The 72,089-nt window shown below is 41.8% G+C and overlaps 2 protein-coding genes across 3 annotated transcripts; one reads left to right on the top strand and one right to left on the bottom strand.

The window, feature by feature from the left end:
* The first annotated feature begins 20,951 nt into the window (after positions 1–20,951).
* Positions 20,952–24,602, top strand: LOC138436950 (P2Y purinoceptor 2-like). The gene has a single exon (XM_069583771.1). The coding sequence runs from the start codon at positions 21,124–21,126 to the stop codon at positions 22,138–22,140; it is 1,017 nt and encodes a 338-aa protein (XP_069439872.1). The 5' UTR covers positions 20,952–21,123; the 3' UTR covers positions 22,141–24,602.
* Positions 24,603–31,823: 7,221 nt separating this feature from the next.
* MFSD1 (major facilitator superfamily domain containing 1) lies at positions 31,824–57,569 on the bottom strand. 2 transcript variants are annotated; one of them, XM_069580429.1, is made up of 16 exons: positions 57,260–57,569; positions 55,191–55,243; positions 54,177–54,289; positions 52,523–52,565; positions 52,152–52,219; positions 49,825–49,933; positions 44,403–44,505; positions 42,177–42,275; positions 41,535–41,646; positions 40,117–40,173; positions 39,648–39,804; positions 38,352–38,449; positions 37,645–37,757; positions 36,000–36,047; positions 34,974–35,031; positions 31,824–32,536 (listed from the first exon to the last, which is right to left on the bottom strand). In XM_069580429.1, the coding sequence occupies exons 1-16, from the start codon at positions 57,429–57,431 to the stop codon at positions 32,533–32,535; spliced, it is 1,407 nt and encodes a 468-aa protein (XP_069436530.1). In that variant the 5' UTR covers positions 57,432–57,569; the 3' UTR covers positions 31,824–32,532. The 2 variants fall into 2 exon arrangements, with proteins under 2 accessions (XP_069436530.1, XP_069436541.1); XM_069580440.1 differs by lacking the exon at positions 31,824–32,536 and having other exon boundaries at positions 34,970–35,031; positions 57,260–57,544.
* Positions 57,570–72,089: the final 14,520 nt, after the last annotated feature.

The following is a 72,089-nucleotide window of genomic DNA, read 5'->3' on the forward strand; positions in this document are numbered from 1 at the left end:
ACTGTGTTAACTCCTTATGTGGATTATATAATTTAATACAATTATAAAATTAACTAGACGGGAAGGAAGGTACATAGAGAAAGCACTGCAGAAGGGAAAGGTAAGGATCAGAGAAAGTGTCATGTCAGGAAATGGCAAGATAGAAAAAATAAGGAGCAGGTGAGGGAAGAATCATGCTGGGATAGCATATTCTTCTCAGAAGCCTCTCTTGGCACTTCCCCATTCTGATTATTCACTGTATATTATCCCCTCCACACTTAAAACACACTTTGTTGAAAGTGCCTGTCAGGATTACAAGTAGCTGGAAGTATCAGAGACCTAAAATAGACAGCTGGCAGTTTACTGATCTTTCATGGAGAAGCCCGGGGTAGCTGCCCAGGGCCGTGTGGCAGTCCCATAAATGCCGGGCCCCCAGTCGCCCTCACACTGTGCCCCACCATTCCTAGGTGCGGCCCTCATCTGTGTGGTCCAGCATGGTCACAGAAGCCCCAGCAATTACATTCACATCCAGTGAGCAAGAAGAAAACATGAAAAAGAAAGGCTGAAGGAGGCACAACGAACATATAAGGGAGGTTTTAGAAACTTCCTCTTACCCTGGACGCTCCATACTTGGCACTGGCAAGGGAAGCTGAGAGATGTATCTTTACCCTGGGTGGCCAACTAAAAACTGAAATTCCGTTACTGAGGAAGGAGCAGATGTGGGGGGACACCTACTAGCGTTGTCCATAAATGTTTATTTAATCTCTTGTTTCTAGGGCATTTTCTTTGACTCAATCAGATCACAACTTCCTTAAGAATAAGGGCTGTCTTCTACTCTTTAATGTGTTTCAAGGCATCTAATACATACCAAGCATCCAATAAATGATGTAGGAAAAGAACGGATGAGTGACAAATGAAACAAGCAAGTCCTTGTCAAGCTTTGTGGTGTTTATGGAGGTGATTTTCACGGCTGAGCTCCACACAAATAGTGTGACCATAAGATAATGAAACGCTGGATTGGAAGAAACACAAGCTGGAATCAAGATTGCCGGGAGAAATATCAATAACCTCAGATATGCAGATGACACCACCCTTATGGCAGAAAGTGAAGAGGAGCTAAAAAGCCTCTTGATGAAAGTGAAAGAGGAGAGTGAAAAAGTTGGCTTAAAGCTCAACATTCAGAAAACAAAGATCATGGCATCCAGTCCCATCACTTAATGGGAAATAGATGGGGAAACCGTGGAAACAGGGTCAGACTTTTTTTTGGGGGGGGGGGGCTCCAAAATCACTGCAGATGGTGACTGCAGCCATGAAATTAAAAGACGCTTACTCCTTGGAAGAAAAGTTATGACCAACCTAGATAGTATATTCAAAAGCAGAGACATTACTTTGCCAACTAAGGTCCATCTAGTCAAGGCTATGGTTTTTCCTGTGATCATGTATGGATGTGAGAGTTGGACTGTGAAGAAGGCTGAGCGCCAAAGAATTGATGCTTTTGAACTGTGGTGTTGGAGAAGACTCTTAAGAGTCCCTTGGACTGCAAGGAGATCCAACCAGTCCATTCTGAAGGAGATCAGCCCTGGGATTTCTTTGGAAGGAATGATGCTAAAGCTGAAACTCCAGTACTTTGGCCACCTCATGTGAAGAGTTGACTCATTGGAAAAGACCCTGATGCTGGGAGGGATTGGGGGCAGGAGGAGAAGGGGACGACAGAGGATGAGATGGCTGGATGGCATCACCAACTCGATGGACGTGAGTCTGAGTGAACTCCAGGAGATGGTGATGGACAGGGAGGCCTGGTGTGCTGTGATTCATGGGGTCGCAAAGAGTCAGACACGACTGAGCGACTGAACTGAACTGAAGATAATGAAACTGATTTCTTTTTCCAGTATGTATCATGGAAAGATACTTTCTAAAAGCCATGACCGTAATACCATTAGAAACAGAATTTTGTTTAAACAAACAAACCAGACCCCATGTAACAAAGAAGAGTCTTCACATTCAGAGCAATCTTCAGAGCCCACTGCATGTTCTCTTTTACAGTAACCAATGGTGCTGAATCCTCTATCTTGTGAGGGTGTGTTTGGAATTTGGAAAAGTGATCTAGAACCAACTCTGATGAATAATAAGCCAGGTAATTCAACTATATCACACCATTTCTTTAAATTATAATGATAAAGTAACTGGTCTAAATTCTTCATATGCTTTTTAAATGCCTGTGAAAAGTAATTTCAGGAGTGCAATTCCTAAAATATTTTAAAGAATGCTGAATTAGCTAAATGTCATAATTAGTAGTTACTTACGTTACATTATTTTAGTAGAATAATAATACAGACATGTTAAGCATATTAGCATAAAATTGATATATTTATATGTGTATATTATGTATACATACATACATGTGTATTATGTATACATACACACCTATAGCCTGTTATTTAATAAACAGGATTATACATTATGGATAATGCAAATTACCATTTTATATTTCTTTGTATATAGACACAAACATATGCTAATATAGATATACATATACATATATGCACACACATGTATGTATGTATGTATGTATCCTCCTTAATATTTGACAAACAGGATTATCTAAAATGGATAAGTAAAATATTTACCAATCCAGGCCTTCCACAGTATAAAGCATTTACTAGGTTCAACATTATCACCAATAGTTACTGAAAAAGCAAACCAAACAAGCAAATAAAAAGAAAATACACTGATAGGCAAATAAAAATACAGTACCAATATGATCAGTTTAAATCAAATAACAATGTCTTTTGAGAGAAAGCAAAGGCATTTTACAGACATCAATTTTCCTAGGGGAAAACACAGGCCACATCTCTTCTGCCAGCAATTCTTGGCTGTTTATGCAATGCTGAGCCATTATCTGATATGTGGAGAATTTTATATTAACCACAAGGAAAAAATTGAATCGATAATGCTGCTTAGAATGGACACAGCACTTCTCATCTTCCTAGCACTTTACCAACATTGATGAATTAAGCCTCTCGTGGTCCCAGTGAAACTAAAACACAGTTATACTCTTTCACTCAGGAAAGAGACAGAGACAGGAAGTCAAGTCAATCGTCCTCAGCTCTGTAAGGGTTAGGGTCAGGGCAAGAACCGAGGCAAAAACCGGTGTGTGGAGTCAAGAGGACCACACCCAGCATATTCTGCCTCCCACCCCAGAGAACTGGACTTGAAGCTCGGGCGCCCCACTGTCTGAGCAAGTGTGGAAAATGTGTTTTCAAGTCAAATATCTATCAATAAACACACACTGATTTTCTTTAATTATCTCCACAGAGCAGACTTGATTCTGAAGAAATTTTGTGATTTGAAAAATGTATCACCTATTTGTCAGACATGCATAATTTATGAAGGTCCTTTCACTCTGGGTCTGTAGTCCAAAACCAACAATTTGTGAGTTATTAACATGTTATTAGATATACCCTATTAAGATCTGCAGACTTCCAGCTCCTTACTCAGAGACACTACTTAAATTTTCACTTGCATTATTAAGCTCAGAGGATTCTGACTCAAACACCACCCAATGAATTCTTTCTAAGGGACTGCCTGATACAATGAAACTATCAGAAAAAATTATCCTTACATCCATAATTAAAGCCTTTAGTTTAAAACAAGCATGCTTTACATGGAATGTGTTTCAGGAACTTTCTTCCCATGCATAGTGCATGCTAATACTGATATTAACCTCAACAGAAAATCCTAGGAATCTTTATTACCAATAGATGCTCTTGATTTGGAGGACAGACTGTCTACTTTACAGGTAACTGACTTAAAAATAACTACTAAAATGTAATTCATGAGGCAACAGCTTTCTATTGCTGTCACTAAGTAATATTAAATTTAAATATGTGCAAAGAACATGATAAGAATTTCTGTTAAGTCTGGTAAGATAACTGTATGCCTGTTAATGTCTTATGTATAGCAAAAAATGAGGCAAGAATAAATAGACATGTCCATTCGTAAACAGGGATAACGGGTGTTGAGTGTCACATGATTCATTTACTCTCTCCATTCTAATTTCAAATTAGTTAATGAGAGTTAATAAATACGTATGGAGCATATGCCCAGCACTGGGGAACCAGTAGAAAACGAGAAAAACACAGACCCTAGTGAGGGGCTCAGGGAAGAGAGCCCTGAAGAAGCGCCTGGAGCCTGGGGGCTGAAGAGGGATGAGGGACAACAGGAAGACAGGCAGGAGCCAGTGCCCTGTGAAGACCTGGTGGGAGAGGAGAGGGACTGTGGCAGGAGACAGAAGTCCAAGAGGCAGGGGTGGTGCCTGGGCCGGATGCTGCAGGGCACCTGGTCTTCATTCTGAGGACAGCAGGGGGCTACAGGAGTATTTTGAGCACAGGGCTGCCAGAAGCAAGGGAAGGAGCTCAAGGACACCTGAAAAAAAAATCATTATGAATGAAAAGGTCCTGAGAGTCCAGATCTTTTTCAAAACCTATCTTGAATCTAAGTTTGAGGCAATGTTCTTAAATTAAAAACAAAGAAGAAATCACCTTCTCAAAACCCCATGAAGATTACCCATCTTCTAGAGGTTGTTTTCCACATGCAATTCTATGATACCTCCCTGAAGTTGATATGAGAAAAAAGGGGGAAATGGAGAAAGAGAATGACTGTTTTAATATTATTTCCCATATACCAAAAAGCATTAAAAAAACAATAACAGATACCCCCATGCCTACCAGCAAGGTTTAGCCAAGGTTAATATCTAATAATATTTGATTTGGGGTTTTTTTTGTTTTCCTGAGATCTTATTTTTGATAAATAAAACAAGTTATAGACAAAAACTAATTTCCCCAAAGGGGACAATTATTTTGAAGTTATTGTGTATCCTTCTTTTACATTTTACTTTTACTATAAATATGTATACCTATATATAATTTGGAGTCTTTCAAGTTTTTAAACTTGAAGTGGTTTCATACTGTATGTATAATTGCGCCACTTGCTTTTTTTGACCCAACATGTTTTTGAGATATTTTCATATTGATACATGTTGTTCTAGTTCATTCACCTTAACTGCTGCATGAACACTGTATGATTACAGCACAATACATTGATCAGTTCTCCTATTGGTGAATATTTTGGCATTCTTTTTTTCCTGAACTCAAACAATAACTGCAGTAAACATCCTTGCATTTTTCTATCTCCTGATGCACATGTATGAGAGCTTCTCTGAGGGACAATGTTTATGTAAAATGTTTTAACACATTACAGGGAGGTAGTCCACTAAGTTGAACTAATATTTTAATTGTTAGCAGTGATGACAATGACAGTGACATGTTTAGGTTACAGGGAATAGTTCAAAGCCACCGTTTTCAGGACACATATTCAAAAATAAATGAAATTAATTTTGTAGAAATGAAGAATGGGCATTTAGAGGTCAACCAGAACTTGGTCAAGTTTTTAATTCAGTGGCTGAAGCTCTGCAGGGTCTGATCTACACTGAAAATCTGGTTGAAGAGCTAAGCATTTCTAATTTAAGATATATGCCAAGTAGACCTAAATAGCAAAGAAAAACGGGAATAGATGTACTAAGAGAAAAAAAAATCCTGACATGTTCAGGTTAGCATCTCACTGAATAAGTTTCCCAAACCCCTGAGGCTCATCCAACATGAAGAATTATATAGAATTCTCTATAGATTGATGAGATTTTTCAAGATCTTATTTTTCTTTCCTAATTTTTTTCTTTCCCAAAACTAACAATCTTGGGCCAGGCTGGAGTCAGGATTTCCATTCACTTCCTAGTGCTGTTTTTTTCATCATCACTCATCAAGAAAACTCAAACAGCCACCTTGTCAGAACTTGCCCTTCGGCTAAGTGAATTGAAAATGAAAAACCCTTCTAAACCGAACAGCAGTCCCATGCGGGCAAGTGGCAAGGCTTCAGTGGGAAGAAATTAAGTACAAAATTCATTCCCTCTAAGGCTGACTAAGGGTGAAAGTCTTTCATCTCCTCACCTGCCTACAAAATGCAGGGCAACGCTTTCTAACAGCCCAAAGAGACCCCGAAAATCACACCCTCAATACTACCAATACTGCCTCCCACATATACCACTTGGCATGTACCTGGAGTTGGTGGAACACGGATGTTTTTTATTTACAATGAAATTGGAGATCCTCTCATTTAAACCCTATGTTTTGCAGAAATGGAAGTCCAGTGATACTAAACGCCTTGTTGCGGCTTACTCAGTAAGTACTGGTATACAGACTCCAAATTCTCCCTATCCTGGGGTTTGTCTTGCATCATGTGGCTTTTCATATACTGTTAATACATGATGACAATTAAAAATATTCATTCTTTATTAAATTTTCATTACTAGAAGTTTGCCAAAAACTTTCAGGAACAGTACTTTCTGATCATTAGAAACTTCCTGTGGAAGATTATATTAACATTCTCAATCATTTGCTCTGCCTTCTGGCCCATTGATGCCAGACTTGACTATGTGATGTGCTTTGGCCAATGACATGCAAGCAGAATTGAAGCGTAACTTTCTAAGCAGAAGTTTTAAAGGGCATTGCATATTTCCTCTCTTTCTTTCCTTCCCCCTGTTATAAGACAATCATGTCCCAGACAGGGGCCATTCCTTCAGCCTAGATCCTGAGATGAGGAAGAGAGATGGGGAAGGGCTGACCCTTGCTCACAGTGGCACATGGAGAATGAGAAGCAAATCTGTGCTGTGTTAAGTCATTAGGAGCTCAGGGTTCTTTGTTATTGCAACATCACCTGATGAAAGCTGACTGACACAGTTACCAACAAACTGAAAATCACAAAAATGGTCAGTCATCACAAAACAACTCATAAAATTGTGAGTAGCAAGACCAACCTCATAACTGTTTTTGGAGATGAAGACAAGTCATAATGCATTCTTTTTTTCTTTCATGTATTCACTTTCACATTGTACAGAATTTCCAAGAGCAGTGTGGAAAGTTGGCTATGGGATCATTAATAGGTGCTTTTCATAATGTTCTATATCATCACCCATGGCTTCTAGAAAGGAGGCTGAAGAGTAAGGGCCATTGAGAAATTCAACACACGAACAGCCAAGACTTTGGGGGCTGAAGGCTCAAGCTACTTTTCTCTGTGCCCATCCATGATGGTGGTTCCCCAACAACTACTGTCTCAGAGGCTAGCCTGTCATCGTCTGTATGAACCCAGCAATGAAATCCACCCTGCTTGGGTAAGAGAGACAGTATGGCCCTCCGCAAAGCAAGTCACTTGTCTCCCTCCCTTCAGGGACAGTACACAGCCCACTCCATCATTCAGCTAAGATCTGTTGAGTGCCAACTATGTACAAAGCGCTGTTAAGCCTGAGAATATAAAAAAGAACAAGACTTCCCTGGTGGTACAGTGGAAAGGAATCTGCCTGCCAATGCAAGGGAAATGGGTTTGATCTCCACATGTCTTGGAGCAACTAAACTCATGTGCCACAATGACTGAAGCCCGTGTGCCCAGAGCCTGTGCTTTGCCACAAGAAGAGCCACTGCCGTGAGAGGCCCATGCAGCTAGGGAGTAGCCCCCATTTATTGCAACTGGAGAAGCCCACACAGAAACAAAGACCCAGCACGGCCCAGAATAAGTAAATAATTTCAAAGAGAAAAAACAGAACAAGACAGACAAGGTCCCTGACCTCAATTAACTTATATTTTAGTGGCATACAGACAAAAACCAAGCAAAGTAATAAAGACATTGTAAAAACTATGGAAAGTAAATTAGGTGCTGTAGGAAGGAATTATAGCCCAAATTGTTTTAGATGGTAAAAAGCCTTCTTAGAACATGATATTTTAGCTAAGATCTGAAGGATGAGATGAATTTGGTCATATAGAGAAAAAACTGGGAAAGTGTGCTCTAAGCAGTTGGGGCAGGAATTGTAAACACTCTGGGGCATGGACAAGCATGATGTGTGCAGGGGACAGACAGGCCTTCAGGGAAGTGAGCTTGTGACTTGGGTCCTGGAACCAAATTCGGCATGAGAATAATCCAAACTGAATGAGAGTCAAGGAATGAACCATGGATAAACAGGCTATCCAGATGCTTTAAAGCAAGAAGCAGACATTTTTCAGGCTTAACTGAATATTGACTCTCTGTCAATGTGATAATGTGGCTTTGCTGATGCTGAATTTGGTTCAAACCTGGAAAACTAAAGGACACAGTACACAGAAGGTTACGTTAAGTCTTGAAGTGAGTCCTATGTGTAAAAGACTTGAGGTACAGCCAAAATCTGGCTGCTTACTTAGACACAGCAGGCCCCTGTCCTGTTCTGTGCGCACATGCCATGGGGGGTCTAGCATAGAGGAAAAAATCCTACCATAATAGGCTGCATCTGCTCCTGGCTTCGGTGGCTACCTCTCTTCTGAAAAATTCCTCGGCTTTGATGACACCAATCAGGGTGTGGTGGTGGTGGTGGTGGTGGTGGTGGTGGTGGTGGTGGTGTGTGTGTGTGTGTGTGTGTGTGAGTGTGTGTGTGTGTGTGTGTGTGTGACAGAGAGAGAGAAAGAGAGTTTTCTCTTGTTGCACACCCATAGCCCAACGGACACATTGCAAGTGTGGCTACAGCCGCATAACTAGGGGGTAGAGAGGATGAAATACAATTGAAGTGTAGATAAGGGACAAGACCACACAGGAATCCCTTTAGAAGGGTACAGAGTCTGATTTTTGCTTCATGCAGATCATTCTGACTGCTGTGCATGGAGTAGGTAAGAGGAGGCAAGACGACAAGTGACAGGTACAGTTGAAGTGGACGAAAGATCCCGGTGCAAACCCCAGGGTGGTGGCAGTGAGTAGGCAATGGTGGATGGTGTGACAGATACCTGGTAAGACTTAGTAATAGACTGTTGTGGGAAAAGGGAAAAGAGAAGAATGAAGAATGATTTCTGGGATTTTGCTTGAATGACTAGATATATAACAGTGCCATTTGCTGAAATGATAGAGTGTTCAGCAGAGAGGCAGATTTGGTAGGAGAAGAATGAGGAAATTAGAAGTTCACTCTTGACCACAGGAGGTTAGTAAAATCTACCTAAAATATCCAGGTAGTGCCAAACAACCGGATATACAAATGTGGAGCTCAGGGCATGGAACAGAGAAGGTATGGAGAAGGTATCAAGACATGGATGGTGAGAAGAAAACAAGCTTCAGATATTGTTTAGAAATTATTCTTCTAGAATCACAATATACTTTCCTCAGATAAACTCTACAACAAGAAAGCCAAGGCAAAGGGCTTTAATGGTTCCTGACTAGAAGCTGGGTTTATGAATTTATGTAGAAACAGAGTCATGGGACAAAGTGAGTGAAGTCATTAACAGGGCTGGTAGGCACATGACTGCTTAGGTACATAAACTCTATCTCCTACCCAAACATATTCCAATATATACAATTTCTTATAACATATATATAGAGAATAAATGGAATTCCCCACAACAAATATGTAAAACAAGCTTTGCAGTTACCATAGCCTCGAAGTTAAAGATTGTAGACCATAGATTATTACAATAAACCTGTATAATAAGGAAGGGAAATATCCCAGGTGAATTCTTTACTTTCTCAGCAAGCAACCCAGGCAGAAATTTAGTTTCACAGGGAGAAAAGCAAGTATTTAGAGATCTAACTTTAACAAGATTTTTAACCCACCTGGCTAATACACTTGATGTTTTGTGCCTTTATGGTGCATGCAAAATCGCTTCAGTCCCATTTCTTTGCGACCCTATGGACTGCATCCTGCCAGGCTCCTCTATCCATGGGATTCTCCAGGCAAGAATATTGGCATGGGTTGCCTTGCCCTCCTCCAGGGGATCTTCCAGACCCAGGGATCAAACTTGCTTTTCCAATGTCTCCTGCATTGGCAAGAGGGCTCTTTACCACTAGCACCACCTGGGAAGCCCCATGCCTTCATGGTAACTACTTCTAAATATTCTCATACATTATCCCTTATGTTCAGAGCAAAGGATAAGGAGTAACTCAATGCTTTGCCTTCTCAGATACGCTTGTGTCAACAATTTTCCTTCCTCTCAAAATTTCCCATTAAGTACTATTTCTCACTATATTCCCTGGCCTACCGTTTCAATACCATGTGTGAACCAAGGTTTTCTCAAACTGGTTTGGGCTATGCCCAACTTCTCCTTTCACAATGGACTAGATGAAATTGCCTTGAGAACAGTACAGTCATACAAGGGGGGAAGCTTTGGAGCTTGGCCACAGGGATACTCAACATTAGAGATCCAGTTGAGGTGAGTGACACAGTGAGTGAAACTGAAGAGTGAAGTCGGAGGCATATTAGGAAAGTGTGGTATCAGAAAAACTGCTCTGGGCATTTGCTGTTTTTGCTGTCCCAGAGTCAGTCCATTTCTTGTGGTAACAGGACCTCAAATATGCTTTAGGGGAACCACTCTTTCCTCTCTCTAATATATGGGATTGGGGTGAAGCGGGCTCTCTCTTAGGTGGAACATTTAACCCCAGCCTGAACCAATCAATGCCTTCCATCCCCTGGCCATAGTGGTTGGTTCAAGAATGGACACTGAGCCCAGGATAAAACAACAGGACCAATCACCGCTAATCCCAGGACTTCCTGGCTGAGGCATAATTTTTCTTGCCAGAGTTGCACGTAATTTAATGAGAGAGTGGAGTTTATGGCAGCCATCTTGTCACTATGAGGGGAGAGTATGTTTGAGAATGGAGCCAATTTGGAGAAAATGGAACCAAGAAATACGTATAAAGAAAGTGGTCTTAGTAACTCTATCTGAACTCCCAAATCAGACCATGTCTAAAACCAGCATCACCAGGACAGTGATTATATGAGCTAATAAATTATCGTTTAGCTTCATCTCCATTCTCACCAGCAATGAAGTCTTAACTAATGGAGAAAGCAGGAGGCAAGGCACTTCAAGGAGTACTGAACTGCAATATGGTAAGAGGTTTAAATCAAGTCAGAAAACTCGCCAAGTCCAGAGAATCTGGCAACTTGGTGGCTATCGAGAGCCTTTATCGAGAGATCAGTTTTGGTGCAGTGGCAGGTTGGAAACTAGATCTGGGTAGCTCTGTGGGATATCCTCCAAGAATGTATATTATCAGTCATGGCTTCTAGTGGATAAAATGGAGCAGAAGGAGCCCTGGACAGAGAGCCAGGAGATCTGGACCTCAGATATGGCAGCCACTAACCAGCTGTGTCTCCTTGGGCAACCTGCTCACTTAATCTCCTGGGGTGTAACAGCTGCCTCATCTATCAAGTGATCACCCCTCCCTCACACCCAGGGTCCCTCTAGCTCTCAAACTCTCAGTATTTCTAAATATCTCAGTATTTCATTGAAATTCAGCACACTTGTTCTGTTCTGAAACTTAGTGGAACAATAAGTCATCCAAATGTACCCAGGTTCCATTAGCATTCTCTCCAATGTTGCTAAGTTAAATTCTCCTTGGTTGCTGTCTACTTCATTATATCATTTCACTGAAAGTCACATCACGGATGTGGTTGGCTTGGGCAGAACACTGGGGTGCGTTCCCTGCCTCTGGAATACTAGACTCTCTTCTCTGTGACCATCCACGGCTGACACTGTACCCACGTGTCGTGTTTGGGGTTGTCCACTCTGCTTCTATTCTCATCGCTGGTCTCATACAGAAGACACAATTTATGGCTCCATAATATCTGGCCAGGGGAGTTTCATAGGCCTTTTGAATCTCTAAAAGGAAAAAATATTGGCAGAGTCTTCCACTCTTCGGCCTTCCCTAGTAGCTCAGTTGGTAAAGAATCTGCCTGTGATGCAGGAGACTCTGGTCCGATTCCTGGGTCAGGAAGATCTGGTGGAGAAGGGATAGGCTACCCACTCTAGTATTCTTGGGCTTCCTCTGTGGCTCAGCTGGTAAAGAATCTGCCTGCAGTGCAGGAGATTCTGGTACGATTCCTGGGTCAGGAAGATCTGATGGAGAAGGGATAGGCTACCCACTCTAGTATTCTTTGTGGCTCAGCTGGTAAAGAATCCGCCTGCAATGTGGGAGACTGGGTTCGATCCCTGGGTTGGGAAGATCCCCTGGAGAAGGGAAAGGCTACCCACTCCAGCATTTTGACCTGGAGAACTCCATGGACTATACACAGTCCATGGGGTTGCAAAGAGTCGGACACGACAGCGAATTTCACTTTCACTTTTCTGCTCTTGACTTCATACCATGGGCCTGCCCCATTGCAAACTGAACATTGTCCAGGAAGCAAAACATGCAACAAAGGTCAGTGGCTATTAAAAGGTATTCTTATTTAGCTCAATCAGGAACAGGACAGGAGAGGTTAATTTTTCAACAGAATAACATACCGTATATATCAGCACTAACAATGAGGTTTTATTTCCCTGAGTCAGCTTTAAAAATAATGTTGACTTTTATGGTCGATACATTATAGATCACCATATTTATGTCAGAACATATTGGCATGAAAATAAATCAATGAAAATATTAATATGTGAGCCTTGTGTTTAAATGAAACCCCTTGCAACTCCACACCTTCCCCTCGTATTTCACTGTGGCACTTTCTGAGCCCTCACCTCTGACATGTTTTACTGAACATGACATCAAGGCCTGATTTTACTCTCTGCGACTCCTGTTTTTCATACATCTTGCATATAATGAGGTTCAAAAAATATCCAGTTGGTTCTTTTACCATAAACATACATATCTGCATTCTATCATTTATAGGACTGTCGATTCAAATATGCAGTTTATGCATGAACAAAAGATCTCAGAGTCAAATCTCTGACTGGTATACTATTAATAAATGAAACTCTGTGTTGGAGACCACCTTCAAATATTATGTTTGCTATCGACAATCACTTTTAAGAGTCATGGTAAGTTTCTGTTATAAATATGCATTTTAGAAAGCAAGTTCACAATATAGACATTATTAAAGAAAATTGGGTTTAGTGAAAAAGAAAATCCATTCTCTTCAGTGTATCTTCTCTTTCTAACACTCTTCTGTACTCACAGAGCATGCCAAGTGCCAGCTGCTCCCAGCCCTCTTCTGAGGGGGAATCATCTTTCTCAAAGCCTCCCCAGAAACAGCAGCCACTGGTGTGCATCCACCAAGAGTGGCCTGCTCCTACCTCCATGCTCGCATCCCAGCAGCGCCTGGGCACCATGCAGGAGCCACCCAGGCAGCCAGCAGGCCTGCAGACCCACAGCGTGCCAGAGGCCTGGTGTGGCGCTCCTATCCAAACAGGAATAATGGTGACCACCTGGGCCAATCAGAGTCTCTTGGGGAAAATTCCCATGTTCCCGCGGGCAGAGTTAGCCACCTGCAGCAGTGATGGAAGGTGAAGGAAGCCCAGAGGGAAAGCTGAGTCAGAGGAAGCAAGGAGGAAGCAGGAACTGAACAGAAAACCAACGAAATAGAGGAAAAAAAGAAAAGGGTGAAGGTGTCGGTTAGAGCAGCAGAAAAAGAGGTCACTAGGGGTAGTCGTCAGGTCACCCCCCATATTTAATTCACTAGCTCCTCCCCAATATTTAATTCACCAAAAACTCACATTCATTTCCCTCCCAAATATCCACTGAATACACCCAGAGCTCTCTGGGTGAGGGGTGTACGCCCTCACCACTCAGTCAAAGCTACCATGATGTCCCTCCTGGACTAGAGCAAACACCCTCCAGCTGTCTCCAGTGCTCCCCGCTCTCCACTCTACACATCATCTAATCCAGTCATGCCATTCTGTGTTTCTTAGACACACACACATACACACCCACACACACATACACACCCACACACACACACACACCCACACACACACACATTAAACCCTTCAGTAGGAAAAATCAATTAGATCTAAATGGGGAAGGCTTTCATATGCTAATTGGACAAGGAAATGGCGACCCACTCTAGCATTCTTGCCTGCAAAATCCTATGGACAGAGGAGCCTGGTAGGCTACAATCCATGGGGTCGCAGAGTCAGACATGACTGAGCGACTTCACTTTCACTTCACATGCTAATACAGAAGAATATCCTTATGACCTCAGGGTAGAGAAGGAGTCTTAAACCAGAGACAAAAGGTACAAACCATAAAAGCAATATCGATCATTTCAACTATGTTAAAATTAAGAACTTTGTTTCCTATATATATATACCCTTAAGTCCAGGAAAGCTGGAGTAGGAAAACAAAGACTTGTAACATGAGTAACAGAAAACATTTTTATCCAAAATATGTAAAGAACTCCTAAAACTCAATAACAAAAGGACAGACAACTCAATAGGAAAAAAAAAAAAAAGACCAAGAAGAAACTACAAGAATCACTTCACACAAAGAAGCAGGTCCAGAGGCAGCAGGAGCCCCTCTCCTGCACAGAAGCAGCACAGAGCATGTGGGGAGGGAGAACACCTCATAGGGAAAAAAAAAATAGGGTTCAGTGAGAAAGTCTTATGCCAGAGGGTAGGAGTGGACGAAGGCAGGTGCTTCTTTCACCGGGTCACTCCCCGTGTCCCTCACCCCTGCTCCCTGGAGTCGCTCTCCCAAACAGGATGCTACCACATCCTCCTCCTCCTCCCTTCTCGTGCTGAGAGTCCGGAGCCACTGTGGATTCCTCCCTCCACAGCCCCCACCCCGCCCTAGCAACACCCTAGCAACGGGAAAGGCTCCGACAGTGGACCGCGCACATCCAACGGCTGTAGTGCTGTAAACGGCCCTTTAGGGAAGCTGTAGGAGGAGCGTGATGCCTGAGGGTAAGAGTGAATGAAGGCAGGGTCCCGAGATACAAGTTCTCTACTCCGCCGATGCCTTGGGCAACTTTCCCACTAGTTCTTGAGCCGCAGGCTCTGCCACTGATCTCCTCTCTTGCCCCAAACCAAAGCAGCTTTCTACATTTCTGCACACAGCACACAGGAAAAGACTCAGTCGTGATGCGTTTAAAGATCTTTGATGCCAGATGAAATGAAAAAGAAAAAGTTTCCTAAAGATCTCCTTTCAGGGTCATGACTCCAGAGGAAATGATGGACTTCCAGAGCCACAGGACTTTATAGCTATTTTTACTGCATCATTAATGTAAAAAAAAAAAAATCTGATTTCAAAGTCATTGACAGGGTGGTATTACACTTTTGTATAGGTGAAATAAAAGGATTACTTCTTCAGCAGTGATTATTTTCCAGACAGTAACATCAGTTTCAGAGCAGCCACCTTCTCTGTTGTGACAATACAATGTCAGAGCAATGCTTCCCAATCACTCCCTGTGTTTACACTAATTTGAAGCTGCCAATTTTGTCAGATCCTTGTCAACAGAAAACAAAAATGTGCAAGCTGCTATATAATTATTGAAATTAAGCACTCACAGTCTCTAGATATTCTTCTAAATTATTTAAAGGACCCAATTTGCTTTTCCTTTTGAAAAAGTAAAAGCCCTTGCATTCTTATGTTTGGGGACAATTCACACATGGAAAAGAGATCTAGGTACGCAGCAGGCATAAGCCCACACTGCAAAAATATAATACAAAATTATTAAAAGGCTAATCAGCACCTTTTATATGAAGACTCAGGTATAGTTTAAAACTAGGTTGCTATGTAGGTATCATTCTTTTTTTCAAGATTTTTTTCTTTTTTGATGACCAGTTTTTTAAGTCTTTATTGAATTTGTCACAATATTATTTCTGTTTAGTGTTTTGATTTTAGGGCCATGAGGCATGTAGTATCATAGCTCCCCAACCAGGGATCAAACCTGCACCCCCTGCATTGTAAGGTGAAGTCTTAACCACTGGACTACTAGGAAAGTCCCTTGACAGTTTTTTAAAACTCAGATCTGTCCTCTCTCTCTTTACCATTATCTCCAGATCATGTTTTTTGAGACCTGGGTTCAATCCCTGAGTCAGAAAGATCCCCTAGAGAAGGAAATGGCAACCCATTCCAGTATTCTTGCCTGGAGAATTCCATGGACAGAGGAGCCTGGTGGGCTACAGTCCATGGGGTCCCACAGAGTCAGACATGGCTGAGTAACATTTATATTCTGTCATCTATAAGAGGCACTACCTCTAGTGACTTCAGGGATGACCTGCTTTTCTATTTCCCTTCTTTCTTTGTTATGTGATTAGGTGGGTGAGATGGGGGAAGGTAGCTTAAAAAAAAAAAAAAACAGAAATCCTCTGGAAACCTGGAAATTTGCTGTCTCTGCTTTGTAAAGGAAGCCCAGGCTTTCCCCAAAACATCACAGATGGGACTTCCACTGCACCTCAGTTTGCTCAGCTGTAAAATGGTGAAAACTCAACATTCAAGAAACTAAGATCATGGCATCCAGTCTCATCACTTCATGGCAAATAGATGGGGAAACAATGGAAACAGTGATAGACTTTATTTTCTTGGGCTCCAAAATCATCGCAGATGGTGAAGAACTGACTCACTGGAAAAGACCCTAATGCCGGGAAAGACTGAAGACAGGAGGAGAAGGGGACAACAGAGGATGAGATAGTTGGATGGCATCACCGACTTGATGGACATGTGTTTGAGCAAACTCCGGGAGTTGGTGATGAACAGGGAAGCCTGGTGTGTTGCAGTCCATGGGGTTGCAAAGAGTCGGACATGACTGAGTGACTGAACTGAACCAAACTGAAAATGGGGGAATTATTCCAGCCATGCCTATCTCACAAGATCTTTTTATAACTCAGTCTCAGCAAGGCTGCTTTCAGCTGATTGCAACACCATTTTATTGTGGGAACCTAACATAGTAACTTTAGATAAAAGACCAGTAGGAGGTGGTATAGCTGGTGGGATTTTCTGTATGTCCTCAATGAATTATATCCATTCACAACTACTAGGCCTGGACCTAAAACCAATCCCAATTCCTGCTTTCATTTGGAGGGAAAAAATTATAAACTGTCTGTCAGTCTTCATCGCCACCTAGTGGTTCATTGGCCAAATAACATCAAACTATCTAGTGGATTTGAAACATAGGAAAAGTAATTCAAACTACTAACTCCTATAATCCACCATCTAATTAAATGTAGCTTGGGGCCTCATTTTAAAAGCTTATTGAAAGACAAATTATGTTGTGAATATGAAAAATAAATTTCTAATTCATCTTTATAAATTAAGAACTCTTTATAAATTAAGTACTGCATACATTAGCTTTTTTTGGTTACACCATGCAGCATGTGGCATCTTAGTTCCCCAGCAGGGGATCAAACCACCGCCCCCTTCAGTGGAAGCACAGAGTCTTAGCCACTGGACCACCAGGGAAGTTCCCTACAGCAGCTGTTTTGAGAAATCGCCATACTGTTCTGCACACCTTTGTGGGAGGGGCATCATAGGGGAGCAGGAGGGAGAAACTACGGGGTGTAAGACAGGCTCAAGGATTTACTCTACAACACGGGGAACACACCCAGTATTTTGTAATAACTCTTAATGGAGTGTAACCTTTTAAAATTGTATTAAAAATAAAAACCCTAAAGAAATGCATCTATTTATCAACAGTTTTTCAGAGTAACTTGGAAAAACAAATTTACTGTCTGAAAGCATTTATAAGCCTCCATTAAGTAGCTCCACTTCTCTAAGAAAGGTTTCTAGATATAGGTAAAATATTAAAATCAATGCATAGATTAAACACATGTAGAATACAAGAGTGGCATTCAAAAATGGAAATAAGAAATGTCCACTTCTTTGGCCCAAAATTTTTTTAAGGGAGATACTATTTTCTTACTTCAACAACCACTCCTCCACAACTGAAAGCAGTAATACTTCGTTGTTAACTCAAATTTATTCATAACTTTTCCCTTTTCTGAACTCTTGAAGTACGTATCTTACAGATACTTGTTAAGCAAAAGAAGAGCCCTTTCTTCATCTTGCCTGAGTCATTTCTCTGGGTAGTGGTAACTATTTCAACCGTGAAAATGATAAAGACTTCCCTATTCCCATGGAAGAAGAAGAACTAAAGAGCCTCTTGATGAAAGTGAAAGAGGAGAATGAAAAAGTTGGTTTAAAATTCAACATTCAAAAAACTAAGATCATGACACCTGGTCCCATCACTTCATGGCAAATAGATGGGGAAACAATGGAAACAGTGACAGACTTTATTATTTTGGCTCCAAAATCACTGAAGATGGTGACTGCAGCCATGAAATTAAAAGATGCTTGCTCCTTGGAAGAAAAGCTGTGACCAACATAGACAACATATTAAAAAGCAGAGACATTACTTTGCTGGCAAAGGTCCATCTAGTCAAGGCTATGGTTTTTCCAGTAGTCATGTATGGATGTTGAGAGTTGGACTATAAAGAAAGCTGAGCACTGAAGAATTGATGTTTTTGAACTGTGGTGTTGAAGACTTTTGAGAGTCCCTTGGACTACAAGGAGATCCAACCAGTCAATCCTAAAGGATATCAGTCCTGCATATTCATTGGAAGGACTGATGTTGAAGCTGAAACTCCAATACTTTGGCCACCTGATGCAAAGAACTGACTCACTGGAAAAGACCCAGATGCTGGGAAAGATTGAAGGCAAGAGGAGAAGGGGACAACAGAGGATGAGATGGCTGGACGGCATCACCGACTTGACGGACATAAGTTTGAGCAAGATCCGGGAGTTAGTAATGGACAGGGAAGCCTGGCGTGCTGCAGTCCATGGGGTCACAGAGTCAAAAGGACTGAAGCGACTGAGGACACACATATGAATTTGTAGGTGACACATTTCAGACCACAGCAGAAGGTGATAGCCAGGAAGAAAAGTGACCTTGTCTGTTATGAAGTGGTAATGCCAGACTCACCTGCTTACCCTCCCACATAAGCCAAAGAGCTTAGTCAGATCACCGTAGTCTCTAGGAGGAAAAGGAAAGGTGGGAACAGAACCAGAACCTGTTGGGTCACCCCCTTTGCAGTGTGCGTTTCTTCCAGCTGATTCTCCCAGCAACCTCACCAGGTTACAGCTGTGGAGACTGTGGCTTGGAGAGAGAAGATGACTTGCTCCTTCACCCTGTACTCACAGTCCCTGCTGAGCTGGGACTGGAGGGCTTCTTACCACAGTCGTGAGGGGGTAGAAACCCACAGCCCACCTCAGGAGCAAGCCCTCCACACTGGAGGGCCTAGCCAGCCCTGCAGGGGTGTCTCCTCCGACTCGAGGCTTCCTCACAGTAAAATAGAGCTAGTGCTTCATCCCCAAGGTTGCTCAGGAGACTAAACGAAATCACAGTGTGAACTGGAGGGCCCAAGCCAGCACTGAACCAGGCTGGTACCACTCCTCAGCATCCCTCTGAGAGCCCACATTGTGCTGGGAAGGCAGCTTTGCTGAAAATAACTAATCATTGGCCAGCCCTCCATGCGGAAGACGATAGGGGACAAAATGAATGAAAATGTCATTCTTTCTATGGATACTCACCCAGCCAAAAAGCTTTGCTCTCCCAGTCAGGTGGATCTTAAAGTCAGTCAACAGGCCCCTTGCCTCAGAACATCGGTCCCAGCCTTCAAGCTTCAGGCTTCAGCTCAGGCACTGGCCTCACCTGCCCCCCACCCCCAGCCTCAGGTATACCCTCAACTCCTCCTCTGGCTCACGCCCCATGTTCAATGGGTCCCATTGTTCCTGCCTCAGAAGTGCCTCTGGATCAGGTCCTCTCTCCTCATCGACCCACACGGCCTCACTGGGGTCCTGAGCATCTCTCACCTTCAGGCACTGCCCGGGCCCCCTTACAGTCTGACTGCTCCAGGCTCGCTTCTGGGCTGCTGCCAGGCCTTCCTCCCACACTGCCTTACCCGTCACTGTCCTGCTTAAGCACATCCATCCTCCTTAAAGCATCCTTGGAGTTCCGCCCCCACAAAGGTCACCCCGACATCCCAGGACTCTTCAGCTCTGTCTCCTTGCGTGTGCTATGCCTCCAACCCCACCCTTCAAATGCCCCTCACCCTTCTTTCCCGGCAAGCTCCTCTCGGTTCTCCCAAGCAGCTCCGGTGGCACCCAACCCAAGTCTTCACTCAACTCCCTCAGCACCCTGCTGGTTTTTGCAGCGCTTGGTGACCATTTCCCACACTGCAATGCAATCAGCTGTATCTGCTTGTCTTCCCCACCAGACTGTGGGAGCCTGGAGAGCAAGTGCTCTACCCATGTTTTCTCCATAGTGCCTGACCAACAGATGCTCCGTAAGTGCTTGTTGACTGATAGAATGCACGAGGTCCCTGTTCCTTCTGCTGTGAGTGAAGATCTATCCGTTGCAGTTTACCCCCAAATTACGCAACGTACACTTTCCCCTCTTTCCCTGTATTAACTCATCTTTCTGAAGATGAACCCCTAGAAACCAACTTCTTGGAAAGTTCAGGCTTCATCTCAGGCACCCCTGTAGGTCTTGTGCTGGCTGATTTCCCAGTGCATCAGGCTCCATACACAGCTGCCTCAGCTCTGCGGCTCTGCCTGTTGGATCTGCTTTGTCAGCGGGGACGAGTGTTAAGAAAGAAGCTGCACCTGGCTTCACCAGGTTTCACTGAGGTGAAACACCTCAGATGTGTTTTCTTGGATGTCCAGGATGCTGAGGTGTTTAACAAGCAAATTAGCCTTGGGATTCAAATATGCAGTTAATAAATCTTGATAGAAATACAAATCAAAATCCTCTCGCAGAGCCTGTAGGCAAAACCTATGCTTTCCCTAAACCTCCCTAACCCCCAAGGATCACTTTCCACTCCCACCAAGGCATGTAAGTGGAGTTAGGGCCAGGTTACAGGAAATACTGCCCTCTACGGATGCACCATCATCTTCAGCTGGAAGAGGTCCTCTTGGAGGTTTCCTAACTCTATGCAAAGTAGTCTAGCCAAAGAACAAGTCACAGCGCTTGAGGTGCTATGCCCTGCTTAAATCACAGCAGCACCTTTTCCTGCCACCATGGGTATCAGAGCTTCCTATCAACCCAGCCTGGAGCCAAGAGCACACAAGTCAGGGTAAGGGAGGCCCTGTGGACCTGGTAAGTTGAAAAGCCCTCCTTTAAAATCTGCTTTGCCCTTGGTGCTAGCTTTTTTTTTTTTTTTTTTTACTAGCACTGGTCTCTCTCAAACAAGGACTCTGACCAGACTTCAGGAGTTAATGCCAAGTCAAGGCAGAAACTAACACTCAGCTGAAGCCGTGATGCTCTTCTAGCCACTCCGTTTCCTCCCCAAGGAGAAGCACGAAGAGCTGTGCTCCCCCGGGGAGATGAAGAAGCTGGACACCAACGTCTCAGAGGAAGGAAGATCCTGCCATCTCTCGGAGCACTACAAGCAAATCTACCTCTCCCTGACCTACAGCATCATCTTTGTGCTGGGGCTGCCCCTGAATGGCGCCGTCCTATGGCTCTCCTGGCGCCAAACCAAGCGCTGGGGCTGTGCCACCATCTACCTGGCGAACCTGATGGTGGCGGATCTGCTGTATATATCGACGCTGCCCTTCCTCATCGTCACCTACTCCCTGAATGACACCTGGCCCTTCGGGGAGCTGCTCTGCAAGCTGGTGCGCTTCCTGTTCTACGCCAACCTCTACAGCAGCGTCCTGCTGCTGACCTGCATCTCCGTGCACCGCTTCCTGGGTGTGTGCCACCCACTGCGCTCGCTGCCCTACCGGACCCGCCGGCACGCCCTGCTGGGCGCCACCGCCACATGGGCTATGGTGGTCATCCAGCTGCTGCCCACCCTGATCTTCTCCCACACAGACCACCTCGACGGCCAGATGATCTGCTACGACTCGACCAGTGAGGATCACTTTGACAAGTTTTTCGTCTACAGCATGGTCCTGATGTTGTCCAGCTTCGTCATGCCCTCCTTGGTCGTCTTGGTGTGCTACTCACTGATGGTCAGGAGCCTGGCCACGCCAGTGGAGACCCTCACGAGGGTGGGTGGCGCAGCCCGGGCCAAGTCCATCCGGACCATCCTGCTGGTGTGTGGCCTCTTCACCCTCTGCTTTGTGCCCTTCCACGTCTCACGCTCTCTCTACTTCACGCTCCGCTTCCTGTCCTCAGACAACTGCCAGCTGCTGACGGTGGTCAGCCTGGCCTATAAGGTATGGAGGCCTCTGGTGAGCCTGAGCAGCTGCCTCAACCCAGTCCTCTACTTTCTGTCAGGTGGGAACAGAGTCAGGCTCCTCCAGGAACTGGCGCACAACAAGGTGGGTGAGCACCCAGCTGGAGCCAAGGGACAGAGACCCAAGGGTGGGCAGGTCTGGGTCCTGCCAAGATGAAGTTCAGGGGGAAAGCTCCAAGATGCTGACAATGATTTGTCTGAACAGAGTGATGAGCTAGTGGGGTCCTGAAAGGATTTTAATTTTGATGTTAAGTGATTTTAAAATAAGAATATGGAAAGAGCTACCAACAGAAAGGAAAACTTTTTTAATGAAGCTGACATTTCTCTTTTCATTCAGATTTCAGCTCACACGTCACCTTCTCCAAAGTCACTCCTGCCACTCTAGCCAATGTTGACCTCTCTCCCCTGAAACCAATCAATCTCTATTATATTTCCCGATTTGTTGTCATTATTGTAACACTTATTAGGACCTGGACTTGTTTGCTTACTTATTCATGGTCTCTTCCCCCTAGAATGGAGGCTCCAATAGGACAGGGACCTCATCTGAGTGCTGTCCCCTAACAGCCTCCACAGCAGGGCCCAGCACACAGTGAGAGTACAATAGGGGCTGAATGAAGAAGTGGGTGGCTGGCTGGATAGATGGAGCCCTTAATATGTAAGAGCACTTTATAAGAAATAACTCATTTAATCCTCCCAACAGTCCCTGGATGCAGGAGCTATTGTTAGCCCCGCTGACAGATCAGGAAACTGAAGCACAGAGCTTAAAGTAGCTTATCCAAGGTCACCCAGCTGGAAAACGCCCAAATCATAGTGCTGGACGGGAGCTCTGAACCCAGGCACTGGCTCTGAGGAACACAGCCCTAAGATTGAAGCAGATGGCCCAATCCAAATACTCAAGAGCTGGCTGAGTTTTTGTTGACAGTACCAGCTCATCTGTTTACATAATTGCTGTGACCTGAAAACAACTGTAGCAGTCCCCAACCTTTTTGGCACCAGGGACCGGTTTCATGGAAGTCAATTTTTCCATGGAGCACGGGTAGGAAGGGATGGTTTCAGGGTGATTCATGTGAATTTATTGTGCACTTTATTCCTATGATTATTACATCAGCTCTTCCTCAGATCATCAGGCATGATTAGACCCTAGAGGTTGGGGACCCCCCAGTACACAGTATGTGCTCTTTTATTATGCTTCTTAACCGGTGTTCTGGTTAAAGTCAGAAAAGGCTCTGCAGGCTAAAGTGGCTGCAGAAGTGATGATCCACCTTATTCATATGTGAACATAATGTCTCAGTTTATGACGGAAAAGTCTACCACTGTCTTAAATCACAAGATGATGCTCATCTTCTTAAAAAAAAAAGTAATACAAAAACAGAAAGACCTTTAAAAAAAACTCATATTTAAACAGTAATGATCTCCAAGGGGCTCTCAGGTCTAAACATGCGTGATTTAATAATTCCTTATAATCTCTCTGTGAAGAGGTGGATAAGCCTTTTTCATAAAAGCTAAACTGTAACCCCTCATTACCTCGACTCTATTTACAGGGAACGTCTGAGTAAACCACATACATGTCTAAATCATAAAATTTTATTCTAAAAGTGCCGTTTATTGCTTTCAAGGGCACACAGTAATTAGAACTAGACTAAGTGTTGCCTAGCAGAATTCCTTCAGATAATTAGTTTAATGAATAGGCAAGGATGTTTTCTAATTAGCAGGTCAGCTGTTTCTATATAAATAAGTGCTTCTACAGTAGCTGAGAGAGCTTAAAACTGTTTGCTCTTTTGAACATTCTCTCAGTTGTCTTGCTTATATTATTACTTTTTGTCCCTTTCTTCTCACAAACACAAAGGAAACACTCAGCTGACCTACAGTCTCAACTATCACCTCTTACAAATGAGCAATGTTTAACATTCCTGGAGAGTTGGCTCCCCAGTAAATGCTTAAAGCCACCCTACATCCCACTTAGACATTATTTCTAATGCCCACCAGCCTGCCAACCCTGGAAATGGAAAGAAAACTAATCTAGAATTTTCAGGATGCATCATTTTTATCTAAAAAGTAGTTTTTAAATACTAAGTGTTAGTCACTCAATCGTGTCCGACTCTTTGCAACTCCATGGATTGTCGCTAGCCAGGCTCCTTTGTCCATGAAATTCTCAAGGCAAGAATACTGAAGTAGCCATTCCCTTCTCCAGGGGATCTTCCCGATCCAAGGATCAAACCTGGGTCTCCTGCATTGCAGGCAGATTCTTTTACCATCTGAGCCACCAGGGAAGCCCAAGTGCTTTATACCCCTGGCCAAAGTTTTCCAGTCTTAAGTCCCTGCTAACTTACATGCTTACAATTATTTCTCTGATCCATATAATGCTAATTTTGCTTCTGCAGAATCTTTAGACCTATCTAATAGCAAAGAATAAGCATCCACTTTTAACTTACTTCTCTATCACTGGGATCAAGAAAGTTTCACCTAGTTGTCATCATATCCTAGTTTTCAAGGGTAGTTATCTCAAGATATGAGAATCAAAGTAGACTATTCCCCTTTAGAGAAAGGGCTCCATTGAAAGGGGAGCTGGGAACCCACTGCCCAACAAAAGTCTAGGGGATATTCCCGACTCCCCTTTGGTTAGCAAACACCCATCAACACCAGGGGATGAGGAGACAAAAAGGAACAAAAGTTCTTCCTCAATCTCCCCATTCAATGCCCACCACCCGAGTGAAAGCTTGGGTCCTCAAATGTGTTATCACCCTGGGCTCTGAGCATCTGTGTAATCCACCTGGCTGCTCGGAAGGTCAGCAACTATCATGTTTGAAATACCAGCACTGGGACAGTACTGGATGCAAATGTGATGGCTGTAGCCACCTACAAAGGGCAAGCACAGTGCCAGCTCTTGAGGAGGTTCCAGACTGTTGGAAAAACAAACCCAGACAAACAATATGAGTGCTAATTAACAACTTCAGCAGCTACAGAAAAAAGCAATGTCAGTTGGTGATTAATTAAAAGCAAACAACAGAGTATAAGCATGAGGGAAGCTTTGTCAGGGGGCAGGGGCTTCGGGGGCCATGAAAGGTGTCATGTGTAGGCTGAAAGCTGGGTGAAACTGCAGTTAGCATTTCTCGAGCATTGGAGAGAATGGAAAATTTGTGTGGGGGCCAACGGTTGGTTACTGAAGGGTAGGAGGCAGAGACAACGCTGGAAGGGTAGGCTGAAGTGTGACTACAAAGGCTACCCAAAGCCAGCAAAAGAACTGCTCCTCAAGGCATGGAACCCACCAAGGGCATCTGGGAAGGTCACAGGACCCAAACTTCGACTGAGAAACTTAATCTGGCAGTCGTTGTGTTTAGAGATAAGAAACAAAATGTTACAGAAGACTTCTGTGGTATCTCCTAACTGGCTTCAAACTCAGCCTACACACGACATCCAGGTACTTCTCAAAGAACACTTTTCATAGGTCACACTCTCCCTATTTCTGCCCATTCCCTCCCTACAAACTTACCTCTACAGGATAAAGACCAGACATCTCATCCTGGTCTACCAGATCCATCACAGTCCGGGCCTAGCTGAACTTTTCAACTCACAGGTCTTATACCACACCACATGGCTGTCCCCCTCTCACATGTTCACCAGAGGGCCACCATCCACCACTCAACACCCTGCCCCAAACCTTCTCCACGTGCCTAGATACCCATCTCCCCAGATCTTGGGGTCGACTTCCTCCAGTCTCACTGCACTGCTGACTCCGCCTCTGGGCCTGTCGCCTTGTACTTGGAGATGGACTTCTTTACCATTCAGGTCTGTTTTGTCTCTCCTTCTACTCCACTTTTCAACGTATAGACTATGGTACCCTAGCAACATTCCTAGGAGGAGAAGGGGATGACAGGATGAGATGGTTGGATGGCATCACTGACTCAATGGACATGAGTTTGAGCAAGCTCCGGGAGTTGGTGATGGACAGGGAAGCCTGGAATGCTGCAGTCCATGGGGTCGCAAAGAGTCAGACACGACTGAGCGACTGAACTGAACTGAGCAACATTCCAAACGTGATGGACACTCAGTAAGCAATGGCGATGTTGACAACGAAGAGGAGGTAGAGGAAGGTGATCACCATTTATGAGGCCACTGCAGTGATCCAGGCATACAGATAATGGGCATGAAGAACTAAATCTTTAGTAGAACCAAAAGGATTTCAAAACATACTGGAAAGAATGAAGATGAATGAAATAAATTATTGAGACATAGGTGGTAAGGGGGACAGAAAAAAAACTGGCTCTGAGACTCCAAGCCTGAGGAATCAAAAGAATGATCAACTAGTACTGAGCACACAGGGACACTCAATAGTTGCTCGATAGGAAAGCAAAAGGAAGTAAAGGAGGGAAGGCACAGGCGGTGTAGCATAAGGGATAGTTCAGACAACTGAAATGTGAGCTGCTAGTGAGGCCTCAAGTTGGAAATGTAGGATGGAGGGCCAGAGAAAGTTTAGGCTCAAGCTCTGGGTTTAGAGTTACCTATTCAGGCAACTCTTCCAAGCTGCAGATGGAAATTATATCTCTGAGGAAGAAGGGAAGAGAAAGAACAGAGGACCTAGGAGATACAGGAACCATAAAAAGGGTTGACAGGGAACACAGAGGCCAAAGGTGGTGCTGATAATAGTGTGGGAAAACCAAACCAGGACAGTTTCAAGAAAGAGAGTAGTCAAGGGGATCTCATGAAACAGACACGCCAAAGAGAATGAATGAACAGTCATCTCTCAGCATACAGTTCAAATGCCACCTCTTCCAAGAAGCCTCCCCTGATCACCCATCAGAAGGCCCTTTCTCGGGACTTCCCTGGTGGTCCAGTGGCTAAGACTGTGCACTCCCAAGGCAGGGGGCCCTGGTTCGATCCCTGGTTAGGGAACTAGATCCACATGCTGCAACTAAGACCTGGTGCAGTCAAATAAGTAAATACTAAAAATAAATATTAAAAAAAAAGAGAAGGCTTTCTCTCTTCTCTGACCCCTCATCCACATCTCCCTTGGACCAAGTATGAGCAGCATTATTTAAGTCCCCTTATTTCCTATCCTACAGGATCTAGCAGAGATTTCAACATATGGGTACTCGCTAATCTTTGTGGAGTAAATGAACATACAGCAAATAATTCTCCTGTGTATGCTTTCCGGAATTACTGCCTGAATCCAGTTTATGAGTGCGTGCCTATAAAACTAAATCACAAATCGTTTGGGATTTATTTGTTCTCACACTCACCAACGGCAATTCAAAGCAATTCCAGGACACACAATACCTGCAAGCATTCTCACTTCTTAGCCCATATTTCAAGAACAATAAAGAAGGGAAATTTTTCATCAAGTTGTTTGCAATTAAGCATAACCTAAGCTTATAAAGTTGCGTATTCTCATTGTCTTTTACTTTTTTGTAAACAAGCTCAATCTCTTTAGTATTTCAACTTCTCAACTTCTTGTTTTGTTAACGTTTTCTGTTTATTTGTTTGTTAATGTACCGAACAACTTCAAAGGTAATGGCCTCAAGAATTCCATGATAAGATGGAACTCATATTCCTGCAGCAAGCTCTAGCTGGGCATTATTATAGTGTTAAATCATGAACAAAAAGCAAAAAGTGCCACTTCAAGCAAATTAAAGAATCGTTGAGTCTGAGAAAGTTCCACTCCACAGGTAGAAAAACACATTAGCCAAGAGACCTTTAGAAAGCATTAACCCAACAATCAAAGACACAGTCACTGAACACTCCTTATGGTCTCTCCTTTTATAGCCTAGTTTCTTGCAAGAGTAGGCAATGCTTTTTATTGCAATTTCTACCTTGAATTCATAGTGCCAAATCATCGCAAGCTGGCTACTGCCCATCTCACCATCCCAGTGCATTGTAACTGCTCTTTACAACACACCAGTGGTTTCCAGTTACAAACCAAACGGTCGTGCCCTGTCCTGCTTGGGCTTCTGTGCCATTTGTCAGTCACCCACTTCCTCATTAAACTGACTGCACACACTGCACCCTCTCCTGCTCCCACCCTGTGAGTGTGGGTGGGAGGCCCCAGGGTTCCGCCCCCGCACTCTTCCTATTCTACCCCACTCTCCTCCCGGACAACCTCACTGACTCCCTGAGGGCCCCAATGATGACCCGCAAACCCCTCTCCAGGGAAAGCCTCTTGCGTTGCAAACCCATGCTCTTGTCCATACAACAGTTCCTCGGGCATGGCAAGTTCCATAAAGTCAAAACTGAAATCGTTTTCCTCCCAAACCTGCTTTCAGCTCAATGGCACCACCATCCATCCAAGCCAGAGATCTGGGAGTCGTGCTTAACTCCAGCCTCTTCCCACACTTCAACCTGTCATGATCACGTGGTCAGATCGGCCTCCCTAGCATCACAGGAATGTGTTTTCTCCTGTTCATCCGCTCCACCACTGCCTTGGTTCAAATTCTATCACTTCTTGTGGGCTTCACTGCTCCAACCGATTTATCATTCTCTGACCCCTAGATTTGTTCCCCTCATCCTCTACTTCATTCCCTTCCTTCTGCTTCTACAGTCATCTTTGTAAGATGTAAATCTTAATTCCCAACATGTGCATCTTCCAAAATCGCCCAAATGCCTTCAGGCTTAAGTTCAAAATGCCGAACATATAACAACAGTCCTTCATCAATCTCATCTCCTATCAAAGTTTCCAGCCTGGGATTTCCCTGGTGATTCAGTGGTTGGGACTTCACCTTCCAATGCAGGGGGTGTGAATTCAATCCCTGCTTGGGGAGGTAAGATCTCACATGCCTTTGGGCCAAAAAGCCAAAATACATAAAACAGATGCAACGTTGTGACAAATTCAAAAGACTTTAAAAGCGGTCCACATTAAAAAAAACCTTAAAAAACAAAAAGCTTCCAACCTGAACTCTACACTTGCCTCCTTCACTCCATCATCATCAATCAGCAGGTTCCAAGATTAGCTCTAGAAACATTCATACCTCGCTCCTCCACTGCTCAGGTAAGTCATCTTATTCATCCTTTGTCATGCAGCTCAAAGACCATCTTCCTCTGGAACCTCAGTAGTCATCTAGGGTCCCTAACCCCCATCAGTCATTGCTCTATGACAGTGCTCTTGGCACCACATCACCATCTCAGAATCACTGATCTTTCGTCTGTTTCCCTCGCTCATCGATGTGTGGCCGATGGTCCACAATTTTCACATTTCTGAATCACCACCTCTAGTAAAGAGCCTTAGGTTCAGTGCTCCCAGAAATGAATGATGATACAGAAGTCCGTGCATATCATCAAGTATCATCTATTGTTACAGTATTATGCTTGGTTTTCCTCACTACTATCTCTCTTTGAATCATAAGATGCTGTCGCTTACTCCTTGGAAGAAAAGTTATGACCAACCTAGACAGCATATTTAAAAGCAGAGACATTACTTTGCCAACAAAGGTCCGTCTAGTCAAGGCTATGGTTTTTCCAGTGGTCATGTATGGATGTCAGAGTTGGACTGTGAAGAAAGCTGATCGCCGAAAAATTGATGATTTTGAACTGTGGTGTTGGAGAAGACTTTTGAGAGTCCCTTGGACTGCAAGGAGATCCAACCAGTCCATTCTGAAGGAGATCAACCCTGGGATTTCTTTGGAGGGAATGATGCTGAAGCTGAAACTCCAGTACTTTGGACACCTCAGGCGAAGCTGACTCACTGGAGAAGACTCTGATGCTGGGAGGATGGGGGGCAGAATGAGAAGGGGACGACAGAGGATGAGATGGCTGGATGGCATCACTGACACAATGGACATGAGTTTGAGTGAACTCCGGGAGTTGGTGATGGACAGGGAGGCCTGGCGTGCTGTGATTCATGGGGTCGCAAAGAGTCGGACACGACTGAGCGACTGAACTGAACTGAAGATGCTGTCAAAGACACATCCCAATTTCAGAGATGTTAAGAGGTGAAATACTACCGTCTACAGAATACAGCATATTAAGTTACATGATTATAAAAACTTTATAGTCATCACACTAAAAAGACATTTTAAAAAAATCCAAGTGCTGGAAAATAACCCAAAACTTTCTAAAATAACTCTTAAGTGAAAAGAACACACGTATGTTATCTTAAAATGTTACAACATTTTTCCTTTGAAATGTTCATTAAAGAACTGTTTGTTCTGTATTCTGATTGTGGTAGCCAAACACAAATCTACATCCATTAAAATTCATAGAACCATTAAATTCATATAATCCATTAAAATTCACAGAAAATAAAATTAAAGTCATGGGAAACATTTTTAAATCTCCATTAAATATGGGCCATTCCTTGCCTCTCCTCTCCCCCAAGCCTGGACTGCACCTCCACAACCCCATCAGAACCCAAAGAGGACACTTACTTCTCACTTACACTCTCACTCCAGCCCCTGAGCAATGACTCTGAAATTGGAGATGGCCCCGTGTCCGGGCCCACCTCCCCACACCTCCACATCTCAGGCCAGGCTTCCTGCCACTCACATAAGCCCTGCTCCTCCTGCAGCCAACACCCCTTGCAGCTGATTCCCTCCTTCCTGCTCTCCCACCCCTGTTCCTGCCAGTTAACAACCTTGAACTGGTACCTTGCATATCTTTTCTCCTCTCTCACCCTCCTCCCATTTCACTCTCTCAACTCTTGTCCACTGTACCCTACAAAATCTGGGCTCTACTGGGGTGCAGAAGGGGGAGAGGAATTCTCCTTTTGTCCTGATTATTTACTATTTAAATATTTATTAATATTTACTCAGAGCAGATAGGGTCTGCTTTGAATGGTTAAAAACTGCCTGAACATGGTAAGACACAGAATCTGGACAATAACCGGATTTTCCTTGGGAAACTGAACCAGACTCTGCAAAGAAGGCAAGTCTGCTGCTGTGCAGGGCGTGTGTGGTCTCGCAGCCGCCTTACACTTCCTCTGTGCCTCAGCTGCAGTGAGCAGCTTACGTTTGTTTGTTTTTTTTAACTGGTCATGTTCCATCCCTTCTCAGGGGCTCCGTCCATGCTGCTCCCTTTTCTTAAGACTATTTTATCCAAGATTCTCTACAACCTGGTTTCACAGAATTTTCAACAGAAACCTGAGCCCCAGTGCAGCTTTTCCCAACTGCTAAGGCCAACTTTCAGTAGACTAGAACGGTCACATGGCAGTCAAAGCCTAAAGAAATAACAACTGAGTAATGATACAATAAACCAGAAAAACGGATGTGCTGAAGAAATAAACTTACCCTAAGTAATACACTTGCAAACTGATCTAGGAATTTTAAACTTACAATGTTATGCCACGTACATCAAACAAAATAATCACCTAAATATGTTAAGTGTTGTCTAAAATATCTGCATGCCCAGAGAATGCGATACAAAAAAATTCCTTGACTTTAATATATAATATGACAAGACCAGTGTTAATTGCTCAGTTGTGTCTGACTCTTTGCAATTCCTATGGACAATGTAGCCCACCAGGCTCCTCTGTCCATGGGATTATCCAGGTAAGAATACTGGAGTAAATTACCATTTCCTTCTCCAGGGATTCTTCCTGACCCAGGGACTGAACCTGTGTCTCCTGCACTGCAGGCAGATTCTTAACTATCAGACCACCAGGTAAGCTAAAGAGTATTTCAGTTTGACAGAAAATTTTCATATCCATATTTTATTTAATGCAAAAGACATAAATGTTACTTAAGGTTCTACTCTGGAGGAAAAAACTACTCCCATAATCTTTAAATGACAGTAACTAGGCAAATTTTCCATATTCCAACATAGACTTTCTTTTTATAGAAATAATTTTCCCCATAAATTAGAGTTAAAAATCAGTGTTTTAATTTTTTTTAAGTCAAAAGTTAAAGACATCAAGTATTTCTTTTGCAGCGCTTTTATTTATCTGTGTAGATATACAATTATCATAATTTATAGTTACATAACTTTTAGTAATTAACTGGACTATAGGAAAAATCATACAGAAAGTTTGTACCACAAAATCATGTCCCTAAGGGATTAGGGTTCTCAGTAACAGAGAAATATAGAAGCTCAAAAGGGTCAGCAACCTCTCATAACTAAAGAGAGAACAGAATCTGTTATATGTGGAAATGAGACTTCACAAAAGTATCTTTCAAATATCCCCTATTACAAAAGGGAATGCCTATTAAAATGCCATTATTTATTCTATATAAAACATCCTTTCAATCACTTCAAAAGCTTTTTTTTTAAGGTTAAAAAAAAAGGGGCCAAATCCTTAAGATAGATTTTGTGAAAATTATGTCAATACAATATCCAAAGATTTCCATTATTTACTGTCCTTACTCAAAATCACCTGCATGTACCAGGTGCAATTTTGTAAACTTCACCACTGATAAATCTATTCCAAAGCAGAATTTTTCAGCAATACAGAAGACACAGTCCTCACAGTTATGCTCTTGAATAGGTATATTAAAAATATAAATATAAAATCTCTCCAAAGTATTATTTTTCCTAATGACTAAACTCTAAATTTTTTAAAAAAAAAAATGGAGGTTTTCAAACCAATGATGTGTGCAGCCCATTCTCGTGACACAGTCATTTAAACTTCTCATCTGTAAAACACAATATAATACATTATCAAAAAAGAGAAGGAGAAAATCCCACAAAACCCTATCATTAGAAAATGAAAACCATAACCACTATAAAAAACATGCAGTGTCAGGTATTAAGTTACACATTTTGCTGGATAATCTTTTCACTCCTTTTGACCATAAAAGTAACACAGGATCAATGTAGAAAATTCAGAAAATATACAAAGCCAAGAAAAAAAATAAACTCTTCTAACCCTACCATTCAAATGGAATTGGTAATATTTGGGGATTTTTCTTTCAGCCTTTTTTCCATTATATACAAGTAATGGATTTAAGAAATACATATGCCTGCATACTTTTTCTTGAATAAAATTAGGATATATTTGCATTTTCACCTTTTGTTTACTTAACATATGGCAATGCTGAGTATCTCTGACTTTAAAAATCCTTCTAAAATATGATTTTAACAACAACAACTATTTACAGAAGTAGAATTACCATGTTAAAAGGGGATTTGAGGGAGTTCCCTGGCAGTCCACTGGTTAAGACTCCACACTTTCACTGTTGAGGCCCTAGGTTCAATCACTGGTTGGGGAACTAAGATCCCATAAGCCTCAAGGTATGGCCAGAAAAAAAAGGAATTTGAGACAACCAAGAATCAATCTCCAGAAAACACAGCCTTGTTCTATCCTATTTCAGCCTATGCAAAATTCATAAAACATACATGGTATATATTTACAAGTAAATTTTTTAAATCATAAAAAATTCAATATCTAAAAACTAGAAATAACAAGAAAAAGAATCATCAGGAGAAAGTATTTGCAAATGATGTGACTGGAAAGGGATTAGTCTCCAAAATTTACAAACAGCTTATGATGCTTAACAGCATCAAAACAAACAACCCAATCAAAAAATGGGCAGGAGACCTAAATAGACAGTTCGAAGAAGACATACAGATGGCCATTAGGTACATGAAAAGATATTCAACACTGATAATTATCAATATCGATAATTATGAGAGAAATGCAAATCAAAACTACAATGAGACATCATCTCACACCCACCAGAATGGCTATCATCAAAAAATCCACAAACAATAAATACTGGGGAGGGTGTGGAGAGAAGGGAACCCTCCTATACTGTTGGTGGGAATGTAAATTGGTATAGCCACTATGGAGATCAATATGCAGATACCTTTTAAAAAAACTAAAAACAGAGCTACCAAATGACCCTGTAATCCCACTCCTGGGCATATATCCAGAGAAAAACATGATCCAAAAGGATACACGCACCCCAATGATCACTGCAGCATTGCTTACAATAGCCAAGACATGGAAGCAACCTAAATGTCCATTGACAGAGGAATGGATAAAGCAGATGTGGTACACATATACAATGGAATAATACTCAGTCATTAAAAGGAATGAAATAATGCCATTTTCAGCAACAAGGATGGAACTAGAGTGTGTCATGCTGAGCGAAGGAGGTCAGACAGAGAAAGAGAAGCACTGTATGACATCCCTTACATGTGGAATCTAAAAAGAAATTATGCAAATGAACTTACAGGACACAGAGAAACTCACAGACATAGAAAACAAACATAGCTACTGGGGTGGGTAGGGACAGTTAGGGAGTTTGGGATGAATGGGTACACACGCCTGTGTTTAAGATGGATAACCAACAAGGAACTACTGCATAGCACATCAAACTCTGCTCAGTGTTATGTGGCAGCCTGGATGAGATGGGGGTTTAAAAGAGAAGGGATGCTTGTATATTTGTGGCTAGGTCCCTTCACTGTTCACCTGAAACTATCACAACATTGTTAATTGGCTATATGCCAGTATAAAATAAAAAGTTTAAAAAAAAATAGAATTACTACTATGGTTCAGCATACACTCATGGAAAAAACTGATTTAACTTAAGTTCCACACTATATACTTTAATCTGTTCCAAGTAAGAGAATACAGAATAGCATGTTAGTACCAGGAGGAAATAAAAGATTATCTTAACTAGTTAATGTCAACTAGCTTATCTCAACTAGATAATACAAGATTATCTCAACCATCACAAAGAGTCGGACAGGACTGAACAACTGAACAACAACAATTAGTTAAGAAAAAGAAAATACGAGAAAGAATGAAAGGATAAGCCTAGCACAGAAGTGAGGACAAAGCCCTTTCCCCCAATAAATTACAAATACTGCAGGCCTCTCTCTCTCTCCTCTCAGAAGGAAAGTTAAAGCCCAATTTGCTTTTTATTCCCTTCATTTTAACCTTTGATATCCACCCTTTAAAAATTTTCTAGTATAAACAAGAATTATGTTACAGTAGTCCCAAAGATAATTGTTAGCTCTCAAAACTCAAGAGACTAATTTCTTAAAAGTCTAAACCCAATCTTAAAATAAACTTCTAATGCTTCAAGATTTTCAAAATAAAGACTTTTCTCTTTCAATACTTACTCTTCATGAGAAAGTTTCACTTCTTCCCTTTTTTTCGCAGAATAATTTAGGTTCCCACCTAAAATACACACAAGGGTGAAATTTTTTCAATATAACTATCAGAAGTAAAATTCAAACATTCACATGCCAATGTGCATGTGCACACATACATCTTAAAGTAACAAAAAAATCTATGGAAGGTGACAAATAGTTTATCTCCTGAAAACTTCCCAAGGCGGAAAAAGTGTTATTTTAAGAACCCTTATATGATACAAATAATCACTCCTTAATGTTAGCATTTTTTAAGAAATTTGGACTTATGTATTGCTCAAGGTTTTGGGACACTGTACTATTAATAAGTAGTAAAAATTAAGAGACATTAAAAGACATGACCTAAAATTATTTAAACATCATATATACTCATCTTTTTAAATACGTGACAACCCTTAGGGGGCAAGCCAGTTTAGAAAAATTAATAAAGGTAATATAAAAATTTTATTAAGGACAAAAAATACAAAAACAAATATAAGCAAATGAAAAAAATCTGTAACTTCTCATTCACATGAAAGTATCAAACACTTTCAACCTTAAAATGCGAACTTCAGCCATAAATGTGTTTACTTCTCATTTTTTAAAAATATAAGACACAGGCTAAAACAGTCCTCACAATTATACTTTAAAGTAAGTATATAGGAAGGACTTCAGGTTACTTTTTTTAAAAGTCATACTTCTTTATGATGATATAAAAATAACATCTAACACAAAACAAACTGAACTGACCAGCAAGAACAGAACAATTTTAATAAATAAATGTGAAGGTCCAGAACACATAATTATATGCTATGAAGGAAAATGTGTTTCAGCACTATAAACAGAATGTTATTACATGAACTAAAGCACTGGCCTCTACAGGGGCATGGAGACAATCCAGGGGCCCCAAACAATTGTCCATTGTGGTTGATATTTGGCAGAAAACAATAAAATTCTGTAAAGCAATTATCCTTTGATTAAAAAATAAATTTAAGAAAATACCTCAACTTCTCTTACCTTGGGCACGATTCACCATGTAGAGTAAGACGACAGATAAAAGTGACACTGGAAGGGAAAAGAACATAGTGTCCTTAAAAACACGTACTTTTCCCCAGTGGTTCCTATGTAATCATAATTGCAACCCCATGGACTGTATGTAGCCCCGCCTGGCTCATCTGCTCATGGGATTTCCCAGGCAAGAATGCTGGAGTGGCTTGCCATTTCCTTCTCCATGAGATCTTCCCAACTCAGGGATCTGGAAGATGGGTGGATTCTTTACCATCTGAGCCACCAAACCAGGGAAATCCATTAATTCATATACAGCCCACTATTTAACAAGAAATAATATATTTTTTAAATGTGATGTGCTAATTTCTGCTAATTTTGAGATAATAAAATGCATTCAGGCTAGTCATAGCAATCATCTGCAAATACCACACTTTAAGTAGTCTTTATTCCTGTAAATGAAGTCAGATAAAATTATCACTGGAGTATACCATTGTAAATACAACTTACTGAAGTATAAAAGACATCTTGCTATGTTATGTGACATTTTCTTCAGATGAACACAATTTATGTGTAAGGTGACCACATTAGTGGAAAAATACTGATTTATGTTTGCAGTTTTCAATAAATCATTTTATTGATTTAAATAAATGATTTATTGGTAAAATTAAATAACAGGACCAACAATAAAAATAATTCAAAACAGACTAATGAATAAACCATGAGTACTCAGCCCCAAGCCACACTAATGTCCACACCTTCACACTAGGGACATACTCAGGACCCTTCAAATAGTTCTACTCTAAAGGGGAAAGTGTTGTGTTTTTTTAAAAAAAAAATTTTAAGTCTTTATGAAACAGACAAGATGAGTATAGGATCTGGGTGACGTTTTCTGTGTAACTTTTTCACTGAGAATGTTTTTAATGTTCATTCACGCTGTAACATATATCTGTACTACATTCTTCTTTGCACTGTAATTAAAAATATATAACATAACTTTTACCAGTAAAAAAAAAACACAAATATTTAGAACAGAATAGAAAGTAGATTCTGTTGCTACCTTTATGGATAGGAATCTTCTGAAAAGTGCCAATGAATCGTCACAGAACTAAAAAGTCACTAGTTGGAGTAGGAACACAGGGAGCTCAGCCTCGTGCTCTGTGGGTTTTGGGGGAAGGAGGTTCAAGGGGGAGGGGACATATGTATACTTATGGGTGATTCACACAGCCATACGGCAGAAACCAACAAAACATTGTAAAACAATTATCTCCAATTAAAAATAATTTTAAAACCTGAGAGATCAAAAAAAATTAATAATACCCCCAAAAAAAAGTCACTAGCTGGAAAACAGATGCACAGGCTAAGAATTAGGCAAATCTGAGTGCAACACTTTAGGGATTTGGTTTTTAAAAGCGAGGAAAAGAACAATAACAAAAACGTAGAAGTATAAATGACAACGTGTGCATGCTAAGTCACTTCAGTCATGTCTGATTCTGCAACTGCATGGACTGTAGCCCTCCAGGGCCCCTTCAGGTTCTTCTGTCCATGGATTTTCCAGGCAAGAATACTGGAGCAGGCTGCCATCTCCTTCTCCAATAAACAAGGACATTCTGCCACATATTAGAAGAAACTAAATGTTGCCAGGTGGCGCACTTACAGGAAACACAGGCAATGAAGAAAACTTCTAAAAACAAGTATCCCCGAGTATCCAAGATCATTCCAGCAATGATGGAAATGACCGCCAACCCAAGATTCTGAATGGACTGCATGCTACAATTTAAGAAATCAAAAAATATATATATCAATTCTAAAGTCATCATACACAAAAAGCAAGTCACTATAAATAACTGTATCTATAAACCACATATTATTAATGCTAAGAGATGTTTTCAACCAGGAATGATCTGATTTTTTTTTTTTTCCCATGACTGTTTCCACTTCTTAACTTTAGGCTCACAGGTAAGGGAATCTGCCTCAGCAAGGGCAGGATGAACATGACACTTTCCTGCTGAAGGAGACAAAAGGCTAAGCGAATGCCAACCATAGATGTGGTTCCCCCCTTTGGCCTTTTCCACCAGAGACGACAGGAACGCAGCGTCTCACTGAGAAGTCTACAGATAAACAGGCAGCAGGATGGTCAGCAAGCAATGCCCTTTTACGGGATGGCTTATCGCTAATTCTCCTATTAGGGACTTGGTGCATTTTTTTGCCACAATAATAACACAAATAGATTAATAGACTTTTCTGGTTATTTCGAGGTTCAGAGCTGTCCCAAAAGCCTGAAGATGACTAGATTCAAGAGGTCTGGATTTTAAATCGATATAGCAGGGAGAGACATTATATGATCCATGTGCAAACACTTACAAGCCATATGCAGTTCCCAGTTGATGTTCAGGAACTACAAACGCCACCATTGGCCACAAGGCACAGGCAAGTAATGAGTAGGAGAGTCCCAGGAGACACTACAGAAAGCAACACAGAAAAGAGTAAACAACTCTTATATTTACCAAAAGGTGATTTTTCCTTTGATGCAGATTAGCAACAGTGAAATAATAACACATGCATATCCACACAAATTGCGTTACAAAATAATTAGGCTAAAAATTCACATTCAATACAGAAAGGTCGTGACCGCTCTCTAACAGTATTCCTCCAGTGACAAAATACACCAAGTAAGAAAATAAAGCTAATTTGCAAAAAGTCATTACCAATGTCTCAGGAAAGCTAATTTTCCAGTATTCATTAGGAATTACAAATTAAGCAATCATGGGAACATTATGCCAGTAGTCTATTATCTTACCTCTGGGTCATCACCACCCATCTAGAGAGCCAAGAACAGAACCAGTAACAACCACTGCTCGTTAAACAGCACCTACTGCTAACTTTTTCTCCAATTAAAGAAGAGACTTTATGATTTAAGTTAAAATGAGATCACTCATCATTTATCCCTATCAAATTGGCAACAATGAAAACAATGCCAGTGTCCAACATAGCAAGGACACTATTAATACAAAAAAACAAACACATTCATATATTATTGGTAAAGTTCTAAATGGGTAGAAAGTTATTACAGAAGAGGTTTCACAGCATCCACCAAGATGTTCAATGTGCAAAACCTCTGCTCTAGCATTTCTATTTCTAGGAATCCATCCCACAGATTTCTCACCAAGGGCACAAATATATATATTCACAATATTCTTTTATTAACAGTTGAGAAATATAGCACTTCAGCCTGTGGTCTTAAAAAATGACATTTTTGATGAATAATAACAAAAACTTGATGAATTCATCATTACTCTTTGACCTACTTAGAGTCAAGGACCAAAAAATGTAAAATCACAGATACTGGGCTAAATGATGGAATGACTTCTCTTAATGAAAAATAAACGGAACTAATAGGCATTTTGGCTTTTATACGATTATTTTATTTCAAATTCTTCATTAACATTGAGAGTATTATACAGCCAAATGAAATCAAAAAGACCTTATGTATTAATGACTATTATTTATATACTTTAAAAATAGTTATCCTGTGGAAACTGAAATCAACTGATTGTTTTCCCCACTATCATGAGCACTGGGATCAGAAGAGCCGAGCACGGCTTCTGCTACATGCTGTACAGTCCTCCCTGAGCCCCTGAGTGTCAGCAGCCACATTACCATAGCAATCCAGGGGTTCCACAGTGTGAAGGCCAGCATGATGTGGGAAGCAAGTGTGGTCACCACTGCACACAAAACCCAGATGAGGTTCTTTCCTGTTTTATCCACCAGAAGCCCAAATATTGGGGACATGGGAGCTGATATTACATATACGATACTGCCCAGAAAATACAAAAGATATTTAATAAAAGATATCACAGCAAAAAAAAAAAATCCAAAAGTCCTTAATTCTAAAATTCCTAGCTCATTTAACATTCTTCTAAAATGGTCATCAGTAAATACAAATATAAACATATTTCTGGTTTTCCATTCATGTAAAGATGGCCATTTTCAGGATCAAGACCCAAGACAGACTTGGTTTCACACTATAGACGTTAGCTCACATAAGTCTTTTCTGGCTCTAACATGGGGTTATAATTACAGACCCACACTAAGCACACAGTAAGCATTTCCAGAATTAATGGAATACCTGTTAATAGCACTGGCTGCCTGGGAGGAAAATCCAAATTTCTCTGTAAAGAAAACTCTAAAATAGAGAGAGAGGGGGGAAAAAAAAAATAAACCCTTTAGAGAGAATTATTCTGTTTTTGTAAAAATAAAAGCAAAATAATACTGAATAAAATAGTCAACTTCCCCTTCTTTCTAAATTGTTTTCCCATCTTATTTGATATTCATCTTTGAGCAACTGGCTAAAGCTTTAGTATTTATGTATGTACTTCACCAACTAAAGAAAATACACTGATGCCTAATTTTTCCTCTTTTACTTATACAGAAAATAATACACACAAATTTTCAGAAACCCAAATGTATTACTATATGAAACCAAGATGGCTTCTTTTCCTTAAAAGTAACACTGGATGCGTCCTTTGCTAAATAATGTGTAAGGTTCCTCTCTCAAACTGTAAAATGAAAGACTGAATTTAAGGATTATGATTACAAAGATGTTTCTCCACAAACACACACTCACACACTGCTCTGTTTAAGTGACAGTGAAAATCGCTCAGTAGTGTCTGACTCTCTGCAACCTCATGGACTATACAGTTCATGGAATTCTCCAGGCCAGAATACTGGAATGGGTAGCCTTTCCCTTCTCCAGGGGATCTTCCCAACCCAGGGATCCAACCCAGGGATAGAACCCAGGTCTCCTGCATTGCAGGCAGATTCTTTACCAGCTGAGCCACAAAGGAAGCCCACTCTGTTTAAGTAGGTGGCTACAGAAACATAGAGGAGGTAGGAGATAAAGCAAAGAATTTGATTTAAACCCTGAATTTGAGTCTGGTAGAACTGCAGTTCTAACAAATGGAGATGTGCCTTGTCACTATGAGCTAATGCACTGTCTCCATTCTCAGTAAGAGACTTCCTAGCGAAAGAATAAAGAGGAAACAAAGAATACAAATCCAAAATCAAGCACTAAAATAAATCAGTATCATGAATCAAAAACTGTACTTAGATATTTCCTCAAAAACCTGATACAAGTATTAAACCAATACTAAACCTTAAGCTTCAGCTTCCTGGGTGGCTCAGTAGAAAAGAACCTGCCTGTCAATGCAGGAGATGCAAGAGAAGTGGGTTTTCTCCCTGGGTCAGGACGATCCCCTGGAGGAGGGCATGGCAACCCACTACAGTATTCTTGCCTGGATAATCCCACAGACAGAGGAGCTTGGCGGACTACAGTCCACAGAGTCGAAAAAGAGTCGGACACAACTGAGTGACTGAGCAAACAAACCTCAAGCTAAGAAAAACAGTTACATCCCAGGATGTAACACAATTTCTATGAACATGCTAACAACCAGAGAAGCAAAATTCACAGCTTAAACATTTACACTTGTATGATTGAATTCTCATTATAATTTAGCCAACAAAAACGGAAGGCTAGAAATTACTTACTTTCCAAGTCCAATGAAAGGGAAGATGGCGACATAGTAGCAGACACAGATGATAAATATAAGCCACAGGGGTAAGGAGAAGTCCTTCACATCAGTTAACTTGATCACTTCACCTGAGAGGAGAAAAGAAAGATGCTGTCAGTGCAATTCTGCATTTCTAAGTCAAGATTCTTTTCCTTTTATCACCTGATTAACTTTTGCAGTTCAGTTAAAAAAAAAAAAAAACTTTTCTCAGTAAATTACTAGAACACAGCTTGGGGATAATTTTAAAAGACAATAGAAAAATATGAAATCTCAGATTAGTATCTACCTTCTTCCTCTCCTCCAGGAACACTTATCACTTTGCAAATATACAAAGTACAATCAGGAAGGTAAATTCTGCCAAAACTACTTACAGGGGAAAAAAAAAATGTATCCAAAACTTTAGACAAGTGGAAATAGATTTGGAAATAAAAGATTTAAACTGAATATACATCAGTATAAAATTTAAAAAAAATTTAAGTGGAAGAAAAAGATTTAATAAGCATGTATTAATAAGCTTTGCTGGGTTCACAACATTACTATTAAGAACTTACCTCACTGTAAATTATCTCAAAAAGGCCATAATTCCCAAAAGCCTAAGTTTTCTTGTATTCAGACTAACCTGTTTTTCCTTGTTCTTTATGAAGGATTCGTTCCGCTCTCTGATCCAAGTAAGCAAGGGCCAAGGCACAGACAAGTGAAAGAATGCATGTTATACCCCCTATAAAAAAAAGAGAGAGAGAGTTTTTAGAGAACCAAACTGAAGGTTCCTCAAAGGCAGCACATTATATTAACAGCAGAAAACTTAGCCACGGAAAGGGATGGCATCTGGACGCATATATGAAAAAATTATAATTACTAAATCAGGACAGAAGGAAAAGAAGTGAATATGGGAAGCACTCAACACATAACAGTTGCTATTACTATACATTAATTATTTCCCAGTAGAAGGTTGGAGATTTAGAAGGAAAAGGCTCGAACGAACTAGTCTAGTCTTAGAATCAGAATACAGATTAAAGAAAGCTGATGACCAGCTAGCAAATTAGTCCGAATTTCTTAATTCAGTCTAAGCACCCATTATTGATGGAAGCAGGGGAAGAGGATAGAATTGCAAAAGCAAAGTCTGATCCTGTGATCGGCTCATGTTCTTTCTGACCCCTTCCCAAGTCTACCCCTGTCCCCAACCCGTGGTGACCCCAAGGGCACCAGCTCAAGTTACTTCTGACCCCTCCCCAAGTCTAACCCTTGCCCCCACCTCGTGGTGGCCCCAAGGGCATCAGTCCTCCCACAGCACAGCCCACTCACTCTCTCCTCCGTGCAGTCAGCATTACTCACCGATGCTAACTCATATCATTAAAGTGAATCAGGACAGAGAGTGAAGAAAGTTTACGCTTCTCAAGATTTTAATAAACAGAAGTTTAGTAAAGCTAATGAATCTTTAATTGGCTGATGCAATACGACATAATATGAAAGACTGCAGAGTCAGGAGACATGGGTTCTGCTTCTGGCACTAACAAGCTAATTGATCTTGGGCAAGGAATTTAACCTCTCTGAGCTTCAATTTTCCCAATAAGAAGCTTTTACTTGATGGCACAGATCCTTCCTGGCTCTAAAATTCTTTAAAATTTATTCTCGAATTCTCCATCATGAAGGGAACTAGAAGGAATACTGAAGAGCATTTGTGAGTAAGAAAAAGCTTTTGAGAGACAAAGGATTTGGAAGGGAAGGGAAGGGAGGAGGGGTCTCTAGAAACAAGCTGCCTGTCTAGCATTACCTCTCACTACCCTCCAGTTCAATTCCTGGGTTGAGAAGATCCCCCGGAGAAGGGATAGGCTAACCACTCCAGTATTCTTGGGCTTCCCTGGTGGCTCAGATCGTAAAGAATCTGCCTGCAATGAGGGAGACCTGGGTTTGATCCCTGCGTCAGGAAGATCCCCTGGAGGAGGATATAGCAACCCATTCCAGTATTCTTGCCTGGATCTCCATGGACAGAGAAGCCTGGCGGGGGCTACAGTCCATGCGGTTGCAAAGAGTCAGACATGACTGAGCAACTAAGCACAGCCCAGTCCTCCCTTCACCCACCTGTATGAAGGAATTATAAGGAATAAAAGATGGTACAGAGCCTGCAGCTTGCCACCTACAAGTCTCCCTAGGGCTCTTCAAGCAGTTCTCCACACCCCATGGGGCTCGGTTAGACAAATTCACCACACAGAGGAGCACAGCTGGTGAGTCCAGAGAGCCTCAGCCGCTTCTCACTGACCCAGCTGGCAACCAGCACAACCCAGCCTTAGCCAACAGAGCTTGGAGCCAGAAGTGATCATATGGCTTAGTCAAACAGCCACACTTTTACAGAAAACTAAGACATGGAGGTTAACTTCCTTGTCAAAGATAAGTCAGGACCAGAATCCAGACCTGGGCTCCCAGCCTGGTAGGTTTCTAATCACATCCTATCACCTCTGACATCTACAAAATCTAAGTTCCATAAGCAAACTGAATTTGATCAAAGGGAACAATTCTCCCTTTTGCTTCAGACTATTAATGAACACCTTACAAGGAGGTATAAACTCCCTGACTGCTTTCAGAGTTCTCACAGATACTCTCACTTGCTCTTCACAACAACACTGAAGCACACATGGGACAAGATCCTCATTTTAAGAAAGTGGGGAAAAAAACAAATGGGATGAATGATGTTACTATGTTCACTGTGTCTAATTAGGTCCAAGACCTAGTGAACTGTGCAGGCACAACTATAACCAAGGAGTCTAACCCCGGTTCCCCTCTCTGTCACGCCACTTTGTGTAACAAGCTTTCAAAAGAGACAAAACGTGGGACTTGAGCTTTCACTAACCGATCATAAGTGTGACCCCAAGGGTTGTGTGACCAGCAGAACCCAAGGAAGCTTCAACCTTAGAATACAGCCATCCCATGAGGTTCATGTTTACTGTGCTTCCCTGGAAGAGAAAGAAAAAAAAAAAAATCATCATAATTTTCATTTGTATCTGTCCTGTTTGAAAAAAAAACATGTGAGTAGCTTAGAGAAATAGGTATAATAGGGATCATTAAACAACAGATAATTTAAAAAAAAAAAAACCACTAAAAGGAAAAGTAACAACCTAAGATAAAGCCACAGCTAAGATTACTACACAAAAATAGCAATTTATAGAAAATGCTAGTATTCAAAACAGCACAGTACATCTAGAACTTCCTAGTGGCCCAAACAAAAATAAAACACAAGTTACAAAATTTACAGGGTACCCAAGACAATAATAAACTCTGGCTCAAAAAAACCACAGCTTTTCCTAATAGTGACATCTGGGGGAAAAATTCATCCTGATTGTCCTTGGCGCAGAATGCTCAGCGGTGTCTGACTCTCTGTGGCCCCATGGACTGTACCCTGCCATGCTCCTCTGTCCATGGGATTTCCCAGGCAAGCTTACTGGAGTGGGTTGCCATTTCCTTTTCCAGGGGATCTTCCTCACCCAGGGATTGAACCCGAGTGTCCTACAAGTCTCTTGCATTGCAGACTGATTCTTTACCACTGAGCTACCTGGGAAGCCCATATCAAATAGCAATACACGTTTCCTTAAATAACAAGGAACAAATAAAGCATGGAAGGAGAATAGAAAGGGCTGGACACCTTGCTGAGAATGTGACTGTGGATTAAGAACTTAAAGGAAGCTGTCAGACCGCCCCAGGGAAAAGCACAGCATTCCAGATCGGAGAACAGCCAGTGACCTGGCCCCGGGAGGGAAGCCACCCGGCGTGCTCAAGGCAAAGAGCACAGAGTCTAGAGCGGTGTCTGCAAAGGAGAGACAGGAAGAGATGAGGTCCTCAGGGAGGAACTGGGGGGAAGGCAGGCTACCGGTAACAAAAGAACTTCTGGCTTTTACTGTATGAGATGGGAAGCCACTGGGATTCTAAGTAGAGAACTGGTACAATCCCTTACATTTTAACAGACTCACTCTGGCTGCTATACTCAAAACACCCTACAAGTGAGGATGACACGGAAGCCAGGACATTGCCTGGGGGACGCTGCCGTAATGAAGAGAGATGATGGTCTGGGACTGGGGAGACTGGCAGAGGACACAGTGAGAAGCGATCAGATTACAGATACATTCTGATGGTAAAGCTGACAGGATTTGCTGCTGGAAAATAGGTGGAGAGTTGAGCGAGTGGTAAGGAGTGGCTCACAGTGCCATCAAGGTTTTTGCCTGAGAAACTGGAAGATAAGAGCTGCTCATAAATGAAGATGAGAAACCTTTAGCATGAGCTGGTTTGGGTGATGGTAGGTGGAACAGCAAGAACTGGGCTTTGGCTGTGTTGAGTCTGATACGCCTACGAGACATCAACATGGAAATGTCAGCGAGAAAGCTACACATAAGGGATGGAATTCAAAGGAAAGGCCGGGACAATACAACTTCAGGAGCAAAGATATGCTATTTAAAACTTCAAAACCAGATACGATTACCAAGGAAGTTAAGTGTCAAAAGAAATGAGAAGGTGTCCAACGACCCAGCCCACATTACAGGTTGAGAAGACTGAGATGGACGCAGAAAAAGAGGTACAGGAGCAAGAAGAAAACGATGAGACTGTAGGGTCCTTGAAGCCAAGAGAAGAAATCAAGGAAGTGTTCTAAACACTACTGCTAAGGTCAGACACTGGAGATTGAGAAATGAATGGGGTCCTCAACCAGATTCTCACAGCAAATCGCACAAATGGCTATTTCTCACAAAACGGTAGCCAGTGGCACTACTCAGATGAGCGTGAAGGTATAAATGAAGACCTACCAGAAACTTTCCCCAATATCATCAAAAACACAAGCCTCTCAAAGACATGTTGTCTTAATAACCCTTTAAATCTAAAATGCCTAACATGACCTGGCTTAGCAAGTACTCAATAAATATTTCTCAAAATAAGGAAATTTTAGAAGTAACAAAGAAGAACCAAAAGGCCGCTGGACTTCCAACCCCCAGGCAAGGCATGAAAAATAATAGAAGTGAGAAGTCCACTGCGTGAAGGGTAATGGTAACAGCCTAAGTGTCTAAAATTAGACAAACTCCCAACTCAGCCAACAAAAAAATCATGACGAGGTAAAGCGAGAACCTCCACGATCCTTCTGAGTAAGTGCAGGGAACACGAGAAACACACAAAAAAGACTGAACCTCCATCTATACCAGCGGCTCTGTGATGGACTCCTCTGGCCTCACGCGTCTCACAAGGACCCTAAATACACCATCCAGACCAGAGCCGAGCCACCCTCGCTGTTGCAGAGGTGACTGCCTGAGCTCTGTTTCTTTCCACGTCCAGCTCAGGTCCCTTACCATCCGATGAGCCCTGCATCACAGAAGCCCCTGAGACACCTTTTGAGAAACTTAGGGCTCCTCAGGACTAAGGTGAATGGATTATTAAATAGTTTATGACCACAAACAAAAGAACCTGAAGATCACTAGTAATCACAACGGCATCACTGAGAATGAGTCTTGCTCAGCTGCTCCTATTTCCTTCTTTTAGGAGTTACTGGATGATGAGATCCACCAACTGCTATAGACATGTCTTGATTTGCACAAAATACATTATGAAGCACCCACAATGTCTCTGTGGATAAAATTTAGAAAACATGGAAGTTATCAAAGGTAAAAAATTAAAATAATATTTGGGTGTTTCCTATCCAATTGACAAAATGACTTTTTAAAAATAATAGCCTCCACTATCAAAGCTACAATAAGAAGGATCCTCTCATATCCCAAAGACAGAGATAGAAACATCTCTGAAAAGATAAGGTGGAAATATGTCTCAACAGTCCTAAGAAACCCAAACAAACCCTCTGACTCAGTAATAATTCCATTCCAAGCAATCTAGCCTCAGGAAACAATCAGAGATACAGACAAGTTTTAGAGTGTTGCTGCACAACAGCTCTATTTATAATGTTGGAAAACTAGAAAAAGCCTACGCGTACAAAAATTAGAAATGTTTTATATACATACAACACACATATGTGTAATATATCTCATAAGATGAAGCATTACATTAAAAATATTTCATTTGTACTGCATTTTTTTGTAATGGATTTCTTCCCTAAGACTATGTTCCAAGGATTTTCATGCCATTTACAGTCTTTAAAATCTTGACTTTTAATGGCAAGAATCTTTTTAAAAACCTCTATTCATGGAAGTTCATGAGAAAAAAAACCTAACAGGGTTTGGGACAGCCAAAGCACCTTCCAGGTTGACTTTATAACAACTTGCCAAAGCCTTTGACTGTGTGGATCACAATTAACTGTGGAAAATTCTGAAAGAGATGGGAATACCAGACCACCTGACCTGCCTCTTGAGAAACCTATATGCAGGTCAGGAAGCAACAGTTAGAACTGGACATGGAACAGACTGGTTCCAAATAGGGAAAGGAGTGCGTCAAGGCTGTATATTGTCACCCTGCTTATTTAACTTATATGCAGAGTATATCATGAGAAATGCTGGGCTGGAAGAAGCACAGCTGGAATCAAGATTGCCAGGAGAAATATCAATAACCTCAGATATGCAGATGACACCACCTTTATGGCAGAAAGTGAAGAGGAACTAAAGAGCCTCTTGATGAAAGTAAAAGAGGAGAGTGAAAAAGTTGGCTTAAAGCTCAACATTCAGAAAACTAAGATCATGGCATCTGGTCCCATCACTTCATGGCAAATAGATGGGTAAACAGTGGAAACAGTATCAGACTTAATTTTGGGGGGGCTCCAAAATCACTGCAGATGGTGACTGCAGCCATGAAATTAAAAGACGCTTCCTCCTTGGAAGGAAAGTTATGACCAAGCTAGATAGCATATTCAAAAGCAGAGACATTTCTTTGCCAACAAAGGTCCGTCTAGTCAGGGCTATGGTTTTTCCTGTGGTCATGTATGGATGTGAGAGTTGGACTGTGAAGAAGGCTGAGCGCCGAAGAATTGATACTTCTGAACTGTGATGTTGGAGAAGACTCTTGAGAGTCCCTTGGACTGCAAGGAGATCCAACCAGTCCATTCTGAAGGAGATCAGCTGTGGGATTTCTTTGGAAGGAATGATGCTAAAGCTGAAGCTCCAGTACTTTGGCCACCTCATGCGAAGAGTTGACTCATTGGAAAAGACTCTGATGCTGGGAGGGATTGGGGGCAGGAGGAGAAGGGGACGACAGAGGATGAGATGGCTGGATGGCATCACCGACTCGATGGACATGAGTCTGAGTGAACTCCAGGAGTTGGTGATGGACAGGGAGGCCTGGCATGCTGCAATTCACGGGGTCGCAAAGAGTCGGACACGACTGAGCGACCGAACTGAACTGAATGTTGCTCCCCTGGGTACCCTCTACCAGACCATCTATCATGAAACACCATGATCCTTTCCACGTTCCAAATGCTGGAAGAAGCATGACCAACCACAGTGAAGTCCAGAGAGGCAGGAGCACCACAGTCAGGGAACTGAAACCCAGGCCACATGGTTTAGACAAGCACAGGAAATGAGTATGTCTGACCAAGACCCTCAGATCTGTCTTTGTAAGCAAAATGCTAGTGCCTGACAGAAAATAAACACTCACTAGAAGGCAGAAGTCCAACAACCAGTAAAAGCTACTTGTGCAGGCATATCTCATCTCTATGGGAGACTGAGCTTCACTAAGTTAATTGTAGTTGGAACTTCCCTGGTAGTCCAGTGGCTAAGACTCCATGCTCCCAATGCAGGGGACCCAGGTTCAATCCCTGGCTGGGGAACTAAGATCCACATGCTGCAACTTAAGAGTTCACGTGCTGCAAGTAAAGAACCCATATGCCACAACTAAGACCCAGGGCAGCCAAATAAATAATAATAATGTATTTGGACGCTTTTTATAAAGGGACACGACTCTGAGAATTTGTTTAAAAAACAAAAAGTTAACTGTAGTAGATGAGTCAGAGCTTCTTAGCACTAGAAATGTGCAAGCAGAGCCGGGATGACCATACATAAAGACCTTCACTGCAGTAATGCTGAAAATGGGTAAAGAATAAAAACTCTGTGATCCGTCTGTCCCAATGCTCAGAATCTCTGAACTAATGAATGCTCAATTAGCATTTGAAACTGCTTCCTCTTAGGTGAAATAAGATTAGAAATGCCTTCACTAAAGGTAAATGCTACATTATGGTCTAGAAAAATATATAAAAAATCAACACAACTTATACACAACTATACTTCATCCTGTAATCTTTAAGACAGGGTTACAAGAGTCAATCTTTCGCTTCCTATTTGGCTTTGTTATGTCATACTTACAATTCTCGCCATGCTAAGCTGGAGTCCAAACACCAAGTTTAACTCTTTGCCTTTAAACCAGCTCACAGCATATGTATTCTGGGCAACTGCTAAGGACTCCCCACCAATCCTAAAACAAGGATAGAAAAGACACAGCTTTTAAAAGAAATACCACAGTTAGCAATGCAGCAGGTATAAAATTTTGACACTCCTCCTGTCAAGAGGTAGTATCTACGCCCCTCCTCTGAATCTAGATGGACTTGTGATTGCTTCAATGAGTAGAAGGTGGTGGAGGTGGGGGCTGGGATAGAAAAGGGGGTATCTGCCTTTCCACGCAAACGTTCACACTTAGAATCCTGAGCCACTGTGTAAGAAGGCCAAGCACCCTGAGTCCACCACACTATGAGAAAGCCAAGCCACACAGAGAGGCCACGTGTAGGTGCTCTAGTCAGCAGTGCCAGTCCTCAAATCACCCCAGTCCAGGCTCCAGATGTAAGGTGCAGACACACTGTCCACACTGTACCCAGTCCAAATTCCTGACCCACGAAGTCCACGATGTAAGGGTGGTTTTGTAACCGACCAGGATCTATGGGGCCTTCCTGGGACAGCCCTTTGCCTGTATCCTCTGCTGCAGCTCCTCTCTGAAGTACACAGATAATAGTATTTGGTACAAATTTCCTGAGTTGTGTTGCAGATGTGAAAACTGGCCCCACCAAAAGGAAGACCTACTTGATGACCATGAGCACACAGCCCAGGCCTCTGGGAGCCTAAGAGCTGATACAGCTAACCCCTGTGACACCACCCTACTCCTCCCATCATCACCACCCATCATCAGCCAATAACAGAATTGCGCATGAGCTGATCAGGTACCCTGAGACATCCTCACTTCGTCTGTCTTTTAAAATGCTTTGCCAAAACCCTTCCAGGAGAGTGAAGCTTTTTAGGGCATGAGCCACCTCGTCTCCTTGCATAGCTCTGCGATATACCTTTCTCTGCTCTAAACACCTACATTTCACTGTACCTCACTGTGCATCAGGCACACAAACCTGCATTTAATAGTTTTATACTGCTAAGTACAGGTAATTTAATATACTGCAATGACAACTCTGCCTGGCAATAAAAGGGGTTCGAGCTACCACATCATCATCTATGCTGTATAAAATGTTCATCTGGGAAGAGTGGTCCATACTTTGTGAAAACACATAGATTCACACTTTTTAGGCCAGTATCTTCCATATTTGACATTCTCCTACTTTACAGATTTTAATTTTCCTTCTGCAGGTTCTAAATATTGACCTTCAGGTAAGAGATTCCTCTTCTCTGCATCCAAACACTGAGTCCTCCTCACCACTGTCCTCATCTAAAAATATTTCCCCTCTTCTATGAATCCACATCCTATATGGATGGCCATTTCTGATCACACATCTATCTCTGAGTCCCTTTCACATTTTAATAAACCATTTTTCCCTTCTTCCTCACTTAGAGCACTTTTGGGGATGTGTTACCTATGGCTACATGTCCCTGGTACCTGTAAAAAGCGTAAGTTAGGTTGTCTGCATCCCTCCGGGCAGGAAGCCCAAGGCCGAATTGAGAATGAGCTTATAGAACAGACATGGAAATTCATTGACAGCTATTGGTCTTTTAGTAATCTGCTCATTAAAGTCTTTTCAACATGATTCAAAAGGACCTACACATTACCCAATTAGAAACAGCAAAATGTCCATTCATCACCAAGCTAGAAATTGACAGTCTATACTTCTCTACATGAGGTTTAAATCACAATCTTCAATACAACAGAAAAGCAAAACACCTAAGAAAAACATCATCTCTGGAAAACTATTTAATATTCAAACCCTATACAGAGTTAATTATTACCACTCAAAATTGTTGCTTACTGGAAAGGAAAATTAAGACGACAATTGAGCAGTTATATGTGTCCGTGTGTGTATATATATATGCACACACACACACATACAGAGAGAGAAAGAGAAAGAGAGGTAGATTTCAAGGATTTGAAGTAATTCTCCAGAAGATACAATAATATATTCTGGCAAATCTTTAATAAATTGATGAACAGTAATGTGTGCGTGTGTTCAGTCGCTCAGTCGTGTCCAATGCTTTGCTCCATGGACTATAGCCCACTAGGCTCCTCCGCCCATGCAATTTTCCAGGCAAGAATACTGGAGTGGGTTGCCATTTCCACCTCCAGAGGATCATCCCCACCCAGGGACCAAACCCATATCTCCTGCAATTATCCTACACTGCAGGCAGATTTTTTACCACTGAGCCACCTGGGAAGCCCCCAAAACAGTAATTTGTTAAGACAAATGAAATTATGCATAACTTACCCAAACACAAACCTTCCCAATTCCATCAGCCAAAAAGCATTAAATATTCCACCCAGGGCAAAAACAACCTATAACATGGAATATAATGTAGGATCAATGAAAAAGAAAATTCAAGGAATCCAAAATAAGTAACATATGATGAAACACAACTTCTACAATGATTTTAGTGTTTCTTCTTAGTAAATCTGTGAAATTTAAGTATCGATGTTCACTTGTCTCAAGGCTTAAAATGGACTGTGCATTGTGTCACATGGGCATTTGTGAACTCTGCTTACTCAAGTTAGGCTTTCACCAAACACATCCATGCTGGTGAAGCAGACAAGAATTCAAGAGACAGCGTTCACAGTGAATCAGCGAACACTTTGTCTTACCTGCCCAACGCAAACAAAGCAACTAAAAATGATGGTGCCCCATCTGTTAGAAAAAGAGAGAGTGAATTAAGAGTTTATCACCAAATCCTTCAGTAATAATTCACTTTGGATTTCTTGAGACTCTTCTGCATTCCCTCCTAAGGAAGAAAAATGAGGTTCTAGTGGGCCTCTGAAATCAGCAGCTTTCCGAGGCTGAATGCTAATCCATAGAGGTCTCTAATCCCAAAGGGATTCCAGAGGCTTTGGTAAGGGCATGTTTAAGCCATTATCATCTCTTAAACAAAACTTGTTAAATAATGTTCAAGAAGTTCCCAGGGTTCCCATTTAAAAATGGACATTCTTCACAAATTTTTTACTGAGTTTAGGGTTGATTCCAAGGGATTCTATATTAAATAATTTTAAGTGGTTTTAATTCTGTATGCTGCTGCTGCTGCTAAGTTGCTTCAGTCGTGTCCAACTCTGTGCGACCTGATAGACGGCAGCCCACCAGGCTCCGTCATCCATGGGATTTTCCAGGCAAGAGTACTAGAGTGGGTTGCCATTGCCTTCTCCATTAATTCTGTATAACTAAAAGCTATTTTTAAAAGGAAAAACAGGGACCATGAGAAATGATATAAATCTGCTTACTCTAACATTCCATACCCTGAATAGCTCATTAATGTTTCCCCAGAGTAATAAAATACCAGTATTAGGAGAGTCATTAAAGATCATATGAGTAAACCATCTTTCTGAAATCCACGTCCCTCCAAAAATCCTTGTGAAATGGTCATACCACAGTCTACTGAAAGTTTTCCCAAAGTAACTCATGGCCTCTCCTGTTATCCTGATCAAGCAAAATCTTCATCACACATAAATGGCATCTGTTTCCTTCAAGTTCAAGCAAATTCTACCCCTTTAGACCAAGCAAATTAAAGTCCTCCTTTATACAGTCATCAGAGTGTTTAAAAGTTAGTCCCCAAGCTTAAACACATATAGTTTCTTCAATTCTTTTTCACCACACACGGTTGGAAAGCCCATCGTCATTTTGCCCTCTGCCTTCTGAAAATATTCCAGACTACATCCCTCCTAAAGTCTCCACAAACAGCACACAATCATCAGGATGAAGACTGACAAAGCTAATAATGTGATGCCTTCCTCAGCATCTAACTGTGGTCACAAAGAGTTTAATGCCTGAAGAAAGGCAGAAGAGAAAATCTCACTGGGGCTGGGAGAGGTAAACAGTAAACACATGCCAAATACTGCGCATCCATCTCCCTCAATCCTTATAACCACCTTGCAAGGCAGGAAATACTATCCATATTTTACCAATGAGAAAACTGAGGCTCAGGAATCTAGGAACAGCTCAGAAGAACTAAGAAGCTGAGCAAGTAGCAGCAACAGAAATCAGACCTGGCTTGCTGATTCCAAGTGAGGGCATAATTTACCTTTAGATAACTGAGTTACCATATGCCATGAGCAGCATTTAACTGAAATACCAACCAAGTTTCAAAAACCAAAATCACACACACACACACACACACACACACACACACACAAATGCAGATTCACACACTCAATATAAAATTTACTCAGTTCTTTCTAGAAATACTTAATCTAGTTTTGTGTTTTCTTAATAATCATCTTTACCCATAAGTGAGATTTTTCCCAAGCTTACCGTATTCCAAACACTCGGTCTATCAAAAAGCCACCAAAGAAACACAAAACTACATTGGGCCAAGAATACCAGGCATACAGCAGCATGAATTTCGTGGTATTCACCTGCATATCCTATACGGAAAGAAAACAAAATTATTTTTTTCAAAGCAGTTAAATGTAGCAGCTAACAATCAAAACATTCTTTCTGGTAGTGGAGGCATTTCTTAATCATTTACTGTTACTAACAGCTTTGGCCTCTACCTCCAGAAAAACGGTCACACCTGGGAACTTCTTGAGTTTGCAGTCATTTCAGAGGCCTCGTGGGGTTCAGCATCCATCAGCTCTTGCACTATGGGGATCACCTCTGCCTACATCTGCTTGTATCTTCTACCTTTCTATTCCCTGTGTACTACCTGCTGTGGGGCTTCTCCTACATGAAAAAGAACAATCTTTAGCATATCCTTTCCCCCTACCTCACTAATTCTTGGTCTTTCTCACTCATTCTAGAATGTGAAGGGCCAATCTGTGTTGTTTCTCCCTATCCAAATGTAAAAAAAAAAAAAAAAAACTTACAAAGGAAAAAAAAATCTAAATACATAGGAAACTGTAAATATCAAAAATACTGACACAGACAATCCTCTGGCATCAGTATCCACATTTTAAAAATGAAATAACAATAACATACTTAAGAAAGCCAAATGCTCTCTTACCAAATCATCTGTCATTCTGATGATTACACAGTGGGAGAGAGAAATGCCAACAAAAATTCGCAATACTTTTTGGGCTGCACTGTGGAAATAGTAGTTATTCATCTAAGGCATGAAACAATACTAAGTCATAAGTGCCATAAGTGAATTCTTTGTGGCCACTCATTCCAAGTCAAGAATACTCCTTGCCTACACAGATTTGGTGACAACAGATGTTCAAATGGATTCATTGGACAATGTTTCCGACCATGCAATCTGAGAGTTGATGCTTCAGCTATATATCTGCTCCAGAGACAACAAAAGAAACAGGTGAAAAGTCAACTTACCCGTTTAACTTGAATCTGAAGGGCAGCAGGATTATCATAGCAAAAGTAGCTGCCTAGAAAAAGGAAAGGCAAATTTCTTTTTAGTAATACTTTCCATATAAAAGTTTCAAGTTGCAGTTACTACTCCAGTGGTGATTTTAAATGTTTATACTAGGGACTCAAAGAAACTGGAAACTTTTTGGACTGCTTCCTTGTCCACTAATACTTTCTAAGTTGCAGCCAAATAACCCAGAGAAAACATACCAAGTGATTTACAAATTATTAGCCTCCATACACAGCAAATACTGGGAACCTGGATTAAGAAGTTAATCAACAACTGTTTTTCCACCTTGAAAGTGAAAGTCACTTAGCTGTGTCTGACTCTTTGCCACCCCATGGACTATACAGTCCATGGAGTTCTCCAGGCCAGAATGCTGGAGTGGGTTGCCATTCCCTTCGACAGGGGATCTTCCCAACCCAGGGATCAAACCCAGGTCTCCCACATTGCAGGCGGAGGAAGACCCTTTTCCACCTTACTTTCATCCTGTTTCCTATGTCTACTGTTTTATTAGCATCTTCATTAAACAGCTATATTTTCCTTAAAGCTACCAACACACACACACACACACACACACACACACATGTCAAAACATCCTCAGTAGTTTCCTAGTAATGTTACCTAAAGCCACCACTTGAGCACACAGGAATGGAGTCTTAACTACTCTGACTAGATCTGTTTTCAAAATAAGAATTCTAATTTCACAAACAGTATATCCAAGATCAAATAACTCAGCAGATACACAGCCAGGAATGAACAAAAATAAAATAGAGTTCTAAAACGTTAAATTAAAACATAGTAACATCTTCTGGAGGGTCAGAAAGAAAGAAGTGGAGAGAGGTTAGACTTTTTACAGTAATAAAATCAACAGAGTTTTGATAAGCCAGGAGATAATGCTGCCTCTGTTTCTCCACTAACTCTGTCTAGAAGTATACACGAGAAACAACCAGTTCAAAAGAAATAAAATTGTCATTAGAAAAGTTATGACTCTGGCTTCTGAAACCCATTGAAGGTAAACATAAAAATCACCAAAAATAAATTGTTAAAGTAGGGGCAATTTTAAGTATTTTGTGTTGTTCTCGATTTTTTGTTCCTAAACTCAGAACTTTATGAATCCTGTTTTAATGGCATATCAATGTCAAAGGAATCATATCTTATCAAAGGAATATCAATGTCAGGCTTCAAAATTAATGAATGGGCACCATCTTTCCACAAAGTGAAAAGAAGGGGAAATAAAAAGAGATGCAAAGAAACTAAAGCACAAAGCAGCCGCCATGCCTACTTATATATTCCAGCAGTAGCAGAAAGGTATCCACCATAAACCTGTTGATTACACCAATTCCAGCGAGTCCACCAAAAATACATTACTACTTTCACACCAAGCTGATACTGACACAGAATGTTACTGGAAAAATTAGTTGCTGGGACATAATAAGCAGATATTTTAAAATCTCCAGAAACTGCTTTCACAGTCACCAAATTTCGTAACTGAAACCAAACAGCACAAGTCCAGTCCAGTAGGATTGCTTCAGATTAGCAGAGGGGAGAAGTAGAATACATCTACCCACTGAAGCAATCAACAAGACACACTCATACCTTTCACCAAAGAGGAAGAGATACATAAACGACTGCCAACGAATTCTTCAATCAAAATATTTAAAGTATTCTTTAAATACTTTAAAGTATTTTTGGAGGCTTCTTTGGGGGAGGGGATTACATCTTTCTGAATTCCCTCTAAACAAAGTGTCCTGAGAGGAACCTTGACATCTAAGGATTCTCTCGTATCTATAGCCCCAGAAGGCAAATTGCTAGCTTTTGGAACTTCTTGCGAGAGCAAATGAGTGGGACAAAAGTCCCTCGGCTCAGTCCCTTGACCCCCCACCTTCGGGACACTGAAGAGCCAGCAACAGGCTTGAATGGGGTCGCGAAGGTGTTGGGGGAAGAGCGGGAGGACCTAGGAGTTCAACGCAACTCCGAGACAGTCTGGAATTCCTTGATTACCAGTCCCACCCCACCAGGCCGGCCGGCTCACCGAAGCCAAGGAAGCACATCAGCAATAGAACCACAAGCCGGTGCGCTAGGCGACTGGGGTCGCAGAGGGCCTGCAGCGCCCCGGAGGCAGCGGGGGCAGCCTGGGTTTCTCTGCCCGCCTCGTCCGAGCCCCCTGGCAGCAGCGCCCTCGCTTCCTCATCCTCGTCCTCCATCGAGCCCGCGGGAGACCGAGAGATGACAGCGAGTGCAACTCCAGGAGGAAGCCGCTGCCGGAGCCCAGAGCAAACTGCTCACGTGACCGCAGCCGCTCACGTGACGCCGCGGCAGCTCACGCAGGGCTACGCTCCTGTGAGTGGGCGTGGTACTCGGTGGGCCGGACCAGCGGGGCGCGAAGGGGAACGGCGGCGTGAGTTTTTCACTCGGAACTTCCTAAGCGGGGGGCGCTGTCCTCTCTTTTCCTGCTTTGCTCCCGCTGCCGACTCCGTGCCGCTCCTCCGGAGAAAGTGCGGGCCTCCCGTCGGGCCCGACGCCAGGCTCCTCCTGCGCGATCCCACCTGCGCGAAGGACGCGAGAACGCGCGCAGCGCTCCTCTTACTATTGCTCTCCGCCGCTTCTTTGCTGCTCTTAATAACACACAGTTGATTGAGCACCTTATGATGTGTTTCAGGTACTGGGGAAACTAAGTGGAATGTGACAAGCTCTCGGACCTCAAAGAGTTCACAGTTCAGTTGGAGAGAGCGGCAGAAACTAATACCGTATGGCGAATGAATGAGTGTAGTGAGGACTGCGGCTGAGATGAGCACTGAATTCTAGCGGAATGTCAGGGAAAGGCGTTTGGGAAACGGAGAGTAAGTGTACCGTTTAACCAGCTGTAGGGGAAAGTGGCGGCGAGGGGGTGAGGAGTGCTAAAGATCCTGAAAGTTCATACCTAAACTAGAATTAATAAGAATGAGTCAGTCTTGGTTCTTTATGAAGGGGTGGGTTATAGAGGTGAGGGGAGCGTTACGGATAATAAAGATGCAAGCATGAAACAACTGAGTGAGTGAGTGAGTTGATCTGGGAATGAGAGCGGGAACTCCAGAGTACGAACGACGAAGCTTGTTTCATGAGGAGCCATGCAAGGTAGAAATTTCTAGCAGAGCAGCAAGGACGCCAGACCTGTGGTGGTTGCCCAGCTTCATGACAGAACTCTTGAGGGTGACAAAGCTAGAGCTTCAATAACAATGAGGATTACTAGATATTAGGAAGATTAGAGGTGATGAGGGCCTATCCTGGATGGAGCAAGGGAAACGGGCTTCCCAGGTGGCGCTAGTGGTAAAGTACCTGCCTGCCAATGCGGGAGACCGCAGAGACATGAAATCGATCCCTGGGTTGTGAAGATCCCCTGGAGGAGTGCATGGCAAACCACTCTATTAAGTATTCTTGCCTGGAGAATTCCATGGATAGAGGCGGCAGGTGGGCTGCAGTCCATAGAGTCGAAAAGCGTCAGACAGGAGTGAAGCAACTTGTCTGCAGGCAAGATGAGTGTTTCACAGGTGAAATGGATGACTTTGTGAATAATAGCTTATGAGGTCTGAGAGAAAGGCTGGACTTGAGAACCTCTCCCAGGTTTCTAGCGTGGGCTCCCCAGTAGAGATCAGAATGCAGGGAGAGGGGAGTGAGGGAGGATGCCAGAGAAGAGAGATCAGTTTGGAACATGTTGCCTTTGAGATGTCTGCACAAGACGACTCCACCTTCCACCTCCCATTCTCCAGCTCCGAAGGAGGAGCCCCCAGTCTAATAAAGCTGTCTTGCCAAGATTATTAACAATGCCATCTTCCCAATCTCAGTGGTCACTTCTCTCCCTATCTTACTCCACTTCTCAACATCAGTTGATGCAGTTGACACCCCCTTCTTCATGGCTCCTTTGACATACTCTTGCCTTGTTTTCCTGCTGGTTTAGTGGGCTCTCATTTGCTAGCTCATTTGTCAGCTCCTCCTGTTCTACCTGAACTCATGTTCAAGTGCTCCCGAATCCAGTCCTGGACTCTCCTCCACTCCTGCAGTTCCATAGCTTTAAATATCATAACTGTTCTGTACTGTCCAATAGGTAGTCATCACCACATGTGACAAGTTGACACTTGAAATGTGGTTAGTCCTATTTGAGGTGTGTTATAAGTATAAAACACACACCAGATTTCAAAACAATATGAAAAATATATATATCTCTCTGGGAATTCCCTGGCGGTCCAGTGGTTAGGACTCCACACTTGCACTGCAGGGAACACAGGTTCGATCCCTGGTTGGGGAACTAAGATCCCACATGCCTCAAGATGCAACCGAAAAGAAAATCTCATTAATTTTTATACTGATTACATTTTGAATTTATAATATTTATGTATATTGGGTCAAATAAAATGTTAAAGTTAATTTCACCTGCTTTGACTTTTTAATCTGACAGCTAGAAAACTTTATGTGTGTGGCTTACATATTTCTGTTGGTGCTGATTTATACGCTGATGCCTTCTAAATAACCTCCATTCCAGACTCCTTTCTTAAACAATGACTCCTATTTCAACTGCCTATATAACATCTCTGCATGGATGACTAATGGGCATTTCAAATCTTACATATCCAAAACAGAATCCTTGAGTTCTCTCTAATGTTCTACCTGTTCCTCCCTAGCTGCTCCTCAGCAAAGTAAATGGCACATCTCCCCACCTGTTGCCAGCCACGAGCCTAACATCCTAACGGCTTACTTACCTCAGCGCCAATATCTGCTCCCTACCTTTGCAGTTGTCAGCTTTCCTCCAAAAACAACCTGAATCCATGCATGAGCTCCACCACTATTGTTCTTAAAAGACTGATGCTTGCAATAGTATACTGCAACAGACGTTTAAATTCTTTTTTAAATTTTGCTCCGTTTTCATGAGAAACACACCTAGTATGACATTCAAACAGTACCAAAGAGAACTGAGCTCAAGGCAAGACTTTTTTGCCTCTCCCCAGTTCTCCTGGGAAGCAATCACCTTTTCTAGATTCCTTTGTATCTTTCCAGAGGTATCCCACAGTTTTTTTTCTCTTTCAACAGAGCAATATAACAAAAAGAATGGCTTCATTTTGTGTAACAGATGCAAAGGATTCTGTCCTATAAATATGTTATACTTAGCAGGTCCTCCATTGATGGACACTTAAGTTGTTTCCAAACTACTGTACACAGTCCTGCTGTGAATTGTCTGGACAATGTTCATTTCACTTTTACCTGTAGGTTAAATTCTTGAAAGTAGATTGCTGGGTCAAAGGGGTATACTTTTAAAATGCTGCTCAGTTCAGTTCATTCACTCAGTCATGTCCAACTCTTTGCAACCCCATGAACCACAGCACTCCAGACCTCCCTGTCTATCACCAACTCCCGGAGTTTATCCAAACTCATGTCCATTGAGTCAGTGATGCCATCCAACCATCTCATCCTCTGTTGTCCCCTTCTCCTGCCTTCAATATTTCCCAGCATCAAGGTCCTCTTTTCAAATGAGTCAGCTCTTCGCATCAGATGGCCAAAGTACTGGAGTTTCCGCTTCAGCATCAGTCCTTCCAATGAACACCCAGGACTGATCTCCTTGCAGTCCAAGGGACTCTCAAGAGTCTTCTCCAACACCACAGTTCAAAAGCATCAATACTTAAGTGCTCAGCTTTCTTTATAGTCCAACTCTCACATCCACACATGACTACTGGAAAAACCATAGCCCTGACTAGACGGACCTTTGTTGACAAAATAATGTCTCTGCTTTTTCATAAGCTGTCTAGGTTGGTCATAATTTTCCTCCCAAGGAGTAAGCATCTTTTAATTTCATGGCTGCAGTCACCATCTGCAGTGATTTTGGAGCCCCCAAAAATAAAGTCAGCCACTGTTTCCCCATCTATTTGCCATGAAGTGATGGGACCAGATGCCATGATTTTAGTTTTCTGAATGTTGATCTTTAAGCCAACTTTTTCACTCTCCTGTTTCACTTTCATCAAGAGGCTCTTTAGTTCTTCTTCTGCTACATAGTGTCAAATTGTTCTAATTAAAGTCATACTAGTTTACACTCCACCAGCACTATCCCTAATCAGCCTTGTGATCAGAATTTTGGTGTTTGCAAATCTAATAAGTGAAAAACAGTTCTCATAGTGTTGTCTCAAATTGCATTTATGTGCAAGTTGCAGGTTCAACCTCTTTATATGATTAATAGTCACATTTTCTAGGAATTCTCTTCATATACTTTGTTTATATTTTCAGATGAGTCCTTGCTTTCTATCACTGATGAAATTGGCTGTTTGTGAGATAATTTCCTTTGACTATGTTTATAGTGTATTTTTTCATATAGTTTTTTAGTGTAAATTTTTTTGTGTGTGACTCTGGGGATTTGCTTCTCACACAAGATTTCAACAACCTTAACTGGGTTTCCTACTTCCACTGTTACATTTCTATGATATGTTGACCACACAGCAAGTCAGAATGATCTTTTTGGTTAGTTTTAGGCTTTGGCCTGTCAAAAGATAATGAGACAACCATCCAATATGTGAACTAAAAAAGACAAAACTGGAGTTGTTGTGTACTCTTTGTAAGGGAAAGCTGTGTGAGTGGGTAGGTAGGTAGGTGCACACCACCTTAACCAAGTGATCAAAGTTAATGTTACCAGTACTGAGATAAACTGACATCATGTGCCTGCTGATATTATGCACTGAAATGGATGCAGCCCTCTGTAGTAACCCTACCAAAGCTCATGCCTAGATCTAATCATGAGGAAATGCCAGACAAACCCAAATCAAGAGACGTTTTACAAAACAACTACCCTGTACACCTTCAAAAAGTCAGTGTCATGAAAGACTAAGGATTTAGCAGACTAAAGGGACATGATCATTGACTACAACATGTGATCCAGAATTTCTTCAGTTGTAAGGAGCATTATCGGGCTAGTTGAAAAAATCCGCATAAGGCCTATGATTAGATACTATCACACTGTGGTTATGAAAGAGAAAATACATCATTTTAGAAAACACACTAAAATATTCAGTACCAACTTAACCGGCAACTTAACTTTCAAATAGTTCCAAAAAATGTGTCTGTGTGCATGCTTACACATGTGTATATATGTATGCGTGCACACAGAGGGAGGAAAAGAAATCAAATGCCAAAAACATTGACGTTTAGGGGATCTGGATATAGAACATATGGGAATTCTGTGAACTAGTCTTACTTTCATGGAAGTCTGAAATGATATCTACCAGACATTGACCTGCCCTAAGTGCCTTGGGCATTCTGGTATCTAAAACACCTTGTACAGGACCCAGCTTGAAAAAACACTAAAGTGGAGGGATGACGCCATTAAACCCAAGGAGTGTTGCTCCAGCTCAAGGTGTAACAAGGAAAACATATGGACTTGGAAAAACCCATTCCTGCCTACACAATAAACATGCTCATTCTACCTTCCTTGACCTCTTATAAGTCAAGCAAATCACTTATAATTACCAAGTGATAGAAAAATAGGAATGAGGGTATAGGTGTAGATTTTATCATCTGGCTGGGATCAAAGGCCATTGGGTTGACCAGCTGGTTTCATTGGTGTGGAGATGGCTGCAGCCTCTGAAGCAAAGTTAGCCCTGTAGGCAGAGAAGAGGGTTGGATTCTCTCAAAAATCAAATTTCTAGATTCAGCCTTCACCTACTTTTACTTCCTACCACTCACCCTGAGGGCTGTGTGGGTCAGAACTTTTCACTGTCTCCCTCCTACTCAGAAGCCAAGCTGGAAACCACTCAGTCCTCTTCAGTGTCTTCCTGCTAGGATGTGCCCCAGCCCCACCTCTCCACCAGCAGGGTGAGATGTTAACATGGGACAAGAGAGAGGAGTGTCGGGTTCTACTTGGGAGTCCAGAAGCAGTGATAAGTGAGCTTGATCTCAAAGAATGGAGAAGGTTGAGGAGGAGAAGAGTGAAGGTTTTTCAGGCAGAAGCAACATCATATGCAAAGACTTAGAGATTCAAAATTGAACGGGTGTGAAGGAAAGTGTTGGATGTCTGCCAAAAATTATTTTTAAATCAATTAAAATCCCAGAGTTAAGATTTTTCCATTTATCAACTCATAATGGATATTTTGTAGTCTCTAGTCAAGTTTGTATAATCAGAATGAAAATTCTGTAGATTCTTGAATGAGGCACCAATTTTAAGAGAAAAAAATATGTGTTTTAGTAGTGTGTGTGTGTGTGTGTGTGTGTGTGTGTGTGTGTGCATGCTCGGTTGTGTCTGACTCTTTGCAGCCCCATGGACTGTAGCCCGCCAGACTCCTCTGTCCGTGGGATTTCCCAGGCAAGAATACTGGAGTGGGCTGCCATTCCTACTCCAGGGGATCTTGCTGAACAAAGGATGGAACCTGCACCTTCTGGGAAGTAGTATAGTAGTATAAGATAAGATTGCCCTTACATTTTGGTATTTAATTGACAAAGCTCATGGGCCAGATCATGAAAAGGCATCCACTAGAAGGTCTGGGTAGCCTTGGCTAGTTCACCTACTAATCATTCTTTAAATGCTTTCTTTTCCTTTACCTTTTCTTTTGGCATTAGCAATCATGACCTGAGAATCCATGTCTTTCACACATTTTGCCTGGTACCTTGCCTTTGACTGTCACTGGTGTGGACCACGCTCTTCACCTCTCAGCTCTGGGACTTAGGTAATGTTCCTGTTCATTTGTTAACATTTCTCTCAGCAATATATTTGCAAGGAAGTCCACTCTGAATATCTACTTCCTCTGCCCAAAATATAAAATTCACTCATTTATAAGGAACAATAGCATGACATAAGCTTGAAATAATGTCCTCAAAAAGCATAATTTTAAAAGTCTCTTGAAATACAAGTGCTTTTTCAATAAGGAAAGATACCATGTGACTGTAGTCATACTATATGACTATAATCAAAGCTTAAATGATTTAGACTTATTTCAGATTTTAGCACCATAATTTTCCCATCAGTTAATCAAAAGATGCTTACTCCTTGGAAGGAAAGTTATGACCAACCTAGATAGCATATTCAAAAGCAAAGACATTACTTTGTCAACAAAGGCCCGTCTAGTCAAGGCTATGGTTTGTCCAGTAGTCATATATGGATGTGAGAGTTGGACTATGAAGAAAGCTGAGCACCGAAGAATTGATGCTTTTGAACTGCGGTGTTGGAGAAGACTCTTGAGAGTCCCTTGGACTGCAAGGAGATCCAACCAGTCCATCCTAAAGGAAATCAGTCCTGGGTGTTCATTGGAAGGACTGATGTTGAAGCTGAAACTCCAATACTTTGGCCACCTGATGCAAAGAACTGACTCTTTGGAAAAGACCGTGATGCTGGGAGGGATTGAGGGCAGGAGGAGAAGGGGACGACAGAGGATGAGATGGCTGGATGGCATCACTGACTCGATGGACATGGGTTTGGGAAACTCTGGGAGTTGGTGATGGACAGGGAGGCCTGGTGTGCTGCACTTCATTGGGTAGCAGAGTCAGATACGACTGAGAGACTGAACTGAACTTTCCATCAGTAAAAATCATATTTGTGACTTGCATACTTTATTGGGATAGCAAAGTAACAGTGGAATTTTTAAGCATGTCCATGTCCTCATATGGAAAAAAAAATATGAACAAAAAATACTAGTCTTAATGTCTTTTGGGAACAAAGCCTCAAATCTAAAATAATTAAAGCCAAAGAGCAGTCTTTATGGGTCAGAGCCTCGGCAGCCAAACTTTTTTTAAAAGGTCTGAACGAATGTTTGCATGCTCAATAAATAATTCTTTTAATTGTATAGCAAAATACACAAGAACTATTTAGATCTATTTTACACACTTCCAATGGAATAATTTTATAGTTTTCCTCATTTGTTTATGGCAAACTCAAGTCTTGAAGGAGCAGAGTTTGTTGCAATACAAATTAGTGCATGAACAAAGATTAAACAGTGAAGTACTATATAACTTACTTCAAACCTCTGGCTAAAAGAAGGAACAAAAGTGAAAGTGAAGTCTCTCAGTCATGTTCAACTCTTGCGACCCCACAGACTGTAGCCCACCAGGCTCCTCCGTCCATGGGATTTTCCAGGCAAGAATACTGGAGCAGGTTGCCATTTCCTTCTCCAGGATATCTTCCCAACCCAGGGATTGAACCTGGGTCTGAAAGGGATTGTAAAAGATATTGCATTATCTCTATATATGACTATTCCACTGAATGAAAAAATTCATTAAAAATGCAAAAATTGGGACTTCCCTGATGGTCTGGTGGTTATATCTCTGAGCTTCCACTGCAGGGGGCACAGGTGCAATCCTTCATTGGAAAATCAAGATCCCACATGCCTTGCAGCACAGCCTAAAACATTTTTTAAAATTATTTTTTAAAATGCAAAAACCTATAAAAGTATAAAAAATATATGAGGCAATATGACCAAACAAAACTAAAAAGATACATAATACAGACTTTAGAAATGAGAAGCAAAAGATAAAAACAAACAAGACAACACCAAAACCAGCCCCTTGAAAAAGCTGCTTTAGAAAGTAAATCTGAGTGTGCTAGTACAGAAGCACACAAGGTACCCCAGTGGGAAGAGTGAAAACTGGGAAGGGGAAAGTTCTTACACCTTAGAGCTCAGAGCCTCTGACTCTCAGATCCCAGCATGACTGTTAGGGCTGTAAGTACATGAGTGTAAAGTGTAAGAGTAAATACGTGTGTTTCCATTCATACACAGACCCCCAGACTGACACATTACTATCTGTTTTGAAAACCAGTTGAAGAGATGGGACCTGCCCCAAAGATACTAAATTGGTGAATTTGTCAGGATGAAGAAAAGAAAAGGCTGGCTTATGGGGGAACAAAGATATGTACAATGCCTTAAGAGATGCTATCCACAGTTGCCCCCAATTTCTAACACCAATGGTTGAATTTATGCCCTGCAGACTTCAATTTTTATTAAAGTTAGAATCTGCCTACAATGCAGGAGACACAGGAGATGCAGATTCAGTCCCTGGGTTGGGAAGATCCCATGGAGAAGGAAATGGCAACCCACTCCAGTATTCTTGCCTGAAAAATCCGATGGACAGAGTAACCTGGTGGACTATAGTTCAAAAGGTTGCAAAGAGTTGGACACAACTGAGCGACTAAGCACACACATCTCTCTCTTACTATGTGTTATCTGTGTATGAATTCTTCTTTCAACTTATTTCTGTTTTTCTCTTTATGTGTCTATATTCATTCATCCATATATCTATATATTTATCTGCCTGTTTGTCTACTATAGTTGTGGAAGTCTGTGTTACTGTCTAATTGCAAAAATAAATTCATCGTATTTTTCCTCCTTAATAACAGGTGAAAGAATAAGTAATGTTACATCTTCTAATTGGAAAAATATAAAGAAACTCTCCCTCTCTTGGTTAAATATATATATTTGCACATATACATATATGTGTGTATATATGAATATAAACAATGAAATATGTTCACATATTTATGAATTACATGTTGAGAAAGAGAAAGACAAAGGATGAGCAAATATATTAAGAAAGAATTAAGCTGCTAGAGGAACAGCCATAGGACGTGTGTGTGGACACTCCTTATGCCCATTACAGATTTACTGTCTGACCTCCAGCTCATCCTTTTCCCCTCTTCTGTGATAGTTTAAATATGCTTCCTTTGCCAAGTGGCCCTGGATAAGTTTTGTCAGTAGATGGCAAAGGAGAGACATCTCAGATGGAAAGGGTTTCCCCTTCAGCCCTTCTGTGCTCCATCCAGAGTTTCCTGTGAGTGCCCAGGCACCCCAGCTCCCAGTTCTGCAGTACCGTGTTTGGTTGGTGTTTTTCTTTTTTTAAGGAAAAATGTTAAGAAAACTACAATTTTAATAGAAGAAAGAAATAGAATACTACAAAATGAGTACTACTGCAAAACCATACAATAAAACTGCCTCATGAAATTCAAAGTGAGACAAGGAAAGAGAAAAAGATGAGACAAAATTAAATTAGATTAAATTAAATTAAATTTCAGTGACCAGCTTGCTGGAAGAACAATAGAAAGAGAAAAATGAGCATACCTCTGCCGAAGCAATGGCAGATTTTACAACCTGGGAAGCGGTAATTCTTCCCTACTCTAATCTTGAAATTTAAGTCAGCACACACCCATGTCAAATCTTGAAGTAAACAATCTTACTACATTCTGGTTCACCTATTGTCATCTGTTCAAGCATGATTTGTCTGTAAATACTGCAGAGTCAATGTATGATTCAATTCATACATATAAACCCACATATTTTAATTATCTGTTTCAGATATCTATATACCTACATATGTATATGTGTATATATCTCTGGAGAAGGCAATGGCACCCCACTCCAGTACTCTTGTCTGAAAAATCCCATGGGCGGAGGACCCTGGTAGGCTGCAGTCCATGGGGTCGCTAAGAGTCGGACATGACTGAGCGACTTCACTTTTACTTTTCACTTTCATGCATTGAAGAAGGAAATGGCAACCCACTCCAGTGTTCTTGCCTGGAGAATCCCAGGGACGGGGGAGCCTGGTGGGCTGACGTCTATGGGGTTGCACAGAGTCAGACATGACTGAAGCAACTTAGCAGCAGCAGCAGCAGCATATATTGCTACCTATACATATAGATGTATGGTACGTCTGTATCTATCTGTAGAAATGACTGCCCCGATAGATTGTATCAGTGTGTATATCAGGAGGCTGGCCCATGAAAGGCAAAGACAAATATCACAGGTATCATATCTGACTTGAAATGCCTTTCTCATCCATCTCTACTATGCCTGATTCACCACACATTTATAGTACAATAAAATTTTTAATTATCTCCTGGCTTAGGTTAAAAAAAACAACAGTATTGTTACCTATGTCAGTCATTGAGTGGTTTCTCTCTGCCTAATGATCTATCCTGAAAAACTCTCCATATCAGTTCATATAGATCTTAATCTTTCTCTTCTTTCTCTTACCTGCATAGCACTGTGTCGTATGTATGCACCATCATTTATTCAGCCACTCTCCTATATTGGGGCATTTATTAAGTATTCAATACTTTGCAATTATAAATCATGTCACAATAAATAATTTAATGCATATGTATTTTATATTGTCAGAGGTGTCTCAGTCTAAAGTGGGATTGCTGGGTCAACAGATAAATGCATGTGTGGTTCTGTTGGATGTTGCCCAATTTCCCTTTAAAGGGTTTGTAACATTTTATGTCATGAAAATACCTGTTTTTGAGGGGCAATCCTAAGATGGCAGAGGAATAGGACGGGGAGACCGCTCTCTCCCCCACAAATTCATCAAAAGAACATTTGAACACTGAGTAAATTCCACAAAACAACTTCTGAATGCCGGCAGAGGACATCAGGCACCCAGAAAAGCAGCCCATTGTCTTCAAAAGGAGGTAGGAAAAAATATAAAAGATAAAAAGAGAGACAAAAGAGGTAGGGACAGAGATCCATCCTGGGAAGGGAGTCTTAAAAAAGAGAGGTTTCTAAAAACCAGGAAACACTCTCACTGGCGAGTCTTTGGCAAGCCTTGGAACCTCAGAGGGCAACATAACTGGGAAGAAAAATAAATAATTAAAACCCACAGATTCTGTGCCCAGTGGTAACTCCCAGCAGAGCAGCAGCACAGACACCCGCATCCACCACTAGCAAGCGGGGGCTGGGCAGGGAGGCACGGGCTGCATTGCTTAGGGTAAGAACAGGCCTGAATACCGCGAGGGCTGCTGCTGCTGCTGCTGCTAAGTCACTTCAACAATCTGAGGTAACTTGAGATAGCAAACCAGACTGTGGGATAGCTACCCCTGAAAAGCCCTAATTTAAGACACCGCCAGGCCTGCTCACAGAACAAAGGACTGAGTAGAGCTAGCCGGCTGTGGACCAGGCCATCCCCAGCTGGAGACATGCAGGTGAGGGCAGCCAGAGCCAGAAGGGGGCAATCGCAGCCCCAGAGAGGCATCATCTACCAAACTGCAAGCAGGCTTCGTTGCTAACCAAGACTTCTTGGGATTCTGAATGGTCGACATCCGCCTGAGAAGGTGCACTGGTTCTACACCCAGAAAACCGAGTGGCAGGGACGGGGGAGGCAATAGGTCACAGTGACCACGCTGGCCAAACACCTGGTCACCTGAGCTGCTCGGACCTGGGAAGGGCACAAAACGCAGGCCCAACCTAGTCTGCACCTCTGAGGACTAGCCAAATACCTAAACCTGAGGGGCTTAGACCTGGGAAGTGCATACAACCCAGGGCTGGCCTCAGACAGTTCCAGGCAGAGCAACCTAGAGCCTAAGCAGTGTAGACAGGGAAAGCACACATGCCGTGAGTGGGGGAAAACCCAGTGTGGATGAGACACTGCGCGCACACACCAGTGTTACTTGTTTGCAGCGTCTCTCCCTCCCCATAGCACAACTGAACAAGTGAGCCTAAAAAAGTGTCCACCACCACACCCTTGAGAGACCAGCAAACAGAAGAAGCTAAAACAGAGGGAACTGTCTTGGAAGTGACAGATGGTGAAGTCTTGAGGCTACTGTAAGAATAAGACTGAAAACTAGAGGTAGGAGGCTAAAGTCCAAATCCTGAGAACATCAGAAAACTCCTGACTCCAGGGAACATTAATTGATAGGAGCTCATCAAATGCCTCCATAGCTACACTGAAACCAAGTACCACCCAAGGGCCAACAAGCTCCAGAGCAAGACATACCACGCAGATTCTCTAGCAACACAGGAACATAGCCCTGAGCTTCAATATATAGGCTTCCCAAAGTCACTCTAAACCCATTGACATCTCATAACTCATTACTGGACACTTCATAGCACTCCAGAGAGAGGAAACCAGCTCCACCCACCAGAACACCGACACAAACTTCCCTAACCAGGAAACCTTGACAAGCCAACCTGTCCAACCCCACCCACAGTGAGGAACCTCCACAATAAAGAGGAACCACAAACTGCCAGACTACAGAAAAGCCACCCCAAACACAGCAATATAAACAAGATGAAAAGGCAGAGAAATACCCAACAGGTAAACGAACAGGATAAATGCCCACCAAACCAAACAAAAGAAGAAGAGATAGGGAATGTACCTGATAAAGAATTCTGAATAATGATAGTGAAAATGATCCAAAATCTTGAAAACAAAATGGAGTTACAGATAAATAGCCTGGAGACAGGGATCGAGAAGATGCAAGAAAGGTTTAACAAGGACCTAGGAGAAGGAAATGGCAACCCACTCCAGTACTCTTGCCTGGAAAATCCCATGGACGGAGGAGCCTGGTAGGCTACAGTCCATGGGGTCGCAAAGAGCCGGACACAACTGAGCAACTTCACTTCACTTCACGTCAGAAGAAATAAAAAAGAATCAATATATAATGAATAATTCAATAAATGAGATCAAAAACACTCTGGAGGGAACCAACAGTAGAATAACGGAGGGAGAAGATAGGATAAGTAAGGTAGAAGATAGAATACTAGAAATAAATGAAACAAAGAGGAAAAAAGAAAAACGAATTAAAAGAAATGAGGACAATCTCAGAGACCTCTGGGACAATGTTAAATGTCCCAACATTCGAATCATAGGGGTCCCAGAAGAAGACGACAAAAAGAAAGACCATGAGAAAATACTTGAGATAATAGTTGAAAACTTCCCTAAAGACAGGATAAACCAAAGGTGAAACACCCCAAGACACATATTAATCAAATTAACAAAGATCAAACACAAAGAACAAATATTAAAAGCAGCAAGGGAAAAACAACAAATAACACACAAGGGGATTCCCATAAGAGTAACAGTTGATCTTTCAATAGAAACTCTTCGGGCCAGGAGGGAATGACAGGACACACTTAAAGTGATGAAAGAAAATAACCTACAGCCCAGATTCCTGTACCCAGCAAGGATCTCATTCAAATATGAAGGAGAAATCAAAAGCTTTACAGACAAGCAAAAGCTGAGAGAATTCAGCACCACCAAACCAGCTCTCCAACACATGCTAAAGGATCTTCTCTAGACAGGAAACATAGAAAGGGTGTATAAACTCAAACCCAAAACAATAAAGTAAATGGCAACAGGATCATACTTATCAATTATTACTTACCAATAATTACCTTAAATGTAAATGAGTTGAATGCCCCAACCAAAAGACAAAGACTGGCTGAATGGATATAAAAACAAGTCCCTATATATGTTGTCTACAAGAGACCCACCTCAAAACAAGGGACACATACAGACTGAAAGTGAAGGGCTGGAATAAGATATTCCAGCAATAGAGACCAAAAGAAAGCAGGAGTAGCAATACTCATATCAGATAAAATAGACTTTAAAACAAAGGCTGTGAAAAGAGACAAAGAAGGACACTACATAATGATCAAAGGATCAATCCAAGTAGAAGATATAACAATTATAAATATATATGCACCCAACATAGGAGCACAGCAATATGTAAGACAAATGCTAACAAGTATGAAAGGGGAAATTAACAATAACACAGTAATAGTAGGAGACTTTAATACCCCACTCACACCTGTGGATAGAGCAACTAAACAGAAAATTAACAAGGAAATACAAACTTTAAATGATATGATAGACCAGTTAGACCTAATTGATATCTGTAGGGCATTTCACCCCAAAACAATGAATTTCACCTTTTTCTCAAGCACACACGGAACGTTCTCCAAGATAGATCACATCCTGGGCCATAAATCTAGCCTTGGTAAATTCAAAAAAATTGAAATCATTCCAAGCATCTTTTCTGACCACAATGCAGTAAGATTAAAGCTCAATTACAGGAGAAAAATTATTAAAAGTTCCAACATATGGAAGCTGAACAACACGCTGCTGAATAACCAACAAATCACAGAAGAAATCAA

This window comes from Ovis canadensis, chromosome 1 (assembly GCF_042477335.2).
Source record: "Ovis canadensis isolate MfBH-ARS-UI-01 breed Bighorn chromosome 1, ARS-UI_OviCan_v2, whole genome shotgun sequence".
Taxonomy (NCBI): Eukaryota; Metazoa; Chordata; class Mammalia; order Artiodactyla; family Bovidae; genus Ovis; species Ovis canadensis.

Excerpts from the sequence above, each read along its gene's own strand:
- LOC138436950 (XM_069583771.1), top strand. The coding sequence starts at position 21,124 with ATGAAGAAGCTGGACACCAACGTCTCAGAGGAAGGAAGATCCTGCCAT.
- MFSD1 (XM_069580429.1), bottom strand. The coding sequence starts at position 57,431 with ATGGAGGACGAGGATGAGGAAGCGAGGGCGCTGCTGCCAGGGGGCTCG. Across the intron at positions 49,934-52,151 it reads TTGGGAAGGTTTGTGTTTGG|GATTGGTGGGGAGTCCTTAG; the intron begins GTAAGTTATGCA and ends TCCTTGTTTTAG. Across the intron at positions 38,450-39,647 it reads GGAACCCCTGGATTGCTATG|TGTCTCCTGGGACTCTCCTA; the intron begins GTAATGTGGCTG and ends TGCTTTCTGTAG.